General features: G+C 44.1%; 1 protein-coding gene and 1 long non-coding RNA gene across 4 annotated transcripts; both read left to right on the top strand.

The window, feature by feature from the left end:
- Positions 1–13,676: 13,676 nt before the first annotated feature.
- LOC132868046 (uncharacterized) lies at positions 13,677–14,149 on the top strand. The gene is made up of 3 exons (XR_009650798.1): positions 13,677–13,705; positions 13,797–13,907; positions 14,097–14,149. It is a non-coding gene; the product is annotated as an uncharacterized LOC132868046 (long non-coding RNA).
- Positions 14,150–35,464: 21,315 nt separating this feature from the next.
- ppox (protoporphyrinogen oxidase) lies at positions 35,465–58,625 on the top strand. Of its 3 annotated transcripts, none has more exons than XM_060900517.1 (14): positions 35,465–35,605; positions 37,463–37,522; positions 37,966–38,061; positions 42,221–42,331; positions 42,820–42,935; positions 43,028–43,160; positions 44,785–44,929; positions 46,259–46,452; positions 46,720–46,783; positions 46,861–46,979; positions 47,164–47,277; positions 52,238–52,387; positions 56,512–56,554; positions 58,327–58,625. In XM_060900517.1, exons 3-14 carry the CDS (start codon positions 37,975–37,977, stop codon positions 58,458–58,460), a joined length of 1,410 nt encoding a protein of 469 aa, XP_060756500.1. In that variant the 5' UTR covers positions 35,465–35,605; positions 37,463–37,522; positions 37,966–37,974; the 3' UTR covers positions 58,461–58,625. The 3 variants fall into 3 exon arrangements, with proteins under 3 accessions (XP_060756500.1, XP_060756499.1, XP_060756498.1); XM_060900516.1 differs by having other exon boundaries at positions 35,467–35,601; positions 42,221–42,355; XM_060900515.1 differs by having other exon boundaries at positions 35,467–35,605; positions 42,221–42,355.
- Positions 58,626–72,089: the final 13,464 nt, after the last annotated feature.

Genomic DNA, 72,089 nt, shown 5'->3' with positions numbered 1-72,089 from the left:
TATCGCTGCCATCTCGCCCTTACGTGGAAGAAGTGAATGAACGGAGAACTGAATGAACAACTGAAAGTCAGATTGTTTCAAAACATTTGGCCACAAGATCGGCCTTCAAGAAGTGAGAACACAGACGGGTAAGCTCCGACTCTCATTTGGATATAAAACAACAAAAACAACATGTTGTTTACCTGCATATAGATGAATACATGTAACTTGTATTGTGTGTTTAAGTTAGCGGTGTAAGATTATTTAATTTGCTTCAGAATGTGATTGTCTCAGTTCATCTGATTATTTAATGAGCCTTTTACGTTTTATCAGTGAAAATGCATGCATGTACATGTATGTTGCATAAGTTATAACACCCATCCTGTTTTAAGGAGAGTCAGCCCACAATCAATGAAGTCAAATCAGTCTTAGTTGAGCAAGTCGGTAACGCTATTTCTTACCTTCACCATAAATTTTTATTTATGGTATATGACTTTGGTCTATAGCTGGAGGCCTCGGCCTTAAAACCGGTTCCCGCTGTGACGTCATGCACTCAGGGCTGGCTGGCTCAGCGGGGCAGCGCCAATCACAACTTTGCGGTCGATTTAACTCTCAAAAATATATATTTTATTCCCATTTATGCAGCATACAAGAGTCAAGGATGGAGATACTATCCACTCAGAAATTTATTTAAAAATAAAGGTTCTGCGTATCTGCTTTAACTCTGACGAGACTGAAGTACTTGTACTTGGACCACATGCAGCTAGAAGTAAGTTTTCTGATTCCACAGTAACTCTGGATGGCCTTTCTGTTTCTTCACGTGCAGCAGTAAAAGACCTCGGAGTGATTATTGACCCCAGTCTTTCATTCGAAACTCACATTGATAACATCACCCGGATAGCTTTCTTTCATCTCAGAAATATTGCTAAGATAAGAAATTCAATGTCACTACATGACACAGAAATAATAGTTCATGCTTTCATTCCCTCCAGGTTGGATTATTGTAATGCCTTACTGTCTGGATGTTCCAATAAGTGCATAAACAAGCTCCAGTTAGTTCAAAATGCAGCAGCAAGAGTCCTTACTAGAACTAGAAAATATGACCCCATCACCCCTGTCTTATCCACACTGCATTGGCTCCCAATCAAATTTCCTATTGACAAAAAGAAGACATGTCCAGGAAAAAGAGGATGGTCACTCTAAATACTACTCACTTGTTCAGCAGAAAGAAGCCCAGCTCAGTGTCTGTCTAGGAGCCTTTTATGGCTCTTAGCTCCAAGATTTACTCTTATCCACTATCTTGCTTGTTCATGCTCTCTTTTTCTCTTCCTAGCTTCCTCTCACAGTGTCTTCTTTGTCCTCTTCACCTCAACTGCCATGACGTCCATACTGACAATACCAATTCAGCTTATTTTTAAGGCTAGTGCTGCTGGCTGATTTTGGAAGCTAGCTAGAGTGCTGTAAAGTGTTACGCAATTCCCTCAGTGTCGTAAAATGTTAAACAGTTCTCATGAGAGATCTCTGGGACGCCGTGCCAGAGTTACATACAGTAGTGCTATAACTGGCGAACTGGGCGCGGGCTCAGAATGGAAAAGCCAGTCTCCCTATTACAAGTCAGAGTCCCATCAAAATGATTTTGAAGCTGATATTTAAAGTAAAATTCCTACCTAGTGCTGCTTTAATCTTTTCTGTTAAAATGGTGATTTGACAAGGGGTGGAAACTTCTGCATACACCTGAATGAATAAAAGCGGTGGGCTACAGTCATTTTCCCCATCTGTATTCGGAATCCTAATAATCCTGCATCCTTAATAATAATAATAATAATCTCATCTCATTATCTCTAGCTGCTTTATCCTTCTACAGGGTCGCAGGAGCCTATCCCAGCTGACTACGGGCGAAAGGCGGGGTACACCCTGGACAAGTCGCCAGGTCATCACAGGGCTGACACATAGACACAGACAACCATTCACACTCACATTCACACCTACGGTCAATTTAGAGTCACCAGTTAACCTAACCTGCATGTCTTTGGACTGTGGGGGAAACCGGAGCACCCGGAGGAAACCCACGCGGACACGGGGAGAACATGCAAACTCCACACAGAAAGGCCCTCGCCGGCCCCGGGGCTCAAACCCAGGACCTTCTTGCTGTGAGGCGACAGCGCTAACCACTACACCACCGTGCCGCCAATAATAATAATAATAATAATAACCCCACCTCCTGACCTAGGATTGCTGAATACATCATGTATACAATATCCTGACTGACTACTGTTATATCAATATTAACAAATCAACCAATAGTAGTGTAGAAGAGGGATAATATGAGCTAATCATGACACAGGAGGTGGGATTTATCTCATGAAGATTTAGCTTGTGAATACTATAATTATAGTGACCATAAATATAAAAACAATATATATTTTTGCAGCAGTATACTAATACATAGTGACTCTGTGTTGGCCCTTGTAAGCTTCAAGTCAGGTACAGCCAGAAGTCATCAGGATCTGCTGTATGAAATTTTGTTTTCTAACTCGAGGATAGTTAGACAAGGGAGAAGTATCACATTCCTGTGGGTCCCAGCACACATGGGTATCCTGGGAAATGAGAGAGCAGATAAACTGGCTAAAGAAGCAAAATCAAGAAAGAAAATGTTGAAATCAATCTGAAACTATCAAAATAAGAGGGGAAATGTGGAGTGTGGAGAACAGACGATCAGGAGTGGCAACAGAACTGGGACAATGCAATAAAAGGGAGACTCTTACACTCATTCCACAACAGCGTGGGTATGACAGGAAATAGGGGAACAAAACGGAAAGAGCAAGTCATAAGCAGGATGAGAATTGGGCACAGCAACCTTAACAGCACATTGCATGTCATGAGAAAACACCATACGCATCTTTACAATCAGTGCCATGAGGCTGAGACGGTAGAACATATCTTTATCTCATGCAGGAAATTTATAAAAGACATGAAATGATGATGGGCGGCACGGTGGTGTAGTGGTTAGCGCTGTCGCCTCACAGCAAGAAGGTCCGGGTTCGAGCCCCGGGGCCGGCGAGGGCCTTTCTGTGCGGAGTTTGCATGTTCTCCCCGTGTCCGCATGGGTTTCCTCCGGGTGCTCCGGTTTCCCCCACAGTCCAAAGACATGCAGGTTAGGTTAACTGGTGACTCTAAATTGAGCGTAGGTGTGAATGTGAGTGTGAATGGTTGTCTGTGTCTATGTGTCAGCCCTGTGATGACCTGGCGACTTGTCCAGGGTGAACCCCGCCTTTCGCCCGTAGTCAGCTGGGATAGGATCCAGCTTGCCTGCGACCCTGTAGAACAGGATAAAGCGGCTAGAGATAATGAGATGAGATGAGATGAAATGATGACACAGTTACAGGAAAAAGGGCAGGAAGAGGAAACCTTAACAGTATATTAGAATGTGGAGACAGTGGTCAAGGGAGGAAACTCATGTTTAGCTTTTTAAGGATGTCTGGATTGGAAGAGGCTTTAAAATGGATCAAGACTGAGAAGGAATAAAATCCAAAAGTGGCAATAATGCAACATTGTGGATGCCAGCTGCTGTAAAATACTGAAGAAGAAGAAGAATTCGGAGAAGGTACTAGGCTTCAGTCACATCGCCGAAGGATAAAGATAAAGCCTAGGTGTTGTTAGTAATTTGCTAATTTCACTCCACAGACTGAAAAAAATATAATTTTACAAGTTCATGCCAAAAAATAATTCCTTTGAGTTCAACATATCTTCAAACAAGATGAAGTATGAATTTTTGTATACAACCCCAATTGCAAAAATGTTGGGATGCTGTGTAAACTAAATAAATACAGAATGCAATAATTTTTAAATCATGAAAACCCTATACTTCTTTGAAAATAGTACAATGACAACATGTCAAACATCCATTATCTGTAGCCGCTTTATCCTGTTCTACAGGGTCGCAGGCAAGCTGGAGCCTATCCCAGCTGACTACGGGTGAAAGGCGGGGTTCACCCTGGACAAGTCGCCAGGTCATCACAGGGCTGACACATAGACACAGACAACCATTCACACTCACATTCACACCTACGCTCAATTTAGAGTCACCAGTTAACCTAACCTGCATGTCTTTGGACTGTGGGGGAAACCGGAGCACCTGGAGGAAACCCACGCGGACACGGGGAGAACATGCAAACTCCACACAGAAAGGCCCTCGCCGGCCACGGGGCTCGAACCCGGACCTTCTTGCTGTGAGGTGACAGTGCTAACCACTACACCACCATGCTGCTCCACATATCAAACATTGAAACTGAAAAATGTTATTGTTTTTTTTTAAATATAGATGCTCATTTGGAATTCGATGTCAGCAACATGTTTCAGAAAAGTTGGGAAAGCAGCGTGTTTACCACTGTGTTGCATCACCTCTATTTTTAACAATATGCTGTAAATGTTTGGGAACTGAGGAGACCAATTGCTGTAGTTTTGAAAGGGAAATGTTGTCCCATTCTCGCCTGATATACACTTTCAGTTGCTCAACAGTTCAGGTCTACTTTGTCATATTTTGCATGTCATAATGCACCAAATAGTTTAAATGGGAGACAGGTCTGGACTGCAGCAGACCAGTTTAGCACCCGGACTCTTTTACTATGGAGCCATGCAGTTTTAATATGTGCAGAAAGCAGTTTGGCGTTGTCTTACTGAAAGAAAGAAGGCCTTCTCTGAAAAAGACTTTGTCTGTATGGGGCGGCACGGTGGTGTAGTGGTTAGCACTGTCGCCTCACAGCAAGAAGGTTCTGGGTTCGAGCCTAGTGGCCGACGGGGGCCTTTCTGTGTGGAGTTTGCATGTTCTCCCCATGTCTGTGTGGGTTTCCTCCAGGTGCTCCAGTTTCCCCCACAGTTCAAAGACATGCAGTTAGGTTAACATAGGACGGCCTTGGGCTGAAGTGCCCAAGAGTGGCGGCGCATATGTATGCAGTGGCTTTGCTCTCCTGTGATGAACTAAATTTCGTTGTACATTTGTGCAGTGACAATAAAGGCATTCTATTCTATTCTATTCTATTCTATTCTATTCTATTCTATTCTATATTGCTCTGAAATATGTATGCACTGTATCATTCAGCATTAATGATGCCTTTCCAGATGTACAAGCTACCCATGTCATGTGCACTAATGCCCCCTCATACCAGAACTGTGCACTAATAACAAGCCGGATGGTCCCTCTCCTCTTTAGCCTGGAGGATGTAGTGTCCATGATTTCTAAAAAGAATTTCTACTTTTGATTCAACATACCTCGGGACAGTTTTCCAGTTCGCCTCAGTCCAATGTAAAAGAACTTGGGCCCAGAGAAGGTGGTGGTGTTTATACAACCCCGATTCCAAAAAAGTTGGGACAAAGTACAAATTGTAAATAAAAACGGAATGCAATAATTTACAAATCTCAAAAACTGATATTGTATTCACAATAGAACATAGACAACATATCAAGAATCGAAAGTGAGACATTTTGAAATTTCATGCCAAATATTGGCTCATTTGAAATTTCATGACAGCAACACATCTCAAAAAAGTTGGGACAGGGGCAATAAGAGGCTGGAAAAGTTAAAGGTACAAAAAAGGAACAGCTGGAGGACCAAATTGCAACTCATTAGGTCAATTGGCAATAGGTCATTAACATGACTGGGTATAAAAAGAGCATCTTGGAGTGGCAGCGGCTCTCAGAAGTAAAGATGGGAAGAGGATCACCAATCCCCCTAATTCTGCGCCGACAAATAGTGGAGCAATATCAGAAAGGAGTTCGACAGTGTAAAATTGCAAAGAGTTTGAATATATCATCATCTACAGTGCATAATATCATGAAAAGATTCAGAGAATCTGGAAGAATCTCTGTGCGTAAGGGTCAAGGCCGGAAAACCATACTGGGTGGGTCTGATCTTCGGGCCCTTAGACGGCACTGCATCACATACAGGCATGCTTCTGTATTGGAAATCACAAAATGGACTCAGAAATATTTCCAGAGAACATTATCTGTGAACACAATTCACCGTGCCATCCGCCGTTGCCAGCTAAAACTCTATAGTTCAAAGAAGAAGCCGTATCTAAACACGATCGAGAAGCGCAGACGTCTTCTCTGGGCCAAGGCTCATTTAAAATGGACTGTGGCAAAGTGGAAAACTGTTCTGTGGTCAGACGAATCAAAATGTGAAGTTCTTTATGGAAATCAGGGACGCCGTGTCATTCGGACTAAAGAGGAGAAGGACGACCCAAGTTGTTATCAGCGCTCAGTTCAGAAGCCTGCATCTCTGATGGTATGGAGTTGCATTAGTGCGTGTGGCATGGGCAGCTTACACATCTGGAAAGACACCATCAATGCTGAAAGGTATATCCAGGTTCTAGAGCAACATATGCTACCATCCAGACGACGTCTCTTTCAGGGAAGACCTTGCATTTTCCAACATGACAATGCCAAACCACATACTGCATCAATTACAGCATCATGGCTGCGTAGAAGAAGGGTCCGGGTACTGAACTGGCCAGCCTGCAGTCCAGATCTTTCACCCATAGAAAACATTTGGTGCATCATGAAACGGAAGATACGGCAAAAAAGACCTAAGACAGTTGAGCAACTAGAATCCTACATTAGACAAGAATGGGTTAACATTCCTATCCCTAAACTTGAGCAACTTGTCTCCTCAGTCCCCAGACGTTTACAGACTGTTGTAAAGAGAAAAGGGGATGTCTCACAGTGGTAAACATGGCTTTGTCCAGGGGCGCAGATAGGATTTTTGAACTGGGGGGGACTGAGCTGTCAGCAAATGATTCCATTTTGTGTATGCATGTATGTGTGCGTGCGTGTGTGTATACTACCGTTCAAAAGTTTGGGGTCACTTTGAAATTTCCTTATTTTTGAAAGAAAAGCACTGTTCTTTTCAATGAAGATCACTTTAAACTAATCAGAAATCCACTCTATACATTGCTAATGTGCTAAATGACTATTCTAGCTGCAAATGTGTGGTTTTTGGTGCAATATCTCCATAGGTGTATAGAGGCCCATTTCCAGCAACTCTCACTCCAGTGTTCTAATGGTACAATGTGTTTGCTCATTGCCTCAGAAGGCTAATGGATGATTAGAAAACCCTTGTACAATCATGTTAGCACAGCTGAAAACAGTTGAGCTCTTTAGAGAAGCTATAAAACTGACCTTCCTTTGAGCAGATTGAGTTTCTGGAGCATCACATTTGTGGGGTCGATTAAATGCTCAAAATGGCCAGAAAAATGTCTCGACTATATTTTCTATTCATTTTACAACTTATGGTGGGAAATAAAAGTGTGACTTTTCATGGAAAACATAAAATTGTGTGGGTGACCCCAGACTTTTGAACGGTAGTGTGTATACATGTTATTTCACCTCCCTCACTGCCATCACCAGGAACTACCTGCAGGCCAGGACAATGATAACATTTTAACATAGCCTATGGAAATCCAAAGTTTACACATTATCACGCACAGAAATTGCAAAACTGCAAAAGTAGTTTTAAAACCGCTAAGTTCCAACTGTTAAACATAGCGAGAGGCTGGGCTACGTGTGTGTGTGTGTAAAGTGTAAACCAGTGCATCCTGACTTTCTAACTATGCCTGTGTGTTGCGTGAGCGGCAGTCAGTCAACAACTCTTCGCAAAGTTTCCTTATGAAACAATATGCTCGCTGAAATTATGGCAGGGAACGCCAGATTAAACATTAAAACTGCCTTCTGAGCACTGTATCTACAGGCTGCCACCGAAAGAAGGAGGCTACCAGAAAGGCATCTCTCCGTACGATTTTACTTTCACTACGACATTACTTTGAACAGACTATCAAAAAATTGCAAGGTGATATGATAAAGTAAGGCACAGTTTACTTACAGTCGTTTTTTTTTGTTTTTTTTTTAAACGATGCAATCGTTTTCTGCCTTTTGGCACCCTTCATCATGCCGTGTTGGGGTCCTGAACTAGGAGGCGCTGTCCCCGATATGCCTGTCAAACTTGTTGTGGGTAACCATAGCAACCAAGCTCGAGCTCGCAACCTGTGTAGTCTGCGCAGTTGCAGCTACGTCTGTACTGCTGTGCACCTCAATAAACCGAATGGTAATTAGTCTTTTGATTTTTCCGTGAGGTTTGACTTATGCAAAGAAAGACAGCATAGACGTTTTTTCCTCCCTATAAGTGGGGGGGACCGAACGAGGTGAATTTACAGTGGTGCTTGAAAGTTTGTGAATCCTTTAGAATTTTCTATATTTCTGCATAAATATGACCCAAAACATCATCAGATTTTCACACAAGTCCTAAAAGTAGATAAAGAGAACCCAGTTAAACAAATGAGACAAAAATATTATACTTGCTCATTTATTTATTGAGGAAAATGATCCAATATTACATATCTGTGAGTGGCAAAAGTATGTGAACCTCTAGGATTAGCAGTTAATTTGAAGGTGAAATTAGAGTCAGGTGTTTTCAATCAATGGGATGACAATCAGGTGTGAGTGGGCATCCTTGTTTTATTTAAAGAACAGAGATCTATCAAAGTCTGATCTTCACAACACATGGAAGTGTATCATGGCACGAACAAAAGAGATTTCTGAGGACCTCAGAAAAAGCGTTGTTGATGCTCATCAGGCTGGAAAAGGTTACAAAACCATCTCTAAAGAGTTTGGACTCCACCAATCCACAGTCAGACAGATTGTGTACAAATGGAGGAAATTCAAGACCATTGTTACCCTCCCCAGGAGTGGTTGACCAACAAAGATCACTCCAAGAGCAAGGCGTGTAATAGTTGGCAAGGTCACAAAGGACCGCACGGTAACTTCTAAGCAACTGAAGGCCTCTCTCACATTGGCTAATGTTAATGTTCATGAGTCCACCATCAGGAGAACACTGAACAACAATGGTGTGCATGGCAGGGCTGCAAGGAGAAAGCCACTGCTCTCCAAAAAGAATATTGCTGCTCGTCTGCAGCTTGCTAAAGATCATGTGGACAAGCCAGAAGGCTACTGGAAAAATGTTTTGTGGATGGATGAGACCAAAATAGAACTTTTTGGTTTAAATGAGAAGCGCTATGTTTGGAGAAAGGAAAACACTGCATTCCAGCATAAGAACCTTATCCCATCTGTGAAACATGGTGGTGGTAGTATCATGGTTTGGGCCTGTTTTGCTGCATCTGGGCCAGGATGGCTTGCCATCATTGATGGAACAATGAATTCTGAATTATACCAGCGAATTCTAAAGGAAAATGTCAGGACATCTGTCCATGAACTGAATCTCAAGAGAAGGTGGGTCATGCAGCAAGACAACGACCCTAAGCACACAAGTTGTTCTACCAAAGAATGGTTAAAGAAGAATTAAGTGAATGTTTTGGAATGGCCAAGTCAAAGTCCTGACCTTAATCCAATGGAAATGTTGTGGAAGGACCTGAAGCGAGCAGTTCATGTGAGGAAACCCACCAACATCCCAGGGTTGAAGCTGTTCTGTATGGAGGAACAGGCTAAAACTCCTCCAAGCCGGTGTGCAGGACTGATCAACAGTTACCGCAAACGTTTAGTTGCAGTTATTGCTGCACAAGGGGGTCACACCAGATACTGAAAGCAATGGTTCACATACTTTTGCCACTCACAGATACGCAATATTGGATCATTTTCCTCAATAAATAAATGACCAAGTATAATATTTTTGTCTCATTTGTTTAACTTGGTTCTCTTTATCTACTTTTAGGACTTGTGTGAAAATCTGATGATGTTTTAGGTCATATTTATGCAGAAATATAGAAAATTCTAAAGGGTTCACAAATTTTCAAGCACCACTGTAAATCTGGGTGGGACGAATCCCCCCGTCCCCCCCTCTATCTGCACCCATGGCCTTGTCCCAACTTTTTTGGAATCGAGGTTGTAGATATTGTTTATATCTGGTTTTAACTCGCATTTGTGGATGCAGTAATAAAGTGTTTTCACAGACGATGGTTTTCTGATGTGTTCCTGATCCCATACAGTGATTTCCACTACAGACACATGTCTGCTTTTAATGCAATGTCTCCTGAGGGCCTGAAGATCACAGGCATCCAATGTTAGTTTTCAGCCTTGTCTCTTGCATACAGAGATTTCTCCAGAATATCTGAATCTTTTAATGATATTATGTACCATAGATGATCCATCTATCCATTATCCATACCCACTTATCCTGTGCAGGGTTGCGGGCAAGCTGGAGCCTATCCCAGCTGACTATGGGCGAGAGGTGGGGTACACCCTGGACAAGTCGCCAGATCATAACAGGGCTGACACATAGAGACAAGCAGCCATTCACACTCATATTCACACCTATGGTCAATTTAGAGCCACCAATTATCCAAACCTGCATGTCTTTGGACTGTGGGAAAACCAGAGCACCCGGAGGAAGCCCACACAGACACAGGGAGAACATGCAAACTCCACACAGAAAGGCCCCTGTTGGCCACTGGGTCTCAAACCCAGAACTGTCTTGCTGTGAGGCGACAGTGCTGACCACTACACCACTGTGCCACCCACCATAGATGATGTGATCCCCAAATTCTTTGCAGTTTTAAATTGAGGAACATTATTCTTAAATTGTTGCACTGTTTGCCCATGCAGTCTTTCACAGAGCAGTGAACCCTTCCCCATCTTTATTTCTGAGAGACTGTGCCTCTCTGGGATGCTCTTTTTATAACCAATCATCTTACTGACCTGTTGCCATTTAAGCAAATTGGGGGGGGTTAGCATTACACAGCTTTTTCAGTCTTTGTTGCCCCATCCCAACTTTTCTGAAACATGTTGCTGACATCAAATTCAAAATAAGCATGTGTTTTTCAAAAAACAATACAATTTCTCAGTTTCAATATTTAATATGTTGACTTTGTACTATTTTCAGTGAAATATAGGGTTTCTGTGATTTACAGATCTTCACATTCTATTTTCATTTGTGTTTTACATGGTGCCCCAATTTTTTTGGAATTGGGGTTGTAAAATAAAGACTAAAAATTTAATAAAACATGACTCAACTCGGCTTGTGAATTCTGGTGCTACACTGTCCAATTTAAAGGAATCAGTTTTGTAGATTGTTAGAATAATGTCAGCTTGTTCTAGTTTCCTGTGATTATTTTATCTGTAACATAATGTTCCCTTGTAATCTTCCATCACTGACAAGCCTTAACTGTCTGGTGTTGTTTTAGTTTTTGCTCTCTTTCTCTTGCGTCCTCTGCATATCGCAGACCCGGTGTGGACCGGCCTAACCTTCTGTTTTGATACGCATTTGTAAACACTTTGCTTGAGAAGAGTCCTATATATACTCATACTTTATCACTAAACTTCAGATTGAATAAAACCTGACAGCTGTATGTGTGTCTCATTTCTCTCTTTCTCCGGGCTCCTAAGAATTTTCAACACTTCGTCCAAGGTACACCCAGTGGGTAAGTCTTTTCATTTTTACAATTTTTATGCTGTCTGTATCTCAAGGTAATTGTTTTCAGTGAAACCTACAGTCTAGGTTTTGTAGTGGTGTTTCCTCACACATTGTAATATTATATGGTGGTGATGTTACACTAGCATTTTGAGTAGTGGTGTTTCCCTACTTAGTTCCCCGGATGTCCTTTTCCTTGTTGATCATTAACATTTGTTAAAGGGGTGGATCAGGGTCTTCCTACCCCAAACCTAATCCATGTGAAAAACCTTCAGATTGGATGTATCATTGTGGACACGGGCTGTATGTAACTCTGTGGATAGATAATGTATTTGGAAGGTCTAAGATCCTAGAATTTAAACCTTATTCAGGTGAAGTTACAGTAGTTTTGTCTCATAGGAACTTTGTAAATGTGCCTCATGTGTGATTTTGGATGGTATGGGAGATCTTAATTGGGACATGAATCATATGACTAAGGGGTACAACATGTGGAGCACATTGAAGGCTAAATCAGAAAAGGGAAATTACAATGGGTAAAAAGGTGTGTTCCTAAATCTTCTAATTCAACACCGTACAATCTCAGTCAACAATTGTTAAAGACATACAGCTGAGCACTTGTTCTCTGTCCCCACCCCTTTTTCTCTGTATACCCCTCTTCTATGTACCCACTCCTTCTTCTCTGAACCCTCCACATCTTCTCTGTATCCTCCACGTCTTCTCTGTACCTCCCACTTCTTTCTGTACCCACCCCTTCTTCTCTGCACCCACCCCTTCTTCTCTGTATCCTTTTCTGTACCCACCCTTCCTGCTCTGTACCCTCCACTCCTCTCTACCCTCCACTTCTTCTTTGTACAAAACTCTTCTTCTGTGTACACTCCACTTCTTCTCTGGACCTTCCACTTCTTCTCTGAACCCTCCAATTCTTCTCTGAACCCTCCACTTCTTCTCTGTACCCACCCCTTCTTCTGTGTACCCTTCACTTCTTCTCTGTACCCTCCCCTTCTTCTCTGTACCCTCCACTTCTTCTCTGAACCCTCCCCTTCTTCTCTGTACCCTCCTTCTATGTACCCACCCCTTCTTCTGTGTACCCTTCACTTCTTCTCTGTACCCTTCACTTCTTCTCTGTACCCTCCACTTCTTCTCTGAACCCACCCCTTCTTCTCTGTACCCTCCACTTCATCTCTGTACCCACCCCTTCTTCTGTGCACCCTTCACTTCTTCTCTGTACCCTTTACTTCTTCTCTGTACCCTCCCCTTCTTCTCTGGACCCTCCACTTCTTCTCTGTACCCACCCCTTCTTCTATGTACCCACCCCTTCTTCTCTGAACCCCCCCTTCTTCTATGTGCCCACCCCTTCTTCTCTGTACCCTCCACTTCTTCTCTGTATCCTCCACTTCTTCTCTGAACCCTCCACTTCTTCTCTGAACCCTCCACTTCCTCTATGCGCCCACCCCTTCTTCTCTGTACCCTCCACTTCTTCTCTGTATCCTCCACTTCTTCTCTGAACCCTCCACTTCTTCTCTGAACCCTCCCCTTCTTCTATGTGCCCACCTCTTCTTCTCTGTACCCTCCACTTCTTCTCTGTATCCTCCACTTCTTCTCTGAACCCTCCACTTCTTCTCTGAACCCTCCACTTCCTCTATGTGCCCACCCCTTCTTCTCTGTACCCTCCACTTCTTCGCTGAACCCTCCAATTCTTCTCTGTACCCAGCCTTTCTCTATATCCTCCACTTCTTTTCTATACCCACCCCTTCTTCTCTGGACCCTCCACTTCTTCTCTGTGCCCACCTCTTCTTCTCTCTCCCCTCCACTTCTTCTCTGTACCCATTTATGTATTTATTCACTCATTTATATTTGTACGGTATGTCTGTTTGTTATCCGCACTGCAGATGTGGAAAAAGCAGGCCTACAGCTCTAAAACGGTCTAAATAGCGACATCTATTGGACAACACAGTCAACAGCGCATTATTGTTCCTTCAACCACCTCTAATACTTGTTTTTGTCCAATAGATGTCTCTGTAGATACATGTCTTTAAATGTGTGTTCTTTGTTCTGTTAGTTTTGGAGTGAAGATTGCAGGCAGCATGAAGTTGTCGGTGAGTTTCATTTTCTTTGACCTTCAGTGATGCTGATGTTCTCCATCTTCATTCTCATTATTTTTCCTGTGTTTATTTTAGTATTTCAGTTGACTTTTAAGATGGACAAATTTTGTTTAGGTTGAGATTTCTGATAACTTTTTTTTTTTATTTTGAGTCTTTAAATATAATCTGACTTTCTTATTCAAGGTCGTTGGTGTGATCTTGATTGCTTTGGGTAAGTCAAATCAAATCTATTATTACTGATGCCAAGAGGCCTTTGTGGGTGTGAGGGACTGTTTTGATAAGTTTTTATGTCCACTTTGCAGGAACCCTTTCCCATTCCCTCCCTTATCAGACACCTATACAGGTGCCTATACAGCCACCAATTCCACCACCAACGCTGCCTCCTCCTCCCCCCCCTCCTCCTCCCAACTATCGTGAGTTTTAAAATTTCCCAGCTGTGTTAAACCATATTGCAGAAACTAATGTTCTATGTTAACATTACACAGTGAAAAGTAAACTCTCATCAGAAACCAACTAATAATGTAAACATGCAGTATTGTATTTTCAATATATTCAAGATCTTATATCTTCAATTATAAAGTTATTATATTTTTTTCTCTCAGCTTGTTACACTCAGTGGTTTGACCGTGATGATCCGGTTGGATTGGGAGATTATGAAACACTCTCTGAACTGAGAGCACAATTTCCAGGGATGATCTGCGCCTACCCTACAGCCATTGAGGTTCAGACTCTCTCTGGTGTTTCAGCCTTATCCACTGGACAAGTGTTTCTATAGTGAGTTTCCTTTTATAGTCTTCCATGTTGCAGTTTTAAAATTCGAGTTAAACAGCCTTCAGGACTCAGATTAATCAGAAGGTGTTTCATTTCAAAAATAGCAGCTGTGACAGTGTGACAGCTACAAATCACATGTTTATATTAATTAACAATTATTTGCCAAAGGCAAGGTGCATATCGGTGAATAATAACTAAGACAAAGTTGAGGTTATTATTCACCGAAATTCACTGAGTCTGAGGCAGATAATTGTTTTAGTATAAATACACAGGTGATTATATTTTTAAAAATCATATTCTAAAAAAAATTATTTTTTTAATCTTCAAAAGCGGCATGTAAATGTAATGCAGCACAGACTTGTGTCACTTATCTACGCCGAGTCACATAAAATACTTTATTTTGAAACGGATAAAATAAATCACAATTCCACCTTACCTTTGAATAGTTTTAGACCAAACTTCATTACATCTTTAGTGCTTTTAGGAACAGCATTTTCTTTCCTCATTTGTAATTCTTCCTCACTCACGGTGATGAAGCGATTGGCCGCCATTTTCCCGAGTCACTTGAGGTGATTATCGAGAAATAGTCCGAATCTCTCGAGCAATCAGCACGCACAATTTTCTATAATCACCTCCATATTTATACTAATACTGTATGCTTTCATGTTAATTCTATAGTAACAGCTCATTCACAGGGACTTGTGTTGTGGCTGCTCCACATAAAGGGATTCAGATCTATGTACAAAAACCCCATTTCCAGAAAAGTTGGGATAGTTTCCAGAATGCAATAAAGACAAAAATCTGTGATTTGTTAATTTACAGGAACCTTTATTTAACTGACGAAAGTACAACGAAAAGATGTTCAGTAGTTTTACTGACCAACTTAATTGTATTTTGTAAATATAAATGAAGTTAGAATTTGATGCCTGAAACACATTCAAAAAAGTTGGGAGAGAGACAAAATAAGACTGAAAAGTTTATCCCCTTCAGACATAATGTGTACAATTGTACATATGAAGTTCCATAGCATTTTTCCTTGTGTCTGAAGGGGTTAAAGGATATTCAAGTAAACACCATAGCATAGTTCTGGCAGGCCACAAAGTCAAGCTCAACCCTCAGTCCTAGCTACATCAGTTGATTGCAGCTGATCTCAAGCCAGCCAACATCAGCTGTCAGCTCAGCTGATTCCCTTCTACACATTTTATTGGCAAATCTCTCATAGAGCATCTTATTTAAGCTGCTTTGACCGGCCTACCTTTGCTGCTTCCTCTGCAAGCCATTCTGCAAGTGAGCACCATATCCATTCACCAGAGCGCTCGTTTGGCATGTAGTAGTCTTCTGCTTCCAGGATTAATGAGTGGCCTGCACCCAGGCTCCTGGAAATTCTGTTAATAAATAGCATCGTGGCTCCAGTAGGAGCTTCCTTCGAGGAACTGTTTGCGTTGGCACGGGGGGGCATCCTCATCAAGTCCCCAACTGCAGATCTTTTCAGCTCCCCTGCTCCTAGGGAAGCTGCCAAAAATGAAAACCCTGCTGCACCTCCGCGCAGTCCGAGCTCTGGTTGCTTCGGCCGCTCCGCCACCTGAGAGTGCAAGTCTTAGCCCAGAAGCTGCACCTGTGGACCTGAATAACTCCTTGTCAGCCTTGTCCAGCATCCAGCCTCACTTGCCACCATGAACTCCAGAATCCAAGCCTGGAGTCCAGTCGGCTCCCTCTCCAGTTCGCATTTTCTGGTAACAGTGGTTTGTTTACGCCCTCCATGCTCCCAAATTAGCTGCAGAGATCAGCTCCTGCATCACAGAACAATGATGTCACCACCCTACTACTCAATTTGATAACTCATGTTAACCTTATAAGATAGCTCCTCGTGAATATTTTGGATGGATAAATAAATAAACAAACCTAATAATCAATTTATCTTCTCTACGTAATGACGAAGCTCAAAGCGTCAATGAACAGTTGATATCTTCAACAAAACAGACCTCATTTAAAGCTATCATGATTTTCCTGGTTACACGGTTATACTTGTGACTATAGGACATCATTATAGAAGCCAATTATTTATAATCATGCTATCTGTTATCACCCAAATGAGGATGGGTTCCCCTTTGAGTCTGGTTCCTCTCAAGGTTTCTTCTTCAATTTCATCTGAGGGAGTTTTTCCTCACCACCGTCGCCACAGGCTTGCTCATCAGGGATAAATTAGGGATAAAATTAGCTCATGTTTAAAGTCTTTAATTTTCTGTAAAGCTGTTTGCAACAATGCCTGTTAAAAATGCTATACAAAAAAACCTGACTTGACTATAGAATTTCTAGGCATCACCTTAGACAGCAACCGGATGCAAGCTTCACTGCCCCTCGAAAAAATCAAATCGTTTCAGAGAGGTCATGAGAAGTGCAGGAGGCAATAACAATTTCAAAAGGCAATTGTTTCTATGTTTGGGCATCTTAATTATGCAATGTGCATTATTCCCCAGGGACGCTCCTTTGTATCCAGGCTTTGACCTTTCTAAATCTGTAGAGAACTCCATGACAGGGTGAGCTTGGATACAGACTGCAGATCTGAATGCTGGTTCTGGTCTCCTTCTGTTGGATAATGGAATAGTATCTCATTCTTCTACAATGAAACCTGGAATCTCCATTAACAATTATGTTGTTCACAGATGCAGCCCCTTCCATTGGTTTGGGGTTTTTTCAATAATCAGCAGTTTGCTGATGCATGGCCCAAAGAGTCGTCATCCTTGTCAGCCGACACTCCTTCCGCTGCTCTAATGGAATCTACTCAATCGTGTAGCTCATCTTCTGTGGGGTAAACACTGGTCAAGAAGCAAATCCTGTTTTATGACAATGAGACAGCAGCTGTAAACTTTATTAACAAGGGCACTCCTCAGTTCCGTTATTAATAGGTTCATAACATATCTAACATGGTCCTCTGTGTTGGATAATTTCATTGTTTGAATAGCCATATTTCAGGGCTGGAAAACAATGGCCGATTCTCATTTTGCTTTGAATTTCAGAATTTTGCCAACTGTGCCCGGAGGCAGCACCATCCAGCCTGATCTTCCCCGTTCATTCAAACTGTGCTAGATTAAACATAAATGTTATTGCATTGCTGCTCAGGCTCTTTGTATAAACTTACTAGCTATGTTACCCCAGCAGCAACCTGTGAAGCTTCAACTCGGCTCACCGTATTTCATCTTGGATTCATTTGCTTCCTACTTAATAGTTCAGCAAGCTCCTCCTGCTGGCTCTTCCAAGAAAGCAGGGAAAGCCAGGGAGGTCTGCCTGGCATGGTGATTTTTTTGGGGGGGGTTTGCTGTGGCTCTTCCTGTTTTGGCCTTTCCATGTAGGCACATGGTAGGGCAGGGAAGTCCCAAAACAGAGCCACCCACCAAATACAACTTGTTACAAATATTACATGCATATAATGTTCCTTGACAAAAGTGGTTCTGACAGAACGATTGAAAATCTGTTCTTTGGCACAGTGGTGTAGTGGTTAGCATGGTCACCTCACAGCAAGAAGGTTCCGGGTTCGAACCCAGTGGCCGGTGAGGGCCTTTCTGTGTGGAGTTTGCATGTTCTCCCCGTGTCTGCGTGGGTTTCCTCCGGGTGCTCCGGTTTCCCCCACAATCCAAAGACATGCAGTTAGGTTGATGTGGGGGGGCCTTGGAGTGAGGTGCCCTTGAGCGAGGTACCGAACCCCTGACTGCTCCCTGGGCGCTCTGGTGTGGCTGCCCACTGCTCTGAGTGTGTGCGTGTGTTCACTGCTTCAGATGGGTTAAATGCAGAGGATGAATTTCACTGTGCTTGAAGTGTGCATGTGACAAATAAAGGGTTCTTCTTCTTTGTACTTTTGTCAGTTAAATAAAGGTTCACGTGAATTAGCAAATCACAGATTTTTGCTTTTTATTGTATTTTGGAAAATATCCCAACTTTTCTGGAAATAGGGTTTGTAGTAGTTATGATCTGTAAGGAGGTTTCTGGAAAGTTTATGGATGGAGTTTCCAGTGTTGGTGTTTTAACAGTCAGCGGTGAAGCTGTAAAGTTTGTGACATCTTCAGGACTGGAGTTAATGCTATGCAGTTTCTAGATACCAATAACTGTGGGTAAATTACTGTGGTATAAAACGGGTGGACATGCTGTTCTAGGAAAAGCAGCTTCAGGCTGGTAACAGGAACGCTGCATCAACACACTGGCCATCATTCAGTATTTAACTGTAACAGTTTACTTGTGTAACCCTAGTCTTGACTTCTGAACATTGTGGTGCAAACCATTACAGCTGCTTCTAGAACACTGTAGAACCTGTTGGAATTAGAACTGTTCTGTGTTTTATAGATCAGATTCTTCATGTCCTATGAAATTAAGTTCTGTAAAATATCTCTCTCTCTCTCTCTCTCTCTCTCTCAGCTATGACACGGTGAATGGCTTTGCCTGTGTGAATAGTCAGCAGGGGAAGTTAAAGTGTCTGGATTACAAGGTGCGTTTTCTGTGCCCCTGTGCCTGGGGCCAAAAGGGAGTGCCTCTAGATAACGTCGACTAAAAGGTTCACCTGTGTCTCCACTCATCTTTCTGCAACATTCTGAATTGTTTCATGTCTCTTTTAATTAATAACTTGAATCTGTGTGTGTATGAGAACAAGTGCTCAAGAACATGTACAGAACAAACTTGATCAATTGCATTTGATTTTGAAGATTAACTGCTTGAACAATGAGTTTGCTCTTTAATGAGAAACTGATGAAACAATAAAAAAAATTACTGGCCTTCAGTCCTGCTGCTTGTCTGATTCTTGATCTCTACTCAGATGGGATTAGTTTTCCATGGAGTATCTCTGGGATATTGGTCTCCTCCAAATCAGTCATGTCAATGGTGGTGTAGGTTTTTAATGAATGGCATATGTGCAGGTCTCCGATGCAGTGTTTACCTTCTCTAAACTGAGCAGTATAAATACTGTAACTCCAGGTAGTCCTGTCTGAACTGCCATGTCAGGAGGGATTGGGTTCTATCTTGTGGAAAAGGGGTTTTGTGCTCTTTAGTCAGTGTAAAGGCAACCCAGAAAGTGCTCACTCCTCGTTTATTGTCCCCTGCTGAAAAACACCACTGAGGTTAACATGCAAAACAAGTGCATATGGACAACATTTTAAATAACATGACCATCTGTGTGATTGTGTGAATTACTGAGCTAGAGAGGGTTGTAAATACTTTACTTTTCCATCGGTAGCGCCATCAAAATGATCATCACGACTGTCTGGACAGAGACGTTGCACACAATGTCCCAAGCCGGTGATTTTATTACACAACACGCCTTTCAAATGATGGTTATTTCCTTGGATGCAAGAACAGGAAGACTGATCTCTACAGTGACTAACCAAGAGTCCTCTAGATTTATCAGAGAAGTAATGAGTCTGGACTCCCCATCGGGAGGTCTGGGGGTTTTGGGTTTTTTTCCCTGTAGTGTCACCGTGTGGATGGAAAATCCTTCAAGTTCCAATAAATGTTTGATTTCTAAAGTCTAATGTGGCTGGTGGGGGTTCCCATATAGCCTAGGCCTATTTAGATTGTTCGCTAACTTTGACAGAAGGTAGGCCTACACTTCACTATCAACCAAGAACAGGAAGTGAAATTAATGAGAGGGCAGATGGAAAAAATAGATCTAAAAATGTCTGTCAGTTAGAATAGGTACATGCTGTATTTATTCGTGAAGTTACAGCCAGGTCTAGATGGATCGCACACACAAGACAGACGACTTGTTCATTACGGGTGTGGTCCAATGACTATTGAGGAGTTAAAATGTTTTCATAAAAGATTCTAGAGTGCGAGGTTTTGCAGCATCCTGTGATCTACACTCACAGAAATGATTCATGGCAGAGTTAGTTTTTATGCATTTACATCTATTTGATTTTATTTAAAAATGTGTATGTTTCAAATGTATGCATCAAAATTAATTATAAGCTACATAATTTAATCAATTCTAAAATGTATGAAATGTAATTACTTAATATATATTAATATGGTTTAAATAATCAAAGGTATAAAACAAACATGATTCTGTTCTTTAAAATTTATGTGATTGGTTTTCATAGAAGTTATTAGAAGAAATGGGGAAAACGGAAACGTTGTTAGTCCAATGGGGCAATAGCACAACTTTTTGGAAGCCGGCTGCCAAAGATACATAGAAGAAGAAGAAGAAGAAGAAGAAGACATAAAGAAGAAGCTAAACTCCGGTAAATTCTGGTTAAAGTCAGTTTCATGTTGGACATTAATTTAACATTCAAAATTCAAAGATAAGCCTTGTCAAACCAACCTTGAAAACAAAGACAAATGTCCCTCATTCCACAAGACTTATTTTTTCCCTGGATATATCATGTTTTTATTTTGAATGTTAAATGAATGTCCAATATGAAACTGACATTACCCAGGTCGACAACGAGGCGTGAGGAGAAAGGAAAGAAGAAAGGAAAGAAGTTGGCATAATGAGAAGCATCCCTACTGTCCTCTCTTACGCCGACAGCTATGGGCGCTGAAAAGTTGAGAGAGAGAGATGTCAAAACATTTGTTCTAAAGAAAAGTGTTTCGGGTCCTGCCAAAGCATTAATGTTAATAAATGTCTTGAATCCAGAAGCTGGTCTGATTATTCTTAAGCAGCTTTAAGATTGTACTGAATGGAAAAGAATTGCATAAATGTGATGCATTTTGATTAATTTGGTTTATTACCTAAGCATAAATAACATCTCATCATCTGTAGCCGCTTTATCCTTCTACAGGGTCGCAGGCAAGCTGGAGCCTATCCCAGCTGACTACGGGCGAAAGGCAGGGTACACCCTGGACAAGTCGCCAGGTCATCACAGGGCTGACACATAGACACAGACAACCATTCACACTCACGGTCAATTTTAGAGTCACCAGTTAACCTAACCTGCATGTCTCTGGACTGTGGGGGAAACCGGAGCACCCGGAGGAAACCCACGCGGACACGGGGAGAACATGCAAACTCCACACAGAAAGGCCCTTGCCGGCCCGGGGGCTTGAACCCAGGACCTTCTTGCTGTGAGGCGACAGCGCTAACCACTACACCACCGTGCCGCCCTGCATAAATAACATGTAATTTAAATACATATATGCTATTTATCTTGTATACATTCACAGAAATATTTAACCCTAACTTTTAAGATTTATGTAATTTTATTAAATGACAAATTCCCATTCACTTTTTTTTAGATAATTTTAACAAAATCCTACCAAATAAACCTTACATGATTCATATTCATTAGTGTAATAAAGATTATATATTTTGAATGCATAATCCTCAGGTTTACGTATTTAATATTAATAACTCTAAATGAATAATAATGAGAGTAGTTATTTAAAATACATAAAGTATATTGTTTGAATTGCATAATAATCAGGTTACCTGATTATTATGCAATTCAAACAATATACTTTATGTATTTTAAATAACTACTCTCATTATTATTCATTTAGAGTAGTTATACTTTATTAATATTGAATACGTAAACCTGAGGATTATGCATTCAAAATATATAATCTTTATTACACTAATGAATATGAATCATGTAAGGTTTATTTGGTAGGATTGTGTTAAAATTATCTAAAAAAAAGTGAATGGGAATTTGTCATTTAATAAAATTACATAAATCTTAAAAGTTAGGGTTAAATATTTCTGTGAGTGTAAGCTCTCAACTTGTCATGACGTCAAGAAGGACTCCAGATGGTGTCAGTAAATCTGCTGAGAGTGAACAAACTACAAACATGGACAACCCGAACTATAACTCCCAGTGCACACAGCGCTATCACCCGTCTACTGAATCTCAGCTGGCTCGCATTTCCGCAATTACCTGTCCCTCCATAGAAGCCCCAGTCACACTCACACCATTGTGAAGTATTGTCCTGAGTTTCCCTAGTTTGTACCAAGCTTTGTATCTTTCTGACTGCTTTCCTGACTATTGACCCTTGCTAGCTCTTCCTCGTTTTCTCGCTCTTTGTCTTGTCCTCATTATGTTGTTTGCTGATCGCCCAACCCACACTAGCCCACTGACTACGATTCCAGTCCCTCGTTTTGGCTTGGTTTGCTCTTTGAAAGCTGTCTTCCACTGCACATACATCTGTAAGTGCCTGCACCCTCACAGATAGAGAAAGCTCAAAAGAAACTGTAAGGGGCAAAGACCAGGGAAAGAAAGAGGGAAAAGGGGAAAGTTTGTGAAGGAATGAGAGAAAAATTGTCAATGTTGATGAAAGACCAGAGGGAGGATATAAAGCAGCACTTCAGTGAAAATCTTGAGAGGGACGCTTGAAGTCGACATTTTCTAGTTTGTTCAACTAGAGTAGGTAACATTAGCTAACATTAGGTGGTCTAACATAGTTGTATGAGACATGTCAAAAGACTCGATAGCTCATTCCCTCAGTACATCAAAAAGAAATGTTGGTTATGTTTAGATTTTTGTCGAACCTGATGGGCACATCCCAGTATTTTATCAGGATGTATACAGTTTAATGAAAACAAACTGGAAAATGTAGCCTACTGTTTTCTTGGGTTTTCTGCCCACTCGGACATGGGGAGAACATGTGAAACTCCACACAGACAGAAACCCGAACTCAGGATGGAGCCGGGAACCTGGAACTGTGAGGAGACAGCGCCACCCGCTGACCCACCCTGCTGCCCCCCAATTCTACCTCTAACACCTGGAACTGGGGTCAAAGTTCAGATTAAGGTTAGGCCTGGGGTTAAGAGTGCATGTGAGCTCCTTAAAATCTTAAGCTTTAGAACTTTGGTATTCGCTGATCTGAACTTTAATTAGAATTAATTAACGGAGCAGTTGACATGGTATCATGTGATTTGTTTAATTGCTGGTTTCGCTCCTGTTGTGTTTGGTGACTGTCACTCTGGAACTTTTTAGTTATTTGGGTGTGTAGAAAAAAACAGGTCAAATATTTCTATTCCTGGGTATTTATAGCAGCATACCACCCGGGCATTATATACAGTATAAGTAGTGTAAGATACGTGGTTATGAGAGAAGCTTCACGGCGCTCGCTGTTATTCAGACGTCACTGAGAAAAAGTCAAGTTACTGGTAAGAAGAAATAACCTTTAAAATAATGATTACAACAAAATATTCTCTCTTCTTTACATGTGTGTTTTTGTTCCATCAGCTTTGGAGTGAAAACTGCAGGCATCATGAAGGAGTCGGTGAGTTTCATTTTCTCTGAGTTTCACTGAGGCACTGATGATGAAGATCTCTGTCTATTTCCCTCTCATTTTTCTGTAATACAAGATACAAGATGCCTTTATTGTCACTGTACAAGTACAGTGAGAGGTCATTTGGAACGAGCCAGCAGATGCTCAGTTTAATTTACTAAAGTATAAAAGTATTTATAAAAAGTATTAAAGTACTTCAATAAAAAGTAATACAAACATAAATATACACAGTAAAATTATTGAGGTAGAACAGAATTATTGTATAAATGAAGGAGTAAGATTATGTATCTGATAAAGTGCATGAGTATTGCACAGAGAAATATTGTACAAGTGTGATAAAATGCATGAGTATTGCACATAGGAGTATTGTACTAGTATGTTATTGCACTAGTGTTGATGTAGTAATATACAGCACAGAATATACAGAACCGGTGAAATGCCATGGGCTGTATTGCACAGTAGTATAGCAGCAGTGAGTGAGTGGAGGTGTGCTGGTCAGACCTGTGAATTAGTTTGGGGGGGCAGTGAGTGCTGTGAGTTCAGTAGTGTGATAGCTATGGGGTAAAAACTATTTATTCCTCAGCTGGGTTGTGTGGGCGTACGGAGTTCTGTAGTACTTTCCAGATGGCAGAGGGGTAAAGAGTCTGTGTCCAGGATGGGTTGGGTCCTTGATAATGTTTTTGGCTCTGCAGGTGCACCAGGTGTGATGGATTTCTTCCAGTGATGGAAGTGGAGTGCCTGTGATCCGCTGGCTGTTTTTATGATGCGCTGCAGGATCTTCTTATCCTCCAAGGTGCAGCCCGAGCACCACACAGTGATGCAGTATGTGATCACTGACTCTGTGGTGCACCTGTAGAAGTTCATCACCAGCTGTTGAGGCAGTTGTACTTTCCTCAGGAAATGGAGCCTCTGAAGACCTTTTTTTAGCCAGTGCCAAAGTGTTTGTAGTCCATGACAGGTCCTGGCCGATGTGTATGCCAAGAAATTGGAAATTCTGGACTACCTCCACATTCGCACCACTGTTGCTGATGGAGTGGTGGCCTCCATGCTTCTATCTCCTGAAGTCCATGATGAGTTCTTTTGTCTTTTTGGAGTTCAAGATGAGGTTGTTGTCTCAACTCCAGCACTCCAGTTTCTCGACCTCTTCCCTGTAGGCTGACTTGTTGTTATCTGAGATCAGACCTATCACGGTTGTATCGTCTGCAAACTTGATAATGATGTTGGAATCATGTATGGGTTTTCAGTAGAGGGAGTAGAGGAGGGGGCTGAGCACACAACTCTGTGGTACTCCAGTGTTTCGAGTGATGGAGGTGAAGGTGTGTTTACCCATGCACATGATCTGTGGTCTGTTGGTAAGAAAGTCCAGAAATATTTTATATTTATATCAGGAATGCACCGAAAATTTTCGGCCGAAAATGGCCCAAAAGTGCATTTTCGGTTTTCGGCCGAAAGACTTTTATCACCGAAACAACACAGCCGAAACAGGATGTTGTGACAAACAAAAACCACGGCCAGCACACGCTTGTCTGGATAGGGGCCGACATGTCTGCAGTGTGGATGTATTTCAATATATCTGAGAAAGACCCACGGATAGCGATTTGCAAAACATGTAACGTTAAAATTTCAAGAGGGGCTGAATCTGCAAAGCGTTACTCCACATCGGGTTTGATTTATCAACTGAAATACAAACATCCCGATCGCCATTCTGAATATGAGAAGGCAGCACAGAAAAGGAAAATCCCTCCGAGCACGCCCACTCCGTCTGTGGCGGACGTATTTGAAAAGGCAAGGAAGTTTTCCAGTGATGGTGCCAAGGCAAAGGGCATTACACAAAAAATTATGGAATTCATTGCCTTAGATGATCAGCCATTCTCTGTCGTAGAGGATGTGGGATTTCGTAGGCTGATCGAGCACATTGAGCCCCGTTATGCCATGCCAAGCAGACATTTCTCAGACGTGTGTTTACCTGAACTGTTTAATGTTGTTGCAACTCACGTCCATGAGCTTATAGCTGCAGATATTTCAGTGATCAGGTTCACGACAGACATATGGAGCTCAGATGTCAGCCTCACCAGTATGCTCAGTCTGACCGCACAGTGGATCGACACAGATTTCAAGCTGCAAAAGATTCTGCTCCATTCACAAGAGTTTAGAGGGTCACATACAGCAGCAGCCATTTCTGATGCATTCGCCAATATGTTTGACACCTGGCATATCGAACGATCTAAAGTGCATGCCATAGTCAGTGACAATGCAAGAAATATGGCAAAAGCGATCGAAGAAAGCCAGCTGAAAGGAATACAGTGCATGGCCCACACACTACATCTGGTTGTGAACGAGGGAGTTTTGTCTCAGTGCAGCGTAAAAGACGTATTGGCTATAAGCAGAAGAATTGTTGGCCACTTTAAACATTCTCAGCTGGCCTGTTCCTGCTTACAGTCTATGCAAAATCAGTTTGGAACACCAATAAAACGGTTCCAACAAGATGTGAGTACACGGTGGAATAGCACTTATTACATGTTGGAAAGCCTCTTTGCGCAAAAGCGAGTCTTGGCTGCATACAGTGTACAACCCTGATTCCAAAAAAGTTGGGACAAAGTACAAATTGTAAATAAAAACGGAATGCAATGATGTGGAAGTTTCAAAATTCCATATTTTATTCAGAATAGAACATAGATGACATATCAAATGTTTAAACTGAGAAAATGTATCATTTAAAGACAAAAATTAGGTGATTTTAAATTTCATGGCAACACCACATCTCAAAAAAGTTGGGACAAGGCCATGTTTACCACTGTGAGACATCCCCTTTTCTCTTTACAACAGTCTGTAAACGTCTGGGGACTGAGGAGACAAGTTGCTCAAGTTTAGGGATAGGAATGTTAACCCATTCTTGTCTAATGTAGGATTCTAGTTGCTCAACTGTCTTAGGTCTTTTTTGTCGTATCTTCCGTTTTATGATGCGCCAAATGTTTTCTATGGGTGAAAGATCTGGACTGCAGGCTGGCCAGTTCAGTACCCGGACCCTTCTTCTACGCAGCCATGATGCTGTAATTGATGCAGTATGTGGTTTGGCATTGTCATGTTGGAAAATGCAAGGTCTTCCCTGAAAGAGACGTCGTCTGGATGGGAGCATATGTTGCTCTAGAACCTGGATATACCTTTCAGCATTGATGGTGTCTTTCCAGATGTGTAAGCTGCCCATGCCACACGCACTAATGCAACCCCATACCATCAGAGATGCAGGCTTCTGAACTGAGCGCTGATAACAACTCGGGTCGTCCTTCTCCTCTTTAGTCCGAATGACACGGTGTCCCTGATTTCCATAAAGAACTTCAAATTTTGATTCGTCTGACCACAGAACAGTTTTCCACTTTGCCACAGTCCATTTTAAATGAGCCTTGGCCCAGAGAAGACGTCTGCGCTTCTGGATCATGTTTAGATACGGCTTCTTCTTTGAACTATAGAGTTTTAGCTGGCAACAGCGGATGGCACGGTGAATTGTGTTCACAGATAATGTTCTCTGGAAATATTCCTGAGCCCATTTTGTGATTTCCAATACAGTAGCATGCCCGTATGTGATGCAGTGCCGTCTAAGCGCCTGAAGATCACGGGCACCCAGTATGGTTTTCCGGCCTTGACCCTTACGCACAGAGATTCTTCCAGATTCTCTGAATCTTTTGATGATATTATGCACTGTAGATGATGATATGTTCAAACTCTTTGCAATTTTACACTGTCGAACTCCTTTCTGATATTGCTCCACTATTTGTCGGCGCAGAATTAGGGGGATTGGTGATCCTCTTCCCATCTTTACTTCTGAGAGCCGCTGCCACTCCAAGATGCTCTTTTTATACCCAGTCATGTTAATGACCTATTGCCAATTGACCTAATGAGTTGCAATTTGGTCCTCCAGCTGTTCCTTTTTTGTACCTTTAACTTTTCCAGCCTCTTATTGCCCCTGTCCCAACTTTTTTGAGATGTGTTGCTGTCATGAAATTTCAAATGAGCCAATATTTGGGATGAAATTTCAAAATGTCTCAGTTTTGACATTTGATATGTTGTCTATGTTCTATTGTGAATACAATATCAGTTTTTGAGATTTGTTAATTATTGCATTCCGTTTTTATTTACAATTTGTACTTTGTCCCAACTTTTTTGGAATCGGGGTTGTAGATCACGAGCTCCCCGCGACATTCACTTCACACCAGTGGGTCTGAGAACATTCTCCTTCTTCTTGCTCCCTTTGAGCAGCTAACTAAAGAGATCAGCTCATCTGATGCATCTGTAGCAGACGTTATTCCTTTAATTGCAGTACTAAAGTGTCTTCTAAGCAAAGAGATTGAAATGGACCACGGAGTGAAAACAATGAAAACTACACTGTTAGAGTCTGTCAGCACACGTTTCACTGAGATTTATTTGGATCCTCTGCACTTCATCGCGACTGTACTTGATCCACATTATAAAGATTATTACTTGGATGTGGAAATAAAGCAGCGCGCATGAGAAATGATCCAGGCCGCGATGGATGCGGAGAACCCACTTGGAGATGGAGAAGCACACAGCGCAGGAGAGGGAGAGCAGAGCGCAGAATAAAGGACTCGTTGTTAGGGTTTTGCTGGGATTCGAACCTGGTTCGTTGGTGTGATAATCCAGCAAACCCCCACTAGGCCACCAGGGGGATGACTCAAATGCAGAGGCGTGAGGCGGAAGTAGAAAAAGAATCAAAAGGTTTATTTAAACTATATACACTATATACAGGGCAAAACAAAAGACAAAAAAAAACCAAAGAGTATAATCCAAAAGAAAAGCAAAGTGCAAAAATACAAAAGCTAAGAAGATCAAAAAACACAGTACAAAGGAAACTGGAGATAAACATAACAGCACAAAGACTCCGTGACAAGAGGACTGAACTCAGGGGTATAAATAGACAAACTAATTAAGGACACAGGTGAAGATAATTAGGCAATTAACACAAACTCAAAACACAGGAACAGTGGCGGCCTCTAGAGGCCAAAATGAACACGACATGAAAAGGAAATAACAGCGGCCTCTAGAGGCCAAAACAGTCCTAGTCCTAACAGGACCCCCCCCTCTAGGAGCGTCTCCTGACGTTCCCAGGGCGATCCGGATGGGCCGAATGGAAGTCCCGACATAGTTCTTTATCAAGGACATCCCGAGCAGGAACCCAGCAGCGCTCCTCAGGACCATAGCCCTCCCAGTCCACCAGATATTGCAACCCGCCGCGGACCCGGCGGGAGTCAAGCAGGCGATTCACAGTGAACACAGTCTGCCCCTGGAAGATGCGGGGGGGTGGGGGGTTCCTAGGGGCAGGGGCATACGTAGACGTCAGTACGGGCCGTAACAGGGAAACATGGAAAGTGGGGTTGATCCTCAGAGTCCGGGGCAACTGGAGCCGGTAGGAGACAGGGTTCACCCTGCGCACCACCTTGAAGGGGCCAATGTAGCGAGGAGCAAGCTTGTGGTTCTCCACCCGCAGTGGAAGGTCCTTAGTGGACAGCCAAACACGCTGCCCAGGGCGGAAAGCGTGTGCAGGTCTTCTATGGCGGTTGGCCTGAGTCTGGTTGGTTCTGGAGGTCTGTATGAGGGTCTTCCTGACCTTGCTCCAGGTCTTGCGACACCGTCTCACATATTGGTTGACCGAGGGCACCCCCGCGTCCTCCTCCTGGTCCGGGAACAGAGGTGGCTGGAACCCGAATTGGCACTGGAATGGCGACAGCTTGGTGGCCGATGACTGCAGGGTGTTGTGGGCGTACTCCGCCCATGGCAGCCAGGTGCTCCACGATGTCGGGTTATCCATAGCCAGGCCTCGCAGGGTGGTTTCCAGGTCCTGGTTGAGCCTCTCCGTCTGACCATTGGACTGTGGGTGAAACCCAGAGGAGAGGCTGGCAGTGGCTCCGATGACCTTGCAGAACCCGTGCCACACTCGGGAGGAGAACTGGGGCCCTCGGTCTGAGACGATGTCCTGTGGAAGACCAAAGACTCGGAAGACATGATTAAACAAAAGTTTCGCAGTTTCAAGAGCAGAGGGGAGTTTGCACAGTGGTATGAAGCGGCAGGCCTTGGAGAATCTGTCAACTAAGACCAAAATGACCGTGTTACCTTGTGACTCAGGGAGACCCGTGATAAAGTCGACTGCCACGTGGGACCAGGGACGCCGGGGAATGGTCAGAGGATGCAGGAGACCCTGGGGACGCTGTCGTGGGTTCTTGGTTCTGGTGCAAACCTCACAGGACAGGACAAATGACCTTACTTCCTTTTCCATGTTAGGCCACCAGAAGCGTCTTTTCAGGAAGTCCAGGGTCCTCCGAGCTCCCGGGTGGGCGGTGAGAGGGGAAGAGTGACCCCACTGGAGAACCTTGGCCCGGGCTTGATGTGGGACGTACAAGAGGCCTGGTGGCCCCGTCCCAGGACCGGGGTCCTGGCGTTGGGCTCGTCGGACAGCCTCCTCAATACCCCAGCGGACAGGGGCCACAATCCGGGACACAGGGATAATAGGCCCGACTTCATTCTCCCTGTTAGTGGCAGAGAACAGTCTGGACAGTGCGTCAGGTTTGGTGTTCTTGGAGCCGGGGCGGTATGAGAGGGTGAAGTCAAACCGACTGAAAAACAGGGCCCACCTAGCCTGTCGAGGGTTCAGTCTCTTGGCTTGCTGGAGGTACTCCAGGTTCTTGTGGTCAGTCCAAACCAGGAATGGATGTTGTGCTCCCTCCAGCCAGTGCCTCCACTCCTCAAGGGCCAGTTTGACCGCTAGCAGTTCTCGATCCCCCACATCGTACCGGGACTCAGCAGGACTCAGGCGGTGGGAGAAGTAAGCGCAGGGGTGCAGCTTTCCTTCCGAACGTTGAGAGAGCACCGCGCCGACACCACTGTCCGAGGCGTCCACCTCCACGATGAATGGTTGGGAGGTGTCCGGGAGAACCAGAATGGGTGCCGTGCAGAAGCGGTCCTTGAGGTCTTTGAACGCCTTTTCTGCCTGAGGAGACCAGCCATAAGATCCACCTGTCCCTTTGGTGAGGTCTGACATGGGTGCTGCCACAGAACTGAAGTTCCTGATGAACTTGCGGTAGAAGTTAGCGAATCCTAAGAACCGCTGAACCTCCTTAACGGACTTGGGAGTAGGCCAATCCCGGACGGCCAGGGTCTTGGCAGGGTCCATTTGGAGTTGGCCTGTCCGTACAATAAATCCCAGAAAGGAGACCTCGGGAACATGAAATTCGCATTTCTGGGCCTTGGCGAACAGATTGTTCTGTAGCAGCCTCTGGAGAACCTGGCGGACATGGTGGCGGTGCTCCTGCACGGTCTTGGAAAAGATAAGGATGTCGTCGAGGTAGACAAAAACGTATAGGTTAATCATGTCCCTTAAGACGTCGTTGATTAGGGCCTGAAAAACAGCTGGTGCGTTGGTGAGTCCGAAGGGCATCACCTGGTATTCGTAGTGCCCAGACGGGGTGTTAAAGGCAGTCTTCCACTCGTCTCCCTGTCGGATACGGATGAGGTGGTATGCGTTCCGTAGGTCCAACTTGGTGAAGACGGTGGCGCCTTGGAGCAGGTCGAAAGCTGTGGACATCAGCGGAAGGGGATATCGGTTGCGCACAGTGATCTTATTCAGGCCCCTGTAATCAATACATGGTCGGAGCCCCCCATCCTTCTTGCCGACAAAGAAGAAGCCGGCTCCAGCAGGTGAAGTGGAGGGTCGAATAAACCCAGAGACCAGGGCATCTTTGAGGTATTCCTCCATGGCCTTGCGTTCTGGCTGAGAGAGTGAAAACAGTCTGCCACGAGGAGGGGTAGTCCCAGGGAGCAAGTCGATGGCACAGTCGTAGGCCCGGTGCGGAGGAAGAACAGCGGCCCTGCTCTTGCTGAATACCTCCTTGAGATCCCAGTACTCTGTGGGAACTTGAGATAACTCGGTGAGATCAGGGGGCTCGGCAGGAGACACAGGAGAGCTAGAGAGCAGACAAGAGGCATGGCATGCAGGGCCCCATTCCACAACCTGGCTTGTTACCCAGTCTATGCGAGGGTTGTGGCGAGTAAGCCAAGGAAGGCCTAGAATAACTGGGAACTCAGGTGAAGGAATCAGGTGCAGGGATATTTCTTCCTTGTGACCTTGAGACTGGAGGAAAACTGGAGAAGTAACTTGGGTGACTCTTCCATCACCTAACACTTGGCCATCGAGGGCAGACACAGACAGTGGGACTTCAAGAGGTGCAGTCGGAATATTGATGCTTTGGGCGAAGTGAATATCCATAAAGTTCCCAGCCGCCCCTGAGTCTATCAAAGCTTGACAAGAGTGGACAGACTCACCCCAGGAGATGGAGACCGGGATGTAGATTCCTTGGCCAGGGAGTCCGGGAGAGAGGGTAGGCCCCGTCACAACCCTCCCTCGGCTGGACGGGGCGGTCCTTTTCCCAAGAGTTCGGGACATGATGCTCGGAAGTGACCAGGCTTGCCACAGTAGATGCAGCACTTGTCCCTCCTTCTGCGCTCCCTCTCAGATGCGGAGAGGCGAGTACGACCCACTTGCATGGGTTCTGGACAGTCACTGAAGGAGGTAGATGGTCTCCAGGTAGAGGTAGGGAGGCTGGGGGGGCTCAAGGCTTGGTGGCGTTCTCTCATCCTGTTGTCCAGATGAATAGCATGTGAGATGAGGGTTTCGAGGTCACTTGGGCATCCAATAGAGGCCAGACCGTCCTTGATGGGGTCAGACAGACCATGGTGGAAGGCTGACACCAGGGCAGTCTCGTTCCATCCACTTACTGCTGCGAGTGTTCGGAACGAGATGGCGTAATCTGCGACGCTTCCTCCTTGCCAGATGGACATGAGCTTTCGGGCTGCGTCGGTACTGATGTCTGCCTGATCGAAGACCCGAAGCATCTCTTCAGAAAACAGCTGGAAATCAAAGCACTCAGGTCCCTGTCTTTGCCAGATAGCAGTAGCCCAGGCTCGCGCCTTACCAGCTAATAAGGTGATCACAAAGGCAATCTTGCGGCGATCCGTAGTGTAGGTGGTAGGCTGAAGCTCAAAGGTGAGTTGACACTGGGTAAGGAACTCTCGGCACTCACTGTGCTTGCCGTCATACCTCTGTGGTGCAGGAAGGCTGGGTTCGCGAGGTGAAGAAGGCAGCATTGCAGGAGGCACTGGAGCAGGAGTGGGAGCTGGATCAGGAGCAGGAACTGGATCAGGAGCAGGAACTGGATCAGGAGCAGGAGATGCAGGCAGAGATGTCAGCTGTGCCAGGGTTTTCCCAATTTGCTGAAGCAGTTCCTCGTGGCGAGCGAGGGCCTCACGTTGGCTGGTGAGCGTACGTCCATGAGCGTCCATGGTCGCTCCGAAGCGTGTCAAAGCTGCCATAATTCCCTGAAGGTTGGCCGGGTAGACAGTTGAAGCAGCCTCTGCTGAGTCGGTCATGACGGAGTCTTTCTGTTAGGGTTTTGCTGGGATTCGAACCTGGTTCGTTGGTGTGATAATCCAGCAAACCCCCACTAGGCCACCAGGGGGATGACTCAAATGCAGAGGCGTGAGGCGGAAGTAGAAAAAGAATCAAAAGGTTTATTTAAACTATATACACTATATACAGGGCAAAACAAAAGACAAAAAAAAACCAAAGAGTATAATCCAAAAGAAAAGCTAAGTGCAAAAATACAAAAGCTAAGAAGATCAAAAAACACAGTACAAAGGAAACTGGAGATAAACATAACAGCACAAAGACTCCGTGACAAGAGGACTGAACTCAGGGGTATAAATAGACAAACTAATTAAGGACACAGGTGAAGATAATTAGGCAATTAACACAAACTCAAAACACAGGAACAGTGGCGGCCTCTAGAGGCCAAAATGAACACGACATGAAAAGGAAATAACAGCGGCCTCTAGAGGCCAAAACAGTCCTAGTCCTAACACTCGTCTCTCTGCACCAGATGAGGGGCATGCACCCTCGTTGTCTGATATGTTCAATGAGATCCTGCAAGAGAGGGCCTCAAACAACAGGTAGGCTATACTGTTCTGACTTACGGTACTATACATGTGACTATCAGATGACTTTTTTTGTCAGCTAGAATTTTTTTTTTGACAAAAATGTTTATTTATGCACTGCCCCTATTTAAATAAAATCTCTCAAATCTTTCTTAAATGTCAGGCAGACGACAAGCTCAACCGCTCAACAGTTAGATGGTTATCTGTCTGAAGTCCCCATCCCCAGAAGTGATAACCCTCTTGCCTAATGGAGAAATAACCAAGGTTGCTTTTCCTGACCTGGCAAAGATGGCACGCAAGTACTTGTCTGCTCAGTGTACAAGCACTTTCAGTGAGAGACTGTTCAGTGCTGCAGCTCATGTTCTCAATGAGAAGAGGAACAGACTTCACTGTGATAAAGCAGAAAAGCTACTCTTCATCAAGAAAAACCTGCCACTTTACCTCAGGAAGTAGAATGGGCTTGTGTTTAAATAGGCTATTTGTTTTCCACTTTGCACATCTGCAATTCGTGGTGCATTTGTTGTTGTTAAAGGCCTACAGTTAACACACGGGCTATGGCAATCTTTGTTTTGATACACTATTATAGGCCTACAGAAAAAATATTGTTATATTTTTCAGCAGTTGCACTTGTTCTGAATGCACTTTGTTGTAGTCGTCCTACAGAGAATTTTTTAAAATGCACTTGACTTAAATGCTCTGTGTTTTTATGAGAGAACATATTTAATTTTACAATCTTTCAGCAGGCCAGTCAGTTATAGGCCTGTATTATTATTTAGTGTACACCTGAGTGGGGTCAAGTTAAACATTTTATTTTTAATTTTGTTTTATATTGTGCATTGTTGTAATGTCAGTGCTAATAAATATTTTTGTAATTCTGTAATTGATTTATTCTTTGAAGCATTAATATTAACTTGTGCAATTGCAATGCCTTGATTTTAATGAGGTTAGTACACAGTCATAGCCATGAATGCAATGGTACTAATAATTGGCATAATAATTTATTTCGGTGTTTCGGTTTTCGGCCTTGGTTTCTTCATTTTCAGTTTTCAGTTTCGACCAAGAATTTTCATTTTGGTGCATCCCTAATTTATCTTATTCTCATTATCTGTAGCCGCTTTATCCTGTTCTACAGGGTCGCAGGCGAGCTGGAGCCTATCCCAGCTGACTACGGGCGAAAGGCGGGGTTCACCCTGGACAAGTCGCCAGGTCATCACAGGGCTGACACATAGACACAGACAACCATTCACACTCACATTCACACTACTGTTTTTGAACTGTTATTTATAGTTTTAGAACCTGTACAGTTCTTTGATTGGGAACCCTTAGACATTCTCTAGACAAGAGTGTTCAGAATGTTTTGCTGTCAGAAATTCAGGTTTCCACTGAATCCTGAACTGAAAACTTTTAAGAAGCTTAATTTAAAAAATAAATAACTAAAATAAAACTAAACACTTAGGCTCCAGATGGAAGTGGCGCAAATTTGATATTTATTGATTTATTTTTTGCCTTAAAGTGACACAGATCTGATGTTTTCAGGTCTGTGTGGACATAGAAATCGGATCATTTCAAAGATCAGATGTATCAAATTCTCTCACACACATACATCGTTTGTCATTTTACTGAGAAACTGGAGAATGAGAAGTCCTCTGTCCTGAAGATTTTTCTGAACTCAACATTTTGACTGTTATAAAGTGCTCACACTAGGGAGGTTTTTTTTCCATAAATGTTAAATAACAATGTCACTGCATCACAGATTATACGTTTTTTGTTCAACAGCAGCACTGTGGTCAGAATAAAACACTAAGGGTTTCATTAAAACCTGCAACAACAACAACACAAAAGTTAAACACGTCTGAATACAAACTTCCAACAGAAGAAACACAAGAAAACTCAGAACTGTTGGAGTCGTGTTTCCTCCAAACCGGCAGGTGGCGCTGAAGCACAATCACCGCTCACATACAACTGAGGGGAAAAAGTGTTGTTGCTCAAACGAAACCCAAATCACTCTTTTCTGCTTACAAGTGCACTGTGTAGTGTGTGAAATAAGACATATTGCGGCCTATGTAGTGCACTTGATGGAGTGTTTCGTGATGCGGTTTGAGACGCAGCGCTGCAGTGACCAGTTTAAAAGCAAGTACGAGCGCTTTTCTTTTTCTCTTCGTCAGCTGAGTAAAGATAATTATTAAACTCTGTAATTGTGTAGTAAAGCCTGAATAGATGTTTATGAAAAGAAGCTAAACGTCCAGAAATTTTGCTAAAGCTGGCAGTTTCTTCTTCGTATATCAGAATCGCTTTAACTGACTCACACACACGTTTCAGCTAATTAGCATATTCAGTACTTTAAAATGATTTACACACAGCGCTGCTGAGTTCTGGACTCTGATTGGTCAGCAGGTGTTGATTAATGTTCTGTAACAGCAGCTCTGACAGTAGTGTAGGTTTATATTCATGCTCTCGGTTTAATAGGGGATGGTTTCTCTATTAGGGTTGCCACCATTCAGAAATGAAAATAAGGCACGCCCACCACGGCTCCTGGGGGCCATGACCACCCCGGGCCCGACTCCCATGGGGTGGGGGGCCCGCAGCAGTGGTGTGTTTTATTTTGTAGGTGTTTTTAGTAAAGGGGTGATCAAGAAAGCAATTACTCATACTTAAAGCTTGAAATGCTTTATTGCCGATGCTGTAAAAATGTATAATGTACAGGTGGGCAACAATGAACTTTTAAAATATAATCTAAATATATTGAGAACTTAATATCACTGTAAATGTAAGTGCATAACTGTTCTTGGTGTAGGGACTGTCTTTGTGAACCTTGGGGACATTTTTACTGAGAGAGGAAAAAAAGAGAACAAAAACACAACAAACATGTATGTCTGCTTATTCATCTCATCTCATTATCTGTAGCCGCTTTATCCTGTTCTACAGGGTCGCAGGCAAGCTGGATCCTATCCCAGCTGACTACGGGCGAAAGGCCGGGTACACCCTGGACAAGTCGCCAGGTCATCACAGGGCTGACACATAGACACAGACAACCATTCACACTCACATTCACACCTACGCTCAATTTAGAGTCACCAGTTAACCTAACCTGCATGTCTTTGGACTGTGGGGGAAACCGGAGCACCCGGAGGAAACCCACGCGGACACGGGGAGAACATGCAAACTCCGCACAGAAAGGCCCTCGCCGGCCCCGGGGCTCGAACCCAGGACCTTCTTGCTGTGAGGCGACAGTGCGAACCACTACACCACCGTACCATGACGTGTCTCTATTAAAGCGTAAATTGTAATTGTTAGTAAATTGCTGTGGTGTAAGAGGAACTAGAAAAGCACTCGGAGAGCGCAGACCTCCGCCAAGAATCCTTTAAAAAAATCCGGGATCCAGAAGGTGATCCGGCTCACCACCAAAATTTAATGGATTGTTACTTGTGCCCAGTTACACCTCTGGAAAAAAATTTCAGAGCAATCCGTTCATCACTTTTTCCGTAATGTTGCTAACAGACAAACCAACAAACCAACGCTACCGAAAACATAACCTCCTTGGCGGAGGTAATAAAACACTTTGGGTTGTGCTGTTATAGGAAAATAATCAACTTCAGTGTTCAGTATGTGAAGGTTGAGGGACTCTGGTGACTTCTTGTTTTTTGGCTGAATTGTTCCTTTCACACATGTGGAAGTTGTATTTCTTTATTGTGGACTCGTCCTTTTGTTAGTCAATGTGTTGAACCTGATAAAGACAAAGCTGCTTCGTTATCACACTCCACCCTGACACACACACACTCGCACACACACTCACTCGCTCGCGCACACACTCACTCGCACACACACTCACTCGCTCGCACACACACTCGCTCGCACACACACTCACTCACTCGCACACACACTCACTCGCACACACACTCACTCACTCGCACACACACTCACTCGCACACTCTTCAACCCTCCAGCAGAGAAACTTTTGTATAAAACCTCATGAAATTGTCTCTTTGTTCAGGTGAAGACTTTTCAGGCTGGAGGTTTTTGCTTTTACACTGATTTATGACTACAAACAAAGGTAAGATCATTTATTAATTATATAAATTAAAATGATCTTAATTTATTAATTACTTTTACATTAAAAGCATCATGGACATTTTTGGCATTTATATCACACTTAAACTAGATGGAGAAAATGAAGTGCAGTTTGAAGTTCTCTACAATATGTTAATATAGCCACTCATTTTTTGAACCTCTTTGATTTGCCAAGACACATTTACTATTTTATTTATTTATTTACTGTTTACTGTCTTTTTATCATTTTTGCACTGCGGCTATGAGGCTGAACTTCACAGCCAACAGTTTTATTTTGTAACGCAGTAGATTTTCGGTGGAAATCTCTCAGTGATGCACTTTTCACAGCATCTGTTGTGGGATTTGACTTTCACTGACACATACGTAAATCTAAATAACTGTTTGATGCCCTTGTTGTGTCGTGTGTTGATGGTGTGTATGTATAAGTGTGTGTGAATGCAGAAGTGTGTGGCTGTTCTCGGAGGGGGGATCGGTGGTCTTTCAGCCTGCTATTACCTCAGCAAGAGCTCCCATGTCTCCAAGGTAAACTATTATTATTATTATTATTATTATTATTATTAAAGGCGGCAGGCATGGACACGAGGTCCACTGGGTTGGCATCCAGCGCCTTGCCTGTGCTCTGACTGTGGTGGGACTTAGGTTTGATAGGGCCCCGTCAGGAGGGCTAGAGTGCTTGCAAGTGTACCGGTTGGCCTTGCACCTTAAACTCCTGGGACACAGCATGGTGCGCTTGACATCTTGGCAGCACGGGGTCTCTGTTTAGTTCTTTTTGGACACCAGTCAGTTCATGCCTATGTCCTTAGGCTTAAGACTTTTGAGTCAAGGACTAAGGGAGTAAACCCTGGAAGAAAATCTGGCGTTGGGCAGCAGTGAGTCACTGGTACTGCTGACAGAGGAACTTTTTACAAGTCAATTGCAATGCACTGGATTGTTCATGATGCTTGAGTGGAAGAGGGTTCACCCCAGTGCTCCAGCAACTGCAGGGCAGTTGACCTGTTTCCCAGCTGCTGAGCCACAGCTCCCTGTTGGATCAGGAACAGAGCAACCCAGAGGGTGCCTTCTATTCCAGTGCAAGATAGAAGACACCTTAAATCATCCTGCACAGGCAACTAATGTTTCCCTTACTTGTCAAAAGTCTCATGGCAATAGTGTGAAGGTGACATCAGCAGGCTTGAGAAGCTGGAAGCAGATCGCTGAAAGCACTGCACAGGAGTGGTCTGAGAGTGATGTTCATGTACCTTCTGAGAGCAGCAGAGGCATAAGGTCCCTCCCATATGTCCAGGCAGCCCTATTCAGGGACGCCCTGCCTTCCCCAAAACGGGGAAGCCCCTGGAAAAGGTGGGGTAAACAAGGCCTGCTCACCCTCGCTGGCTACCCACAGTCAGCGGGGTCTCCGTTCAAGTGGGCAAAAAACACAATGCAAATCAAACAAGATAATCTCTGGAAGCTGGAATGTCTGAACTCTTTTTGATGCTGAATACAGACCAGCAAGGCAAACTGCACTTGTTGCAAAAGAGCTGTCAAGATATAACACAAGCATTGCTGCACTATCTAAAGCGAGGCTGCAAGGCTCACGACAACTCAAGGAGAAGGACTTCAAATTTTTCTGGTCTGGAGTCACAGATCCAGCCAAAAAAGGAACCTCAGGAGGGGGATTCGCAATCAACAGCAACATTGCATGCAAACTCACTGACTTACCTAAGGCCATATCTGAGAGACTTATGTCTGTCAGAGTTCCTCTTTCAAACAATAGTCATACACCAATTTTCAGTGCATATGCCCCAACACTACCCTCTCCTGATGTTGAGAAGGACCAGTTCTATCACACACTTCATACAGTCTTGAGAACTGTCCCTGCAAATGACAAACTGATACTTCTCAGGGATTTCAATGCAAGAGTAGGCAGTGATTATACATCTTGGGACAAAGTGTTGGGGAAATTTGGAAGAGGCAACTTCAACACAAATGGTGAACGACTTCTCTCGTTATGCGTGGAGCATCAACTTGCCATTACCAACACTTTCTTCAACATGCCAGACAGATGGTACTACTCATGGACGCACCCACGGTCCAAACGCTGGCACTTGCTGGACTGTCATCACACGTCAAGCTGATATATCAGAGGTGCATATTACCTGCTCAGTGAGAGGAGCTGGCTGCTCAACTAACCACATCCTGATCCGATCCAAGTTCAACATCAGAATTCATATCCTCAGGCAAAGGGTAGCCCCACAGATCACCAAAAGACTGAATGTAGTCAGCCTTGTCTTAGACCAAAATAAGGCATCTACAAGAAGCTATGGCTCAAGCTCTCAAACTACTGATAAACTCAGCATGGGTACAACCGAAGAACGCTGGATAGCTTTCAAGAACACCGTCTGCAGTACTGCAAGTGAAGTTCTTGGTCATCCAACCAGAAAGCATGCTGACTGGTTTGACGAAAATCACTCGGAAATCGAGAATCTTCTTGAAGAATCTTGCATAGCACGTAATGCCAAATTACAGGAGCCTACATCCAATGCTGCAAAACAAAGATACAAATAAGCTAAAGCCAATCTGCAAAAAAACTCTGTGCGATGGGAGACAACTGGTGTCTACACAAAGCCAAAGTAGCCCAATGTCTGTTTGACCGTAATGACATGCATGGGTATTACTCAGAGATCGAGCAAATGCTTGGTCCTAAATCGAGCAGTTCATGCCCCATTTTCAGTGCTGATGGACTGACACTACTAACACAGCAAAGTGAAATCCTCTCCAGATGGGGGGAGTACTTCAGTACCCTTCTCAACAGGCCTTCCACCATTGAACAAGACACTTTAGAATTGATCCAGCAAAGACCTATCCTTAGTGAGTTGGACGATCCTCCAACAGAAGGAGAAATAGAATGTGCCATATCCAAGATGGCCAACAGAAAGGCTCCAGGTCCAGATGGCATCAAGGCTGAAATTTTTAAACAAGGTGGGAAGAAACTACTTCAGCCCCTGCTCAATTTAATGTGTAAAAATTCATTTACACATTTCTGGGAAACAAGAGATTCCACAAGATTTCAAGGATGCAGTAATTGTCACTATTTTCAAGAAGGGCAACAGACATGACTGTGGCAACTATCGAGGTATTGCACTCCTCTCCATAGCAGGCAAGGTCCTTGCAAAAGTCATGACAAACAGACTGAAGACGTTGGTTAACACCATTGTCCCAGAAGCACAGTGTGGTTTCAGGGCTGGTAGGAGCACTGCTGACATGGTATTCGCTCTCTGACAGCTGCAAGAGAAGGCTATTGAACAGAGTCGCCCCCTCTACATAGTTTTTGTGCATTTCTTGAAAGCCTTTGACAGTGTTAGACGTGATGAGCTCTGGAAACTATTGTCTAAATACGGCTGCTTGGAGAAATTCATTAGCATCGTTAGAAGTTTCCATGATGGCATGAATGCCCAAGTTTCGATAGGTGGTTGGCTCATGGTGTCAAACAAGGCTGCGTATTCGCCCCACAACTATTCATCTTATTTCTCTCAGCCATCACTGAAATCACATCTAAGGATACAACAGGTGGCGTGTACATTACATCGAGAAGTGATGGCAGTCTCTTTGGTTTCTGATCTTAAGTCTTTTCAGATCAAACAGACCACGTGTTCATCAGGGAACTACTTAACACTGATGCCACACTAGTATCCCACACAGCTGAAGACCTACAAAAGATACTTAGTGACCTTTCTTTTTGTCCTTTCTTTCTACAGCCAAGGCTCTCAGCCTCTCTGTGAATACCTCCAAGACAGAAGTGATGTTTCAACCTCCATCTGGTGTTGAACATCAAGACCCAAACATCTCTCTCAATGGAACTGTGTAGAGCACTTCAAATATCTTGGCAGCACAATATCAAGCAATGCCACAATGGAGCAGGAACTCACCAATCATATCCATGCCGCATCCAGTGCTTTCGGCAGACTCAGTGATGGAGTACGGAGAGGACGTGGCATCAGGTTATCAACCAAATGTGTTGTCTACAAGACTGTACTGCTACCATGTCTACTGTACCCTGTAGAAACGTACATTCTGTATCAGAAGCACATCAAAAAGTTATTTCGAACTCCGATGAGGCACTTGAGGTACGTTTTGGGCATTGACTGGAGCGATCCTGTTACTAACAGTGATGTCCTCTGGCTCTCTGGAATGCCAAGCGTTGAGGCAACACTCCTTGCCATGCAGTTGCGATGGGTAGGACATGTGTATAGGATGCCTGCAGAAAGACTCCCCAAGAAAATCCTGTATTGGGGGAAACTCTGCACAGGAAAGAGAAGTGTCGGCCGTCCAAAACTACATTACAAAGATTTGTATAAAGAGGCATCTGAAAAATCCCAACATGGATGTGGACAGATGGGGAAAATATTGCAGCACAGAGACGTAAGTGATGTGCTGCAGTTCACCAAGCAAAGAATACAGCGGAGTCAAAAAGGGCTGAAAGTGCAGATAATAAGCGTCAGAGAAGACACAAACAAAAGTTCTCTCTGTACTCATGCCAGTTTTAAATGCCGTTTCTGTGGGAGACCTTGGCATGCCAGGATGGGCTTATTCTCTCGCAAACATGCCCGCCAAAACAAGTAGACGAGCTTGCGTTAGTGGCCATACTCGTACCGAGTGGCGGTTGTTGTTTTTTCACTGTGTCATTCCCTGTGTGCTCCTGCAGGTGGTGCTGCTGGAGGCGACGGGGAGGTTTGGAGGGTGGATAAACACTACTCGTAGGGAGGATGGAGCTGTATTTGAACACGGCCCCAGAGGAATCCGGCCGGCCGGAGCGGTGGGGAGAAACACACTAAACATGGTATTATTATAGCTGTGTGTGTGTGTGTGTGTGTGTGTGTATACACAGAATGCGAGAGAGAGACTGTTGAATGTATCTCTTGAAGAGATCTCTGTTTTCTTATCCAAAAAGAAGTGCTCATGAGGCTCAACTGTCATTTCTAGCTCAGCCCAAAACTGTCATTAACCATGCCCTTTTATTTCTCACCAAATAATTCCTACTAAACTCATTTATCATCAGGAGAAATGTTAGATATCAGGGTCATCTGAACTTTTAAGAATGATAGAACACTATTCCCAAAAATAGTTAGTTGAGATGCATCCTGAAACAGAAGTTTGCCTCCTTTCACATGGAAATGGGGGTGGGGTTAAAACTGTACTGCAGCCAGACACTAGAGGGCCTCAGACATTTTGGCTTCATCATTAAACCCCAGTTACGACGTCCGCTCATATACATGGCCACTGGTTCTGCCGTGTCTCCCTCAGCTGTCGGATTTGGGTCTGGAGCGTGAGATCCTGCCGGTTCCTCATGATCACGTGGCCTCCAAGAACCGGTTCCTATATGTGAATGGAGAGTTACATAAACTGCCCTCCAGCCTCAGGTTTGATTTCATTACACATTTACACACAAAGCACTCTCGAGTACATGATGATGATGATGATGATGAGGGATGATTTTCCTCCTCTCTCTCAGTGGAGTGGTAAAAACTCTGCCTCCGTTTTCCCGTCCCCTCATCCTCAGCGTGATGAAGGAGGTCCTGGTGAGGAAGGGGAAGCAGGAGGACGAATCCGTGCACTCGTTCTTTTCCAGGAGATTCGGCTTTGAGGTGAGCCTCGTGTTCCAGTTCAGTGTAAAACGCACCCTTCCTCACTTCACTGAACACCCTTAAGAGCATTTAATTGTACACTAATAAAATAGTGTTGAACTATAAATGTTTACATGTTCTTAAACTGGTCTATGAACATCACCTATAGATAGTTTTCACTGACATCACGGCATTCCGGGGAACGCCCTCCAGCCGCCATCTTGTGTGGCTAACAAAACGGACTATCGCTATTACCGGCTACGTTCTCTCGGACGAATTTATAAAGTTATATAGTCAGCTTTCTAAAATAAAGATCAATGTCGGCAAAATCAAGCAAACAGAAGTATATAGATACATTAGACGACATCTCACGACAACGGTATGCAGCCAAACTGGCCTTGATTGGGGGAATTGACCCCTACGAAGTGGACAAAGATGCATTTTCAAGTGACTATGCAGGGCTGCCATCCATATCGTACCCTGATATTGTGAACTATTTCGTGAATAGTAAAAGCGCCTACACACTTGACGACCTCAAAGCATACAAGTCGCTGGAGTCGTACAATTATTTTGTCTGTGGCTGGGTCCGTGAAGTCCACCATATAAAAACAAGTGACAGTCGTGCCCTAATTACAGCCAAGGTATGTAAACATTGGAATTTTAGAGCTCTCAACACTGCATATAAATATGTGTGTGTGTATAATATCGAGTTGATTTAAGACAAATTTTACATCCATTAGTGGTATTACAGTACCATCAGTTCCAGTTAGGCATTCTCCAGAGATTGTTTACACGATGTTTTGGTTTCCAAAAACAAACTTAAACACAGTTGATTGTTTATTTAAACAACTTACCACTTATAAAATGACCGGAGCAGACTTTGCTGTGTTTGGAAGGCTGATAATCCTTGCGGTTGATTCTCGCAAGCCATAGATTTCTCCTTTGTATGCTGAGTTTCTTTGTTTGCTCGCCTTTGTGCTCCCGTACAGTGGGAATTCCATAAAAGCTCCGCTTGACGTCATCATCTGACCTATTACGGCAGCCGTGAATACAACAGGTGTGCACCATTGCTAGCTTTAAATAGCCTGCTTGGGTTCTTTTGAAGACTTTGTACTCGCGCGTTACAATGTGTGCTCAGTCACCCGTACGGTAAGCTTGACCCACAAGATGGCCGCCACTAGGGAATCCCCGACTCTGTGACGTCATGTGAAAACCATCTATACCTTTACTCTCCTTAACAATTACCCCCATGAATAATGAATATGCATGAGTATGCAAAGTAGGAAACGCCCCTAAACAGTCAGTGTTGTTTTAGATTTATGTCCTCATTTTCTGACTGACTTATCTCACAGAAGGCAAATCTGTCAATGTTTGTGTTACCATGGCAACCATCATCCCTACATCACTAATGTTAGTAACGTTAGTTAGTTTTGCGGGTAAAAATTTCCAAGCAACGTGCTGTCAACCTCAAATCTGTGACATGATTGGTGCAAAGATGTGATTACTAGTTTAGTGACATCAGAGATCATGTAGTCACGCCCACAAATAAGGCTGAGAAAGTCCTGAGAGACTGGGGTAAATATGATTTTAGCACAACTGCTGCAGTCTAACACTGGTGTGTGTGTGTGTGTGTGTGTGCACGCAGTTAGCAGACATAGCGATCGACTGTCTGTGTCGTGGCGTGTTTGCGGGAGACAGCAGGCAGCTGAGTGTGCGCTCGTGTTTCCCGCCGCTTTACAGAGCCGAACAGGATTGGGGCTCTGTCCTGCTGGGTCTGATCGCCGGAGGAGGTGATGTTTATTATAATTACATCATTAATTAATAATGTTAATGCAATCCCCTTAGTGCATGTGGACCTAACAATGAATGAAAGAACCCGGACTGTGTGACAGTGTTTTGTTGTGATTATGAATGCAATTAATTTCATTAGGAATTTAATGACCTAATAGATTGAGCATGTGTACAGTAATGAGTGTATAGTGTTATAGAGTAAACATTAAGAGTCCTTTCAATACAGAAGATGAGCTTTATATCGTGCTTAAGCAGAGAAAATCCCAAGGAGACATAAATGTGCACTATATACGCTCACTACAGAGTGTAGATAACGGTATCATGGACCCGACATAGAGCAGAACTACACTTGATTCTGATAGAACTGGATCAGCACCTTTACAGCACAAAGGTAAGGAAGGAGGTGTACATGTGGAAAGAAAGAATGAAGGAAGTATAATTAAGGGAGGAAGGAAATAAGTAAATAAGATGGGAGGGATGATGAGGATAAGGATGGACAAAAGGGTGTGAGGAAGAACAGGAGGATAGTGGGACATACGCAAGGAAAATCTGTACAGAAGGAAGGATGCCGTTAGAAGTATGTACATAAAAATATTAATGAGGAAGGACATAAGGTAAGAGGTACAAGTAAATACATAAGGAAGATAGGAAGGAAGTATAAATAAGCGAGGGAGGAAGTAAGGATGAAAGGAAGTAAAGAAGGAAGCCTAAATAAGGACGTTAGAAATTTGAACTAATTGAATATGTAAATATTATGGAAATGTGAATAGAATTTGCAGAGTGAAACTGTTTTTGTTTTGACACTTATTGAATATTTAAGTTATTCCATGAAATCAAGTCATACATGAGCTGAGAGCCGACGAGGCGCGTAGCACCGAGATTGAGTGGGATAACCGTTCCTCTTCTTTAGGGTTTGTTTGGCGTTCGGCAAACCAACTTAAAGGTCCGTTACTGCCACCACCTGGGCTCAAGTGTGGAACAGGAGATATTGGGGGAGAAAAAAACAAGCAAAAAAAAATTCTTTTAGCCGTTTCTGTTTCTTTTAAATATTTGATCATTTTGGGTTTTTGTTTTTGAGTAGTTTTTTATTTCGTCCTCAGTTCAGCAACATGCTCTGCCATTTTGTTTTTCTCTATTCACGGTATATGAGCTGATATCCTAGTAGTAGAGTAGCCAATCAGAGCGCGCGATTGCTCATATCCAGTGACTGTGGATAGAATAATAAATTTTGATTAAAAGAGCTCACACACTGGAGTAAAAAAAAAAAACCAGATTAAACAGTGAGGCTGTGGTATAATAACCCACACTACACTGACACCGTGTTCCAGAGAAGGCGGGTCCAGACAGCACGTCAGCACTGGCACAGCGGGCAAAGGCGGAGTCGTGGTCACAGTGGTCTCTGAGGGATGGGATGCAGAGTCTCCCTGATGCCCTGCTGGAGGTGCTGAGGGGATGTGACCGAGTGGAGATCCATCACAGCGCCCCCGTCAGGACTCTGAGCTACACTGCGAGCGGCTGGGAGGTGAGACCTCACGGTGTGGTGCACTACGGAGAAGTAGAAATTAAAAAAGGGCACGGACGTGTTTAGTGAAGTGTCACTAAAGTCCTGGTGAGTGTGATTCGCAGCTTGTAACAGAGGGTAAGAACGAAGCAAGTTAGTTAAATCTCCTCTTAACCAAAGCCTGCTCAGGAAACCATGGCAACCAGGAGTGAACTTAGTAAACACTCTGGGTGATGTGTGTCTGAAAGAGATCGCTGTAATGTTTATTTCTGATCATTTATTGAACAGATTAAACAGGAGGACGGAGCAACAGTAAAAGCTGATCATGTGATTGCTGCTCTACCTGCCTCAGGTACGTACACACACACACACACACACACTACATTTATACTTTTGAACACACTTATTTCTGAATGTGTGTGTGTGTAGTGTTGGCCTCATTACTGCCCCCTGCTGCCAGCTCACTGTCTCATCAGCTGTGTGAAATACACACTGTGAGTGTTGGGCTGGTGAACCTGGAGTACGAGGGATCTGTGTTACCTGTAAAGGTACACACACACACACACACACACACACACACACACACGCGTGCGCATGCAAACATCATCAGAACTCGATGTGGTTTCATCTGCCACAGGGTTCAACACTTAGATGTTTTCTGCTCAATATGGAATGTTTGAGTGTGTGTGTGTGTGTGTGTGTGTGTGTGTGTGTGTGCATGATTTCTTATAGGGTTTTGGACACTTGGTCCCTTCCTCAGAGGACAGAGGTGTGTTAGGGGTCGTGTACGACTCTGTTCCATTTCCACAACACAACCGAAGAGGAGAACCCACAACCAGACTGACAGTGAGACACACACACACACACACACACACACACACACACACACACACACACACACACACACTTCTCAGTGACCTCAGCACCCTCTTAGTGTGATTTTGTAACTGTTATATAAACTGTTATAAAAGGTATTGATTTACTACAAACATCCAGAAAACAAGAACACACACAGTTGCTGAGCAAATGTTTCAGTACACATTTGGTTCTAAAGTGTAATTGTAACAACGCACACACTCGTTTTTCATATTTTTATGCTAAACTGTTGCCTTTATTGGAAATGTAGTCAATCGTCTGAGGTCTGTTTGTTCCTGTGAGGCTGATGTCACTAACAAGTACTGAAAATGCAAAGCTTCCAGTTTTGCACGTTACACTAAACGCGTGTGCGCTGCAGTTTCCCCAGATGATGTAGAGTTATGCAGCATCTCAGACAGACTGGCTGATGTGTTTTCTGACTACAAATGACGTTATGTATAAACACAGACATGAGCACAAAGGGGCGTTATAGAGATTCAATTCTGGGCCAAAATTTGGGTCACTTTAAGGTTTTATAACTCTGTGTTTTGTAAGCTCTGATGGGATGAAAAACAGGAGAAGCTGAAACACAAAGGACTGAAGTGCGCACACACACACACACACACACACACACACACACACACACACACACACACCCCTTCCATTTTTGTAACAGCAGAAAGCATGTTATGTGAGTTCTGTTGTATAACAGCCTCTCCTTCTCTCTCTCTCTCTCTCTCTCTCTCTCTCTCTCTCTCCATTAAGAACACCATGAACAGGGTGAAAATATCCTGCAGCTCTCCCCGGAGCAGTAAATCCTTAAATTATTCACCTGTCCTCCTGTTAAATCATGATGAATATAACAGGGACATGTCCGCCTTTTTGTCCTTCCACTGTGAGACGAAAGCAGACATTTTTTGTTCATGGTTTAATTCACAACTTTGTTTACATCCCGATGAGGTAAAGCAGGGAAGTCTGCAGAATAAAGACACCCAACATACCCCAACTTTCAGATTTTATCATCAACGTGTCTCTCTGGTGATTATAGTTTCTGTGGGCGTGGTTATGGACAGGGCGTTGTTACAGAAACCAATGAACAATCACGGTTTCTAATTTGTATTTTTTATTTCTGTTAAAACTAATAATAACATAAAACTCATACTACAGTCACTGCCAGGCTAGCATTATCAACTAATGCAGGGGTTTTCAAAGTGTGGGAGAGTCAGCCCCGCCCCCCTCAGAGAGCAAATAAACAACAGCGCCCCCCCCCACCACAATTTTTGTTGTTGCTATACTTAATGTTCCATTCGTATTTTTAAAAAATGGTTGTTGTACACATTTTTATTTTTTTTAAACACATTTTAAACATCTGTGCTTTTTTTTTTTAAATACATATTGTTTTACACATTTTAAACATCTCATAGCATCGTTAGCTAGCACCTCTTGGCAGACAACACACTGTGGCAGTGGAGCATCTTCAGATCCAGTCCATGAAAATCCAAACTTTAAATAATCGTGGTCGTACACTACCGTTCAAAAGTTTGGGGTCACTTTGAAATGTCCTTATTTTTGAAAGAAAAGCACTGTTCTTTTCAATGAAGATCACTTTAAACTAATCAGAAATCCACTCTATACATTGCTAATGTGGTAAATGACTATTCTAGCTGCAAATGTCTGGTTTTTGGTGCAATATCTCCATAGGTGTATAGAGGCCCATTTCCAGCAACTCTCACTCCAGTGTTCTAATGGTACAATGTGTTTGCTCATTGCCTCAGAAGGCTAATGGATGATTAGAAAACCCTTGTACAATCATGTTAGCACAGCTGAAAACAGTTGAGCTCTTTAGAGAAGCTATAAAACTGACCTTCCTTTGAGCAGATTGAGTTTCTGGAGCATCACATTTGTGGGGTCGATTAAATGCTCAAAATGGCCAGAAAAATGTCTCGACTATATTTTCTATTCATTTTACAACTTATGGTGGGAAATAAAAGTGTGACTTTTCATGGAAAACACAAAATTGTCTGGGTGACCCCAAACTTTTGAACGGTAGTGTACTTCCTTCTTTTTTTGCTTGGCCCAGACTCTGTCTCCTCACTCACTGTAGCTTTAGGTACTAAAAATCAATCCATTTTGTCTCTGGCAAAGGCTAGCTGAAGTTCGCTAAATGTCCGCAATAGTAACTTATTCTGGTTTATTATTCCTCACGGTGCCCCCCCCCCCCCCCCCCCAGAAGAACTCTGGCGCCCCCTAGGGGAGGCGCGCCCCACACTTTGAAAAGCCCTGAACTAATGTAACCTAAAAGGGATTGTGGGTGTGTCTGAGTCCATATATGGACATTAGGGCAACACTAAGTGGATGTATCTTGTGCAGATATGGAATTGGGAATGTGGGCGTGTCTTTGACTTCATATTTGGACATGAGTTTGGAGTTCACTGGGCTTGTCTTTAAAGCAGATATGCAGAGCCTTTATTTTAAATAAGTTTCTGAGTGGATAGTATCTCCATCCTTGACTCTTGTATGCTGCATAAATGGGAATAAAAATATATATTTTTGAGAGTTAAATCAACCGCAGAGTTGTGATTGGCGCTGCCCCGCTGAGCCAGCCAGCCCTGAGTGCGTGACGTCACAGCGGGAACCGGTTTTAAGGCCGAGGCCTTTTACAGCTATAGACCAAAGTCATATAAATAAACATTTATGGTGAAAGTAAGAAATAGCGTTACCGACTCGCTCAACTAAGACTGATTTGACTTCACTGATTGTGGGTTGACTCTCATAAAGGATGGGTGTCAGGGCGGCACGGTGGTGTAGTGGTTAGCACGATCGCCTCACAGCAAGAAGGTTCCGGTTTGAACCCAGCGGCCGGCGAGGGCCTTTCTGTGTGGAGTTTGCATGTTCTCCCCGTGTCTGCGTGGGTTTCCTCCGGGTGCTCCGGTTTCCCCCACAGTCCAAAGACATGCAGTTAGGTTGATGTGGGGCGGCCTTGGGCTGAGGTGCCCTTGAGCGAGGTACCGAACCCCTGACTGCTCCCCGGGCGCTCTGGTGTGGCTGCCCACTGCTCTGGGTGTGTGTGTGGGTGTGTGTGTGTGGGTGTTCACTGCTTCAGATGGGTTAAATGCAGAGGATGAATTTCACTGTGCTTGAAGTGTGCATGTGATGAATAAAAAAGGTTTCGGTGTTATAACTTCTGCAACATACATGTACATGCATGCATTTTCACTGATAAAACGTAAAAGGCTAATTAAATAATCAGATGAACTGAGACAATCACATTCTGAAGCAAATTAAATAATCTCATACCGCTAACTTAAACACACAATACAAGTTACATGGATTAATCTAAATGCAGGGAAACAACGTGTTTTGTATCCAAATGAGAGTCGGAGCTTACCCGTCTGTGCTCTCACTTCTTGAAGGCTGATTGTTTTGAAACTATCTGACTTTCAGTTGTTCATTCAGTTCTCCGTTCATTCACTGCTTCCACATAAGGGCGAGATGGCAGCGATATCTAGTGAAGAAATCAGACGGCTGCTCCACTCATTCTCTCCATACTGAGTACTCCGCGATTACTGCTCGGCTCAGGCAATTTACTAAAACATGGGACAGAACGGAACATCACGATTTTAGCAACAATCGCGGGGAGGTCCCTGCTCGAACAATGTCACGTCCCAGGTTTTACCAACAACCCTCGGCTCACACTCAGGAAGAACTGGTGCAACTGAACTTGCTTTCCTTTAAAAATAATAATAATAAATGCTTTCCTTTTCTTGTAGTTTCCTTTAATTCTTGGTACTGCACCGTCTTTCAGTCCGGGCTTATAGCCAACGCTCCTCAACAGATCAGAGGTCTCGTACGAGTCTTCAGTAAAATGTGCAGAGCAGAGGAGAGACCACTTCGTAGGCGCCCAATGTGCCCGTGAACTTCTCGCAAAACGCATCCAAATCTTTGCAGTTTGAACATTCTTGGGCCATGAATGCAACACAAATCCACCTTCTGTCATGTTGCTGCACCCGCCAGCAACACAGCTACATGTCATGGCTATAAATTAGCTCTAAATGGAGGATCGGAGCTGCCGTCAGCTCTGTGTTTTAGTCTAGCGGAAATGGCGATGAGACTGATAGACTTCCTGCTGTCACGTTACAGACGTTAAGGTCATTCACTCAGACTGCGACCTATATGAATAATTTTAATTGTAAAAATTACTATATTAGATTTATTGTTAATGCTTAAAACTATTCCTGTGCCATTCTTGAGGTCTCATTACGTTTATAAACGAAAGTGAGGCGATGGCTCTGCGTATCTGCTTTAAGGCCATTGTGGGTGTGTCTTTGAGACCAGAATTGAAATATGTGTATGTCTTTAATTCCACTGATGGAAATTAGAGCAGCACTGAGTGGGCGTCTCTTTTTACTACAAATATGGCATACCGCAATGAGTGGCTGTGTCTTTGAGGCCATAACTGGAAATATGGATGTGTTTTTGAGTCGATATATGGAAATTTGATTGAGATGAGCCCTAAGTAGGCATTTCTTTAAGGCCATAAATAGGAATGTTGGCATGTCTGTGAGTCCATATTATAGAAATGAAAAGTGGGTGTGGTTTTGAAGCCATAATTGAAAATATGGGTGTGTCTTTGAGTCTGTATAAGAACATGAGTTCTGGTCTGAGTAGGCGTGTCTTTGAATCCATATCTGGAAACTAGAACTGTTTTGTTTTTTTTGTTGTTTAAAAAAAAAAAGCTGTCTCTCAAGTATAACACTTTTTCAGAATGTTTATGATCTACATCTATATGTCTTGTATTGTGGTGTATTTTATAACTGATGATCAGCCCAGAGAGAGAGAGAGAGAGAGAGAGAGATGACGCAGACTCTGCGAGGTTCGATGCACTTTATACTGATGTTAATTTGTGTGTGTGTTTTGTTATTTTATTTATTTATTTATTTATTTATTTGAGGTGATGTTGGGAGGTGCTTGGTTTGAAGAGACATTAGGTCCTCCAGGTGAGGTGGAGGATCGAGTGCTGTTGGATCAAGCATTCCGGGCTGTGAGGTTGCACCTGAACATTACATCATCACCTGTGTGGAGTAAAGCTGCTGTACTGAAGGTGAGTGTGTGCCTGCTGGTTCTGTCACACACACGTAGCGATTACAGCCCTAGCATAAAACGCGCGCGCAGTTTTATCTGAAAATGTTCATGCATGAATCTGAAGTTCAAGTTTCAGAACTAATTTAACCCAAATAATTTCATTTCCTCAAAAACATCCATCCATTATCTGTAGCCGCTTTATCCTGTTCTACAGGGTCACAGGCGAGCTGGATCCTATCCCAGCTGACTACGGGCGAAAGGCGGGGTTCACCCTGGACAAGTCGCCAGGTCATCACAGGGCTGACACATAGACACAGACAACCATTCACACTCACATTCACACCTACGCTCAATTTAGAGTCACCAGTTAACCTAACCTGCATGTCTTTGGACTGTGGGGGAAACCGGAGCACCCGGAGGAAACCCACGCGGACACGGGGAGAACATGCAAACTCCACACAGAAAGGCCCTCGCCGGCCACGGGGCTCGAACCCGGACCTTCTTGCTGTGAGGTAACAGTTTTAACCACTATACCACCATGCCGCCCTCCTCAAAAACACTTCAGTAAAAATCAGATTTGTAGTTCCTGTTCCAGCCACCAGGTGTCCTCAGCTGTGTTTCCACATTCGTGCCCGTCCCTGGTACTCAGTATTCCACTCAGTGCAATCACAGGCAGATCGAGCCACACACTCGACTCGTGTGAAGCTCTGCAGATGGCTGGAGACTGTCCACACATGCAGCTTCATGACCTTTTGACCTCATTTCATTTACAATTTTTTACAATTCTCATGGGATACTGTGACCAGTTTCCACTGGTAACTTGCAGCTTTAATGCAGCAGTATGTAATGTTTCAAGTCCCCTACTGATGTCCCCTTACTCCCAACCTGCCCTCATGCCCTTTTGTTTGAACTACTTATGCCATGTGAGTTTCCTTTTATAGAATGTGGGTGGAGCTGAACAGTAGCCAGATGAATCACTTGGCAATGATGCTTGGTAATATTTCTTGAAAAAAATGGCAGACTGCATCTTTTAAGTTCGCTGATCGTAACACTCCTCGCTGTTCTTAACGAAACACTGTAGCACAATTAATCTCTGCACGTTTATCATTCCTCTGTCCTCTGGAACGTTCGCAGTTCAGAGAGCTGCTCTCCACAGAGACTTTTAATTGGACAATGAGTCATTGCATGATTGTCTGAAATCAATCTCGTCTCATCTCCCTGGTGAGAAAATTAAAATTCAGGCGGCATAATTACTGCCGATTAAATCGTCATCATAAATATTATCTTGTCATTACTGTTTTACCTCTCACCAGCACCGTGTTACCTCTTACCGTCACCGTTTTAACTCTCGTCATCGCCCTTTTACCGCTTATCATTATATTTTTACAGTTGAGCCAGTTTGCATTTATATGTCTCGTTTGTGTTTGGTCAGAGTGAAGAATTCCCCAGCACTGTGATATACAGTGGTGCTTGAAAGTTTGTGAACCCTTTAGAATTTTCTATATTTCTGCATAAATATGACCTAAAACATCATCAGATTTTCACACAAGTCCTAAAAGTAGATAAAGAGAACCCAGTTAAACAAATGAGACAAAAATATCATACTTGGTCATTTATTTATTGAGGAAAATGATCCAATATTACATATCTGTGAGTGGCAAAAGTATGTGAACCTCTAGGATTAGCAGTTAATTTGAAGGTGAAATTAGAGTCAGGTGTTTTCAATCAATGGGATGACAATCAGGTGTGAGTGGGCACCCTGTTTTATTTAAAGAACAGGGATCTATCAAAGTCTGATCTTCACAACACATGTTTGTGGAAGTGTCTCATGGCATGAACAAAGGAGATTTCTGAGGACCTCAGAAAAAGCGTTGTTGATGCTCATCAGGCTGGAAAAGGTGACAAAAGAGTTTGGACTCCACCAATCCACAGTCAGACAGATTATGTACAAATGGAGGAAATTCAAGGCCATTGTTACCCTCCCCAGGAGTGGTCGACCAACAAAGATCACTCCAAGAGCAAGGCGTGTAATAGTCGGCGAGGTCACAAAGGACCCCAGGGTAACTTCTAAGCAACTGAAGGCCTCTCTCACATTGGCTAATGTGAATGTTCATGAGTCCACCATCAGGAGAACACTGAACAACAATGGCGTGCATGGCAGGGTTGCAAGGAGAAAGCCACTGCTCTCCAAAAAGAACATTGCTGCTCATCTGCAGTTTGCTAAAGATCACATGGATAAGCCAGAAGGCTATTGGAAAAATGTTTTGTGGACAGATGAGACCAAAATAGAACTTTTTGGTTTAAATGAGAAGCGTTATGTTTGGAGAAAGGAAAACACTGCATTCCAGCATAAGAACCTTATCCCATCTGTGAAACATGGTGGTGGTAGTATCATGGTTTGGGCCTGTTTTGCTGCATCTGGGCCAGGACGGCTTGCCATCATTGATGGAACAATGAATTCTGAATTATACCAGCGAATTCTAAAGGAAAATGTCAGGACATGTGTCCATGAACTGAATCTCAAGAGAAGGTGGGTCATGCAGCAAGACAACGACCCTAAGCACACAAGTCATTCTACCAAAGAATGGTTAAAGAAGAATATAGTTAAAGTTTGGAATGGCCAAGTCAAAGTCCTGACCTTAATCCAATGGAAATGTTGTGGAAGGACCTGAAGCGAGCAGTTCATGTGAGGAAACCCACCAACATCCCAGAGTTGAAGCTGTTCTGTACGGAGGAACGGGCTAAAATTCCTCCAAGCCGGTGTGCAGGACTGATCAACAGTTACCGCAAACGTTTAGTTGCAGTTATTGCTGCACAAGAGGGTCACACCAGATACTGAAAGCAAAGGTTCACATACTTTTGTCACTCACAGATATGTAATATTGGATAATTTTCCTCAATAAATAAATGACCAAGTATGATATTTTTGTCTCATTTGTTTAACTGGGTTCTCTTTATCTACTTTTAGGACTTGTGTGAAAATCTGATGATGTTTTAGGTCATATTTATACAGAAATATCAAAAATTCTAAAGGGTTCACAAACTTTCAAGCACCACTATAAAACACACTTTTTATATTCCAGCACTGCTGAGTTCTGGACTCTGATTGGTCAGAAGGTGTTGATTAATTCTCTAGAACAGCAGCTCTGACAGTAGCGCAGGGTTATATTAATGCTCTTGGTCTAATATGGTATTGTTTCTATAGTAACAGCTCATTCACAAGGGCGTGTCCAGCAGACGCTCCACTGATAGAGATTAAATAAAATTGTTGATGTGGTGAAGTTTTATTAAAGTAAGGAGATGTTTCTGTATCATCTCTGGAAGGAGTCTCAGTACCCGGACCCTTCTTCTACGCAGCCATGATGCTGTAATTGATGCAGTATGTGGTTTGGCATTGTCATGTTGGAAAATGCAAGAATGGTCCGGGTACTGAACTGGCCAGCCTGCAGTCCAGATCTTTCACCCATAGAAAACATTTGGCGCATCATAAAACAGAAGATACGACAAAAAAGACCTAAGACAGTTGAGCAACTAGAATCCTACATTAGACGAGAATGGGTTAACATTCCTATCCCTAAACTTGAGCAACTTGTCTCCTCAGTCCCCAGACGTTTACAGACTGTTGTAAAGAGAAAAGGGACTCTGGAAGGAGTCTCCAGTGTGAGTGCTGTGTAACAGTCAGAGGTGAACCTGGAATTTCCAACATCCTCAGGACAGAGGAGTTTATGCTTCTTTCAAGCTGCAATTTTTTTCGTCTTATTAATTTCAGAAGAGAGAATAAAACTGAGAGCCGCTCTAATGTAAGTGACAACAGGAAGTAAAGTGTATATGGCTGTACTGTATGGCTGATGATTGGCTCAAGCTTGTACAGAAACTGTGCTGAAAACAGCGAAGGCGCTCGAGTGTGTGTGCTTGATGTAGAACGACAGGAAGCTGCTCTCAGTGAGGATTTAAAGTGGAACATGAGTCACCATGTTACTGTTGCGTGAGTTTGTCCTGATTCAGTCTCGTCTTCCTGCTGAGAATTTGCTTTTGTCAGGCTTTCAGGAATTGACATGTAGTTTATTGTTCAATTGTGCGTGTGCGTGCATGCGTGTGTGTGTGTGTGTGTGTGTGTGTGTGTGTGTGTGTGTGTTTTCTCAGAACTGCATTCCACAGTACCACCTGGAACACTGGAAGCGACTCGGTGAGATGATTTATGGTGTTATTTTATTAAACTCCTCTATCCTCACTGTATAAATCAACATACACAATATACAACCCCGGTTCCAAAAAAGTTGGGACAAAGTACAAATTGTAAATAAAAACGGAATGCAATAATTTACAAATCTCAAAAACTGATATTGTATTCACAATAGAACATAGACAACATATCAAGAATCGAAAGTGAGACATTTTGAAATTTCATGCCAAATATTGGCTCATTTGAAATTTCATGACAGCAACACATCTCAAAAAAGTTGGGACAGGGGCAATAAGAGGCTGGAAAAGTTAAAGGTACAAAAAAGGAACAGCTGGAGGACCAAATTGCAACTCATTAGGTCAATTGGCAATAGGTCATTAACATGACTGGGTATAAAAAGAGCATCTTGGAGTGGCAGCGGCTCTCAGAAGTAAAGATGGGAAGAGGATCACCAATCCCCCTAATTCTGCACCGACAAATAGTGGAGCAATATCAGAAAGGAGTTCGACAGTGTAAAATTGCAAAGAGTTTGAACATATCATCATCTACAGTGCATAATATCATCAAAAGATTCAGAGAATCTGGAAGAATCTCTGTGCGTAAGGGTCAAGGCCGCAAAACCATACTGGGTGCCCGTGATCTTCGGGCGCTTAGACGGCACTGCATCACATACAGGCATGCTTCTGTATTGGAAATCACAAAATGGGCTCAGGAATATTTCCAGAGAACATTATCTGTGAACACAATTCACCGTGCCATCCGCCGTTGCCAGCTAAAACTCTATAGTTCAAAGAAGAAGCCGTATCTAAACATGATCCAGAAGCGCAGACGTCTTCTCTGGGCCAAGGCTCATTTAAAATGGACTGTGGCAAAGTGGAAAACTGTTCTGTGGTCAGACGAATCAAAATTTGAAGTTCTTTATGGAAATCAGGGACACCGTGTCATTCGGACTAAAGAGGAGAAGGACGACCCGAGTTGTTATCAGCGCTCAGTTCAGAAGCCTGCATCTCTGATGGTATGGGGTTGCATTAGTGCGTGTGGCATGGGCAGCTTACACATCTGGAAAGACACCATCAATGCTGAAAGGTATATCCAGGTTCTAGAGCAACATATGCTCCCATCCAGACGACGTCTCTTTCAGGGAAGACCTTGCATTTTCCAACATGACAATGCCAAACCACATACTGCATCAATTACAGCATCATGGCTGCGTAGAAGAAGGGTCCGGGTACTGAACTGGCCAGCCTGCAGTCCAGATCTTTCACCCATAGAAAACATTTGGCGCATCATAAAATGGAAGATACGACAAAAAAGACCTGAGACAGTTGAGCAACTAGAATCCTACATTAGACAAGAATGGGTTAACATTCCTATCCCTAAACTTGAGCAACTTGTCTCCTCAGTCCCCAGACGTTTACAGACTGTTGTAAAGAGAAAAGGGGATGTCTCACAGTGGGAAACATGGCCTTGTCCCAACTTTTTTGAGATGTGGTGTTGTCGTGAAATTTAAAATCACCTAATTTTTCTCTTTAAATGATACATTTTCTCAGTTTAAACATTTGATATGTCATCTATGTTCTATTCTGAATAAAATATGGAATTTTGAAACTTCCACATCATTGCATTCCGTTTTTATTTACAATTTGTACTTTGTCCCAACTTTTTTGGAATCGGGGTTGTAGACATGTACAGCATCACAGACACGTCACCTACATAAACCCTCTGTCCATGTCTCCTACACATGATGATGATGATGATGATTGTCGTCCTTTCAGAGGTGATGAGGCAGTATATCAGCGATCACGCTCTTCCACTCACGCTGGCTGGAGCCTCATTCAACGGTGTTTCTGTGAATGATGTCATATTTAGTGGACGGACAGCAGCAGAGGGGCTTGTGGGAAAACTGTGAAATGTAATAAATTGATGAATAACCTGTGTTTCAGTAACACTGTAGAACCTGCACTGGGCTTCAGGTGTTTCCTTCCTGATAAATGTCGAAGCTTCAGATCAGAAGAACGTCAATCATTCAGCTATTTTCATGAATGAAATATTGTCTAATAAAGCTATACCTGAACATGGTGTAATCCTGAATTCATGTCCATCAGTGAGAATGGTGACAGTGTGTGATGATCAGTTTATTAACAAACGGTCCAGTGAGTTCACGGTCATTATAAATTTACATTAACTAGACTGATGGTTTTGGATTATGGTTTTGGTGAGTTATCAGGATCAGAGTTAAGGGTTTAGACTATGTGTTTAGAGTTCTATGTTAGGATTAATATTAATTAGTTTACAAAGAATTTGGGATTTAGAGTTAAGGTCTTAGGGACATGGGTTAGGTGTCAGGGTATAAGCATGAGGATTACGTGTTTAAGGGTCTAAAGGGTAAGGTTTAAGGGCTGGGTTTTAACTGTCAGGATGAGGACTAAGGATTTTAGGGCTAGGGTTTTGGAATTGAAGAGTTGTGGTATAAGGGTTGGTGTTTAAATGTTAGTGTATGAGGAAGAGGGCGGATAGCACTTCCACCTGCATGTGTTCTGTTACACTGCCCTGTGTTTGAGAAGTTGCAGGTGATTGGTTTGTGGGTGGCAGTTGGACAGGACCAAATTATGGACAAAATGGGGGGGAAATTAGAGTTTAGGGGTAATAAATGTACACTCTTGGAATATTCTTCAAGTCCCCCTTAAGGTTCTTAAAACTCATGTTTAAATTCGAACCCTTAAGCCCTTTACTAAACCCCTGAACCGTTTCCAATGAATCTTCCGGAACAATCTTCCTTGTACCGTATAATTTCCCAGCTGTGATTTTGCTCACTCTGATATCCGACACACAAAGTGTTTGAGTATTCTACTTTTTCCCTTTTTATTAGCTGTGAATGTAAATGGAGAGCTGAGTGTGATGGTGAAGTGGCTCGTTCAGGCTTCTCTCACCTTCATTTTCACGTTCATCATGGGGTTTTTTATGTTCTAATATGTGAACAGGAGGTTTTTAGCACCACTTCACTAAATGAATACAGAAATCCGAGATGATCATCAAAACATGGCTGTTTTAGTGACTTAGCCAGAGTATAAAAATCTCATCTGCAGCTGAAGGTGAGCTCAGGGTTCCAGTGGGGGGGGGAATCTGTTTTTCCCTCCAGCGCTTTAATGGAGCAGGTGTAGATGAGAAGTTGTTGAGATGAACAGAAGTTTGGCCTTGAAGCAAAACTGAAATGCATTTACTGTTGTCCCTGTCAAAATTCGTTTCCCATCTGGTTTTATCTTGGTACCAGTAATGAAATTCTGTCTCTGGATTTAAAGGAACCTCCACAGCATTCCCTCTTCCACGAGCGTAGTTGAGCTGAGGTTATTGTTGGCTCATAAGTCATGAGCTGTAAGAGCTTCCAGGTTAGAAACACAACACGCTGCTGTGGAATTCTGGACTGTGATTGGTTAGAAGGTGGTTCTTTGAGAAATTAAAAAAAAAAATTAATTACTGCAGTACAACAAGAATAAAGCACCTGGGGTCCCGTAACAATTTTACGTAATAACTACGTACTTACAACGTAGTGGTTTGGTAGATGTTATGTAGTATTTTTACGTAGTTACTAAGTAAAATTCTGGACTACCAGCAACGTGTTTACTACATCGTAAAGTTATGTAGAGAAACTACGTACCCACCACCTTCCCACTATACTATGGGCACCTTCCCAGCACCCTTTGGGGACCTTCCCACTATACTATGGATACTTTCACACTCATATGGGCACATTCTCACCGCCTTACATTTTCACATCCTTTCTACTACCTTACAAAACCCGAGTAATATTATGCAGAAAACATGGAAGAAGCAACAATATTTTGCATAGTCAGTGCATTTATTTCAACAAAAAAAAAAATAGCTGCATCAGCCAGGTTAGGTTAGAAATGTGAAATATATATATATATATATATATATATATATATATATATATATATATATATATATTAAAAACCTGTGTGTACTAGTACACTTGACAATCATAACAGGTCATGTGTTGTAGTTTCACAGGATGAAATAGAAGATTAAGACATGCATTACCTGAATCAAATGTAATCATGAATATGCAAAGGAACTTAAAGGTATTATTCTGCACTTTTATGATGGCTGCTGGTCAGATATTACATTACACTAAAATGGCATAAAAACCTACAGAGACTGACTGCAATATTTACACACATGCCAAACATTATTTTTGTTCTGGCTCTAGAAAATATTTAATATTTAATGGTGAACCAGTATTCAATAATAGAAATTCTAGCAGTGAAAGAGCGAACAGCTGTCTCTGGTTTCTGAATCAGATGAATGGTGGGTTGGTACAGTAGTTCTCTCCTGAGCTGTTGCAGCCACAGCAGCGCGAGCCTGCAAATATAATTATAATCAATGATAAATTGGGAAATCCTTGTTTACCATTATATGGTCAGAGTAAGTGATGTATGTACACATAAAATATTTGCAAGAGGCAGAGGTGGAAAGAGTACTAAAATATTATACTCAAGTACAAGTACTGTTACTCTGATGAAATTTTACTTAAGTACAAGTAAAGTTACCAGACAAAAAATCTACTCAAGTAAAAGTAAAAAGTAGATCATTTAAAATGTACTTTGAGTAAAAGTAAAACGTTACTTTTAACAATGGGTGTTTTCTGCCTCCATTGTGTTGTGCAAAAATGAAAAAGAAGAGGAAACAAGGATATACGTATGTACATCTCAACCCAGAAGTTTTATTTAAAGGAAGTGTATCAAATTGAATGCTTAGGATAATGCTGCATTAAAACTGAGACAAACAAAAAAGGTCAATACACACAGTCATGTCGTTTACATCGCCCTGACCACACACAAAGCATTGTACACGAAATATGAAAGTGAAATGTTGCACCGAAATCTCGTAGCTTGCCTGTGTGCACTGTGTGTTATTGAACAATTCAATTCAAACATTATTTGTTTTGCTTAGTATTCCTTTCTGGCCTGTTGGACGTAGAATGGTAGGAGGACTGATCACGTCAGGTTGGCGAGCTAACTTGCTTGCACGATTAGCCAACCGAATAACAGACTAGTTACCGTTATGTTACAGTACCAACAGGTTGCTACTTCAACATTAGCAATGCCATCCACTATTTTTGGAATATAACCAGCCTATTGTCGCTTTTACTATGGAAAGGAAACATTATGATCAGGGGCGCAGATACGTTTTTTGAACTGGGGGGGACAAAAAACTGGGGGGGACAAAGCTGCCAGCAAACCAACCCCAACCCTGATATGCCTGTCAAACTTGTTGTGGGTAACCATAGCAACCAAGCTCGAGCTCGCAACCTGTGCAGTCTGCGCAGCTCAACCAACCGAATATCAGTCTTTGTTTTGTTTTATGTGAGTTGTTGCAACTATGTATACACTGCTGTGCACCTCAATAAACCGAATGGTAATTAGTCTTTTGATTTTTCCGTGAGGTTTGCCTTATGCAAAGAAAGACAGCATAGACGTTTTTTCCTCCCTATAAGTGGGGGGGACCGAACGAGGTGAATTTAAATCTGGGTGGGACGAATCCCACCCGTCCCACCCTCTATCTGCGCCCGTGATTATGATGCCAATGACAATACTTACCTCAACATGCTTGCGCAGATTAGACGTCGAATTTTTGTATGCTGCAATGGTTGTCTTCTTGGGCACACAATCTGCATTGCATAATGAAACTGTCACCCCTTTTCTCTACGAAGCTGAAGTGATCACGTATGTAGGGCCAGGGGTGCACTTCATTACTGGAAGAAATTGCGTTTTCTGCAGGGTCGTCCACCACAGGTTCCTCGGTCTCCTCCATGTCTGCAGGGGCGCTTTATCAGCATCCGTGGCCCAGGGGCTAGGCCCCTCATAGGCTACCTGTCAACCCTACCCTTACCGTTGGCCAGGAAAACACTCTTATTTTATTTGCAATACGTGTCAAGCATTTACAGTGTAAGTGCATAATTAGCCTAGAAGCCTACGATAGGTTACGTTTGGCTCAGCGTAGCTGCGCAAGGCCCACGCTCACATCGCTCAACACATCCGACCACAGAGGGAGAGAAGAACACGCGCATTATCATTACAGAGATGGTTCTGATTATTACCACGGACAGGACAGTGATACTGCGTAACTTTCACGCAGGGGCATGGCCAGAGATAACCACATAAGCACGTGTGTGCTAATGTAGACCTATGTGTTGTAAACATAAAACACACACACCTACAGACAAGTCCTTTTAAAAAATAAAATACAGAAAAATAGCTCGGAGGCATGAAAACAAACATTCACTGCAAGTCAAGGTACTTGGCTCGGCGGCCACATGAAATGTAAACACCATGGACAGCGGCCAAACTCCTAACTCTACAGACCGAAATACACGAAACCAAGTCCTACTAGGGTCTATTTTACCGATCTATGTTCAAGCATCATGCAAGTCTTCCTTCTCCTTGAATAAGACCGTGCATTCAACTGCCTTTTTGACATGACTGCATCGAAATACCACTTGCAACAATATTTCACGCACTCCATCAAGAAAAAAGTTAAACATGATGAACACGGGCATACTGTTTTGAGCATACGATTTTTTAAAAAGAAACTAGCTACATCAAAGTCCTTCAAATAAACCCATCCTTTAGCGCAAATGAGCTTAACCTAGTTCAAAGCATGACGCTAGCAGTAGCTGCATAAGGCAAAATCATGTAGGCCTTTCGTCAACAACAAGCCACGGTGGGCAAACATTAATAATCAAGTGTCCTTACCTTAAAACGCTGTCTTGACCACAGAACTTCTCAAGTATTTCACCTAAATCCACACGGGTTAACAACACACCCAACACAGCTAGCGAGAAATGTGGATCTGCGCTAGCTTTGTATTGCTATTCCCCTCAGTATGCTTACTCTGTCTGCTGCCCGAACTGTGAACATTATAGCCGACAATCTTTTCATCAATTTCTTCAGTAGATGCCGTTTTAGACATTTTATTATCCCCATTGAAATATGCTATTATACTAACAGGATTATAACTCAAATCACACGACACGTATTCAAATCACAACTGATTTATTTTACTGTTGGACAGATCATAGCATATCTAGCCTAGCTGCACATAGCCTAGCTGCTGGTAGGCTGATAACTGATAAGTAGCTGATATTCTGAACAGATTGGTGATCCTTACCTTAAAAAGTCTGTGACTTTAGGCAACGATTCTATCATTACCTGCATCTCTCTTTTTTTTCCTTTTATGTGCCCGCTAACATGTGAACGCTTCATCTTTCAAAGCCTCTAAATTTGTGTCTCAGTAGTCTGCAGTCTTTGGCGTGCTTTCGTGCGTGACGTTACATTTTGTTCCATTTTATTCTGGTCCAGTTGTGGGTGTTCGTTTCGCGAACCACATCCACCATGTCTCTTACAGCAGGCTACTGTGCGCTCATTTATTTCTAACCTTATTTCTATCCGTACATTAATGTAGGCCCACGATTCCGACAGTTTATTATTTTATTAATATTACAAGGCCGCTGATTGGCTGTGGCCCAGGGGCTTGAGCCCCCCGAAGCCCCCCCCCTTAAAGCGCCGGTGCATGTCCGCCATCGTCTGTGTGAGACTCGCGCGCGCAACAACTGTCCTTCCCGTGATTCATTTCCAGAACGCATTTCCCCTTCTCCGTTTTAGCCTTTTTTTATTTTTTATTTATTTATTTTTTTTACTCAGTAACGGTTGTGATGTAAAATGTACTGAAGTACACTACTTAAAACAAAACATACTTAAGTAAAAGTAAAAGTACACTCTTTAAAAATTACTTGAAAAAGTATAAGTACACAAAAAAGCTACTCAAGTACAGTAACGCGAGTAATGTAATTCGTTACTTTCCACCTCTGGCAAGAGGTAAGTACCTACAGATAATTCTACACAATTTCATCTAGGCGCGTCAGAACCTTTCTCTGATAATTTATAAAAACACATAAAAAGGAAATGGTTAGTGTCATGGGCCACATAAAAACGAGTGAGCATTATGCATTTATGAATTAAAGACATAAATTTAAAAAATGGTTGGATTTTATGATAAAATACCACACATCAATCAGTAATATTATTAATACTGGATGTCACTACGCAGATATTCAGACTGACAGATCACAAATGTAAATCATTTATTCAAGTAGTGTTTCTATCTTTTCATAAAATGATCTCCACCACGTGCTCATCATCCGCCACAAACAACATGGCGCCGCGCGCACTTTCCTGCGGTGGAGACTCACACACATTCATTAAAATAAACATTTAACGATAACATTTGCATATATCATCAGACTTAATCACCTTACATTCACATAGTGACAACAATAGCAAGGGTAACATTCTTACCTTGAAAGATTCTGTCGATCAAAACTCTCCAATTATAACCAAACACCTTCCCTTCGCACCAATAAAAACAAACCGGGAGGCCAGAAGTCGCTCCTTCAATGGGTTTTGAAAGACCAACGCGATCCGGAGCCGCAAAGCATGATGGGATAGAGGTCAGCCAGCATAGGCCCTTTTCCTGCCAAGTTAACAGGGTGGAGGGGGTCACGGGATAGGGGCAGGGATTGGATTGGATTGATAATTTCTATGAAAAGCATCAGCGAGCGGCCCGAAGGCGCCCTGGGAAATGAAACTGTATATGTTCATTCAGTGAATTTTAGCATATTTTGAATAATTTTACTTGCTTCAAGCTTTCTGTTGTGTTTACTCTTTTATACCCCCCCCCCCCCCGGTCGCTGAAGGGGGTTGGGGGGTTAAACCCCTCCCCCAGATCCGCCCCTGGGGGTCATAAACATCAACATTTTCAATCACACATCACAGGAATAGAAACAGGCTCAAATCACCGGTCGCAGAAATAATTTGTTGGCAATCACAGATCATGTGAAAGTCCTCCCCTTCAGTTAAAGTTTTGCATGCACTGAACATCTCATCTCATCTCATCTCATTATCTGTAGCCGCTTTATCCTGTTCTACAGGGTCGCAGGCAAGCTGGAGCCTATCCCAGCTGACTACGGGCGAAAGGCGGGGTACACCCTGGACAAGTCGCCAGGTCATCACAGGGCTGACACCAGGGGCGTATCAAGCTTTCCAAAAGTGGGGGTGTTCTGGAATGGGGAAGCCATATCATTAGAAATCGGTTTATGGCTATATACACGCCTGGCGTGTACACTGTGATGTACTGTCAATGACCGATATGGAACTTTTTCATACCCATGGTCCATGGATGCAAATGAAAGGAGGACAACAGAAAGCCTATAAATCCAGTTGACTCCAGCCAAGTTCTGCATTTCATGTAAATTATGTAATGGCTATGTAATTATTCAGTAAGTGAAGGCAAAAAGTATTGAGTGATAATTCTAGGTAACAGGATACTGTTCTATAACAGAGATGTCAGTATTGCTGCCTACACTGGTATACACTGATATAAACAAAACCAAAAACTTCACATAGCCCAAGAAGTCATGCACAGTGTATAGATCATACACCATCATGCATAACAGTTTGGGCTGGGATCGGTTTGTGTGAGCAGGAGGCATGGATAATCAGTTCATGTTGGAGAAGCGCAGCATCCTGGAAGGACCTCTTTAGTATAGCATTCAAATAAGACAGGGCAGTTCCTGCTTTTAATGTCTTTAATTAATCAAACTCGTATACAAAACTTGTTTGCATCATGCATTACATCAGGTTTAATGCATAAAATTTGAAAATGATGCAATAGACTACACATACAACAAACACTTAATGGCCAAATAACATTACTGTACAACAATTATTGAACATTCTTCCAATTTGAAATGCCTTTAAATCTCAATTGAAAAACTCTTCTAAAAAGTGATAAGCAGTTATAATGCATGAAAAGTAGATGTGGCAGTTCCTTACGAGTGGGTGGAGCACAGAGGACAGCAGGACAGAGATCAGGTTTGTGCATAGGCTTTATTGCCACACTTTTCAGTCTAACAATAATTTTCCACAATAGAGCGAGACACACACACACAGCGTCTCGTCCGGGGATGAGCTCCCCTCTGCTCTCACTTTCCCTCCTTAAATAGGGCGCGGTTTACTGGGGAGAACACACACAAAACATAGGTTAATCACACTCAGGTGAAGCGATTCTGCCACTTACCTTCCCCAACTCCGCCCTCCTGTCACAGACCGGCGCTTGACCACGCCCCCGCTGCCACATACCCCCACCGCCCAACTCAGGCCGGGCGCCCGTCCGGCCCGCAGCCGACTCCCCCCCCCCCCCTTGACGGGAGAGGAAGTCCGCCACGACCATCTGCGCCCCCGGCCTGTGGACCACCTTGAAGTTGAAAGGTTGGAGCGCTAGATACCAACGGGTGATCCGCGCGTTGGCATCCTTCATGCGGTGGAGCCACTGGAGGGGCGCGTGGTCCGAACAGAGGGTGAAAGAGCGCCCCAGCAGGTAGTAACGGAGGGCGAGGACCGCCCACTTGATCGCCAGACACTCTTTCTCGATGGTGCTGTAGCGCCCCTCACGCACCGACAGCTTTCGGCTGATGTATAATACTGGGCGATCCTCTCCCCCCACCTGCTGGGACAAAACGGCCCCCAGCCCTCTGTCCGACGCATCCGTCTGTAACAAAAAAGGGAGAGAGAAGTCAGGGGAGTGCAAAAGTGGCCCCCCACACAGTGCAGCCTTTACCTCAGAGAAAGCCCGCTGGCACTGCTCTGTCCACTGGACCGGATCTGGCGCCCCTTTTTAGTGAGGTCAGTCAGCGGGCTGGTGACGTCCGAATAATTAGGTATAAACCTACGATAATAGCCAGCCAGCCCCAGGAACTGTCTCACCCCCTTTTTGGTCTTGGGCCTCGGGCAGGCCGCAATCGCTACTGTCTTGTTAATTTGGGGACGCACCTGCCCGTTACCCAAGTGGAAGCCCAGATACCGTACTTCCACCCGCCCAATCGCACACTTCTTCGGGTTGGCAGTGAGCCCCGCCCGCCTCAGCGACCTAAGGACGGCCCTCAGGTGTTGCAGGTGCCGCTGCCAGTCATTACTATAAATGATGATGTCATCTAAGTAAGCGGCCGCATAGGTGGCGTGGGGCCGGAGGATCCGGTCCATCAGCCGCTGAAACGTAGCGGGCGCCCCAAACAGCCCAAACGGAAGTGTGACGAACTGGTGTAAGCCGAACGGTGTGGAAAAGGCCGTTTTTTCCCGGGATAATGGAGTCAAGGGGATCTGCCAATATCCCTTCGTCAAATCCAGTGTCGAGTAAAAGCGAGCCGTGCCTAGTCGATCGAGCAGCTCATCAATACGAGGCATTGGGTACGCGTCGAATTTAGACACCGCGTTGACTTTTCTATAGTCCACACAGAACCAGACCGAGCCATCGGCCTTGGGAACCAAGACCACCGGGCTGCTCCAGTCACTGTGGGACTCCTCGACGATGCCCATTTCGAGCATGGCCTGAAGTTCTTCCCAAACCACCTTTTTTTTTGTGTTCGGGTAATCTATAAGGACGGCTACGCTCTACCACCCCCGGGGGCGTCTCTATGTGGTGTTCTATGAGGTTGGTGCAACCGGGCAGGGGCGAGAACACATCCGAAAACTCGGCCTGCAACTGGGCGACCTCCGTGAGTTGGGTCGGGGAGAGGTGGTCTCCACAGGGGACCGGAGAGGTGCGAGATGCCAATGACCCTTTTTGGACCTCCGGCTCCAGCTCCGCCTTCTCCGGAACTACCGACACCAACGCCACGGGGACCTCCTCGTTCCAGAGCTTCAGCAGATTGAGGTGGTAGATCTGTAGCGCCCCCTCCCTGTCCGTTCGCCTAACCTCATAATCGACGTCCCCGACTCGCCGTGTGACCTCGAAGGGCCCTTGCCACTTGGCGATTAATTTGGAGCTCGACGTGGGCAACAGGACGAGTACCTTATCTCCCGGAGTGAACTCTCTAAGGCGCGTGCCCTTGTTGTACAGGCGGGTTTGCCATTCCTGGGCCTGACGCAAATTCTCCTGAGTTAAGTGGGTGAGCGTGTGGAGTTTTGCGCGCAGATCCATAACGTATTGAATTTCATTTTTGCTCTGCGAAGGTCCCTCCTCCCAATTTTCCCGCAGTACATCCAAGATGCCGCGCGGCTTACGCCCATACAATAATTCAAACGGGGAGAACCCCGTGGAGGCTTGGGGGACCTCTCGCACTGCAAACAACAAGGGTTCGAGCCACTTATCCCAGTTACGTGCATCCTCACTTACAAATTTTTTGATAATATTCTTGAGGGTGCGGTTGAACCGTTCGACTAAACCATCCGTCTGTGGGTGATACACACTGGTGCGGATCGGCTTAATACCCAGTAGCCCATACAGTTCGGCCAGTGTTCGTGACATAAACGAGGTGCCTTGGTCAGTCAGAATCTCTTTCGGGATTCCAACCCGGGAGATGACGTGGAAGAGGGCCTCTGCAATACTACGTGCGGAGATATTGCGAAGAGGCACCGCTTCCGGGTATCGCGTTGCATAGTCCACCAGAACCAATATAAAGCGGTACCCTCGTGTTGACCGATCTAATGGCCCGACGAGATCCATCTCAATTCTTTCAAACGGGGTCTCGATTAATGGTAGGGGGCGCAAGGGCGCTTTTGGAATGGCCGCTGGATTTACTAACTGGCATTCGCGGCACGCCGTACACCACTTACGGACGTCGCCGCGAATCCCCGGCCAATAGAATCGGGCCATTATCCGGGCGAGTGTTTTATCCTGCCCGAGGTGTCCCGCCATGGGATTAAAGTGAGCCGCCTGGAATACCAATTCCCGGCGGCTCTTTGGAATTAACAACTGGGTGACACGCTCCTTCATCTGAGTGTCCTGCGTCACTCGGTATAACCTATCCTTTAAAATGGAAAAATAGGGGAAGGTCGGGGTGGCGTTCGGCTGGAGCGTTTGACCATCGATTACTCTCACTTGGTCAAATGCGTGTCGCAGAGTTTCGTCTCGCGATTGTTCCAGTGGGAAATCCACGAGGGATTCCCCAATAGAAAGAGGAGGGGCCGGGGGCTCCTCACTCTGTCGCGGAGATGACGTAGACGGCTCTGCGACCGCAGCTCCAGCCAAAACGACACCGGGACCCCCCCCCGCTAACCGGCAGGACCCACTCTTTACTAGGTGTGCCATCAGCCCCCGGAATCCCGGCCAATCAGTCCCCAAGATTAAAGAGTGGGTAAGGCGAGGATTAACCGCCGCCTTTACTATGGATTTGTCCCCTCTGAAATGTATGTGGACCGACACCAATGGGTAGCAGTGAACATCCCCGTGCACACACAACACCTTCACCCCTTGTGCTCCCCGCAATGCCTCATCTTGCACCAGGCTTTGGCGGATCGTGGTCTGGTTGCAACCCGAATCCACCAACGCCTGATATGTCGCCCCTTGTACACTTACCGGTATGCGATACGCTCCGGCCTGACCGAGGGCAGCCTCTGGCGCGTCGGGGATCCGTACCACCGCCCCCACCTCCATCGTGGCACACTGTTGCTGCAGGTGGCCCGGTTCCCCGCAGCGCCAGCAAACCGGCCCAGGCCTCCCCTCTGCAGCTGTGGTTTGAGGGTCACTCACCTGAGGGGGGGGAGAGACAGACACAGAAGGGAGAAACGGGAGGGCACCACGGGTGTGGCGGGCCGGCTGGGGTGGAGCCGGCCCCCGCCTCCGTGGTGGGGGAATGGGGCGAGGACGGGACACGGGAGGAGGGAGAAGAGAGAGAGAGAGAGAAGAGGAGAGAGAAGATGATGACATCCGTTGTCCTGTCGCCGGGACAGCCGCCAGATGATCCTCCGCCAGTCCTACGGCCTGATCCAGCGACGCCGGGCGGTGGCACTGGACCCACTCCGCGGTTCCGGCGGGTAGGCGGGCGATGAACTGTTCCAGCGCCACCTGGTCGATGATCCCCTCGGCGTTGCGATCTTCGGCTCTCAGCCACCGCCAGCAGGTATCCCGGAGCTGCTGGCCGAACGCGAACGGGCTGCCGACTTCCTCCATTCGCAGCGCGTGGAAGCGCTGGCGCTGCTGCTCCGGCGTGCGCCCCACGCGCTGGAGGACAGCCCGGCGAAGGTCGGCGTAGGCCAGCCGGTGGTCGGCGGGGAGCTGTAGTGCGGCTAACTGCGCCTCTCCCGTCAGGAGGGGGAGGAGGCGCGCCGCGCGCTGCTCCATCGGCCACCCCGAGGCTTCGGCGACCTGTTCGAACAATGCGATGAACGCCTCAGGGTCGTCCTGCGGGCCCATCTTAGTCAAGGTGATGGGAGATGGGCCCGCGGCCGGGGCACTGGTGGACCCCGCCGATGCGAGGAGGCGCCGGAACGCCTCTCGGTCTTCCTGTTGAGCCAGCACCAGGGCTTCGAAGCGGCGCTCCTGCTCCTTCCGGAGCATGACGAGTGCCTGGTGCTGGCTCTGCTGAGCCGTGGCGAGGGCGTGGACCAAGTCTGCGAACGGGGAGGATTCCATGGGGCTGCAGGACAGGTGCTCCACTTTCCCGGGTTTCGGCACCACTGTGGCAGTTCTTTACGAGTGGGTGGAGCACAGAGGACGGCAGGACAGAGATCAGGTTTGTGCATAGGCTTTATTGCCACACTTTTCAGTCTAACAATAATTTTCCACAATACAGCGAGACACACATACACACACACACACACACACAGCGTCTCGTCCGGGGATGAGCTCCCCTCTGCTCTCACTCTCCCTCCTTAATTAGGGCGCGGTTTACTGGGGAGAACACACACAAAACATAGGTTAATCACACTCAGGTGAAGCGATTCTGCCACTTACCTTCCCCAACTCCGCCCTCCTGTCACAGACCGGCGCTTGACCACGCCCCCGCTGCCACAGTAGACTTGGTACAAACACACACACACGTAATAAAAAACTTGCCTCAACTGACTTTACAACTAGTAACTACTATTAACACAATCTTTTAGGGCATGGCACCCGGGACAACTGTTTGAACGACGGCATCGCAAGCGCTTTGAGAAGGGTCTGTGTGCAGAGCCGCAGAGCCAGGCACAGTAAGCACCGCATGCCACGTCAAACCTGGCACGGTGAATGAGGAGCGGTAAAACTGGTGTTGGTTCTGCAGCTCTGCAGACAGATACTGTATTATTGAGCGCTTTCGGCACGCTACACAAACTAGCTATTATATTCACGCAACTGCTGATTGGTCGGGTGAGAAAAACTGTTTTGAGTCTGTTGCGTGGCTGTTTTTTGTCTAACGTTATGGCAATAGTTTACTTCCTTGTTACACATTTTATAGTAGCTGTATAATTTTCATAATGATGTCATTTTAATCTGACAAAAGTGCGGGGGATGAAATTGTGTTTCAACAAAAGTGGGGGGGATGAAACGTACGCATCCCCTGCGGGTGATACGCCCCTGGCTGACACATAGACAACCATTCACACCTACAGTCAATTTAGAGTCACCAGTTAACCTAACCTGCATGTCTTTGGACTGTGGGGGAAACCGGAGCACCCGGAGGAAACCCACGCGGACAACATGCAAA

Source organism: Neoarius graeffei, chromosome 19 (assembly GCF_027579695.1).
Source record: "Neoarius graeffei isolate fNeoGra1 chromosome 19, fNeoGra1.pri, whole genome shotgun sequence".
Taxonomy (NCBI): Eukaryota; Metazoa; Chordata; class Actinopteri; order Siluriformes; family Ariidae; genus Neoarius; species Neoarius graeffei.
Note: the sequence above shows the minus strand (reverse complement) of the source record. Positions and strands in the feature narration are given on the sequence as shown.

Coding starts and splice junctions, on each gene's coding strand:
- ppox (XM_060900516.1), top strand. CDS start 37,975: ATGCAGAAGTGTGTGGCTGTTCTCGGAGGGGGGATCGGTGGTCTTTCA. Junction 38,062..42,220: donor AGAGCTCCCATGTCTCCAAG/GTAAACTATTAT, acceptor GTGCTCCTGCAG/GTGGTGCTGCTGGAGGCGAC. Junction 46,453..46,719: donor ACACTGCGAGCGGCTGGGAG/GTGAGACCTCAC, acceptor TTTATTGAACAG/ATTAAACAGGAGGACGGAGC.